At 32.1% G+C, this 66482-nt stretch overlaps 4 protein-coding genes and 1 long non-coding RNA gene across 8 annotated transcripts; 3 read left to right on the plus strand and 2 right to left on the minus strand.

The window, feature by feature from the left end:
- Positions 1-2021: 2021 nt before the first annotated feature.
- LOC139481834 (E3 ubiquitin-protein ligase TRIM71-like) lies at positions 2022-8292 on the minus strand. Its single transcript, XM_071265347.1, has 2 exons — positions 8257-8292; positions 2022-3840 (listed from the first exon to the last, which is right to left on the minus strand). The coding sequence occupies exon 2, from the start codon at positions 3825-3827 to the stop codon at positions 2136-2138; it is 1692 nt and encodes a 563-aa protein (XP_071121448.1). The 5' UTR covers positions 3828-3840; positions 8257-8292; the 3' UTR covers positions 2022-2135.
- A 623-nt stretch (positions 8293-8915) lies between these two features.
- LOC139481836 (mediator of RNA polymerase II transcription subunit 18-like) lies at positions 8916-15271 on the plus strand. 2 transcript variants are annotated; one of them, XM_071265352.1, is made up of 7 exons: positions 8916-9018; positions 10372-10571; positions 11560-11626; positions 12819-12941; positions 13788-13866; positions 14301-14437; positions 14926-15271. In XM_071265352.1, exons 2-7 carry the CDS (start codon positions 10394-10396, stop codon positions 14978-14980), a joined length of 639 nt encoding a protein of 212 aa, XP_071121453.1. In that variant the 5' UTR covers positions 8916-9018; positions 10372-10393; the 3' UTR covers positions 14981-15271. The 2 variants fall into 2 exon arrangements, with proteins under 2 accessions (XP_071121453.1, XP_071121454.1); XM_071265353.1 differs by lacking the exon at positions 8916-9018 and adding an exon at positions 9732-9935 and having other exon boundaries at positions 10216-10571.
- Positions 15272-16575: 1304 nt separating this feature from the next.
- LOC139481837 (uncharacterized) lies at positions 16576-18084 on the plus strand. The gene is made up of 2 exons (XR_011654706.1): positions 16576-17369; positions 17433-18084. It is a non-coding gene; the product is annotated as an uncharacterized lncRNA (long non-coding RNA).
- Positions 18085-19886: 1802 nt separating this feature from the next.
- Positions 19887-47426, minus strand: LOC139481835 (CD82 antigen-like). 3 transcript variants are annotated; one of them, XM_071265348.1, is made up of 9 exons: positions 47353-47426; positions 35948-36029; positions 34697-34906; positions 33640-33714; positions 31490-31585; positions 27854-27922; positions 26981-27100; positions 25297-25383; positions 19887-22790 (listed from the first exon to the last, which is right to left on the minus strand). In XM_071265348.1, the coding sequence occupies exons 2-9, from the start codon at positions 36005-36007 to the stop codon at positions 22734-22736; spliced, it is 774 nt and encodes a 257-aa protein (XP_071121449.1). In that variant the 5' UTR covers positions 36008-36029; positions 47353-47426; the 3' UTR covers positions 19887-22733. The 3 variants fall into 3 exon arrangements, with proteins under 3 accessions (XP_071121449.1, XP_071121452.1, XP_071121450.1); XM_071265351.1 differs by lacking the exon at positions 47353-47426 and adding an exon at positions 44279-44323; XM_071265349.1 differs by lacking the exon at positions 47353-47426 and adding an exon at positions 37727-37792.
- Positions 47427-54322: 6896 nt separating this feature from the next.
- LOC139481838 (tripartite motif-containing protein 2-like) lies at positions 54323-58387 on the plus strand. The gene is made up of 2 exons (XM_071265354.1): positions 54323-54395; positions 56444-58387. Exon 2 carries the CDS (start codon positions 56462-56464, stop codon positions 58172-58174), a length of 1713 nt encoding a protein of 570 aa, XP_071121455.1. The 5' UTR covers positions 54323-54395; positions 56444-56461; the 3' UTR covers positions 58175-58387.
- Positions 58388-66482: the final 8095 nt, after the last annotated feature.

Raw genomic sequence — 66482 nt, forward strand, 5'->3', positions numbered from 1 at the left:
TGAACATTGCATAGGGATTTGAAAGGCCTGTCGCATACACTAGACAAAAATGGTCATTAAAGGACATTATTTTTCTCCATTAAAGGCATTCAGTTACGTATACTAATTGGAAGTTTCTATGATAAATATATTCAATTATTCATAATAATAAATTTCAACATATAAGTGTAAGCATAACTGAATGACGGTTTAGTTAGCTCTGTTTAGAGTTTAATGTTATTTCTTATACGCATGTCAACCTCGAAAGACCTTCTGCGCATGCAGATTATAAGCCACATTATCTATGAACAAAAAACACTTTTCTTAAAATATTATTTTTTAGGTCTATGAGCTGATAGACTATGCATTGTCAGCCAATCAAGAAGACGCGTAACATCTAAAATTAAGTTATATTTAGTTGATTATATAAAAACAGTGTCTTGAAATTTAATGGATTCATGGCAAAATTGTGTTTTGGTGATGGTGATGTGTTTGTAGATCTTACTTAATTGAACATTCTTGCTGCTTACAATTATCTCTATCTATAATGAAATTGGCCCAGAAGTTATTTTGTAAAAAATTATGAAAATTGTTAAAAATTGACTATAAAGGACAATAACTCCTTAAGGGATCAATTGACCACTTTGGTCAAGTTGACTTATTTGTAGCTCTTAATTTGCTGTACATTATTGCTATTAACAGTTTATCTCTATCTATAATTATATTCAAGATAATAACCAAAAGCTGCAAAATTTTTTTAAAATTACCAATTCAGTGACAGCAGCCCAACAACAAGTTGCTCGATTGGTCTGAAAATTTCAGGGCAGAACAATTTTATCCACAGTAGATTTTCTCTAAATGCTTTGGTTTCAGAGATATGAGCCAAAAACTGCATTTTACCTTATGTACTACTTTTAGCCATGTCGGCCATCTTGGTTCACGGGCGAGGACATCAGACACATTCTTTAAACTAGATACCCTGATGATGATTGTGGACAAGTTTGGTTAAATTTGTCTTAGTAACTTCAGAGGAGAAGATTTTTGTAAAAGATTACAAAACTTAAGAAAAAATCGTTAAAAATTGACTTTAAAGGGCAATTACTCCTTAAGGGGTCAACTGACCATTTTAGTTATGTTGACTTATTTGTAGATCTTACTTTGCTGAACATTATTGCTGTTTACAGTTTATCTCTATCTTTAATAATATTCAGGATAATACACAAAAACAGAAAAATTTCCTTTAAATTACCAATTTGGGGGCAGCAATCCAACAACGGGATCTCATATTCATCTGAAAATTTCAGGACAGATAGATCTTCACCTGATAAACAATTTCTTTCCATTTCAGGTTTGCTCTAAATGCTTTGGTTTCAGAGATATAAGCCAAAATCTATATTTGACCCCTATGTTCTATTTTTAGCCATGGCGGCCATCTTGGTTGGTTGGCCGGGTCACCGACTCCTTTTTACACTGCATACTCCAATGATGATTGTGGCCAAGTTTGGTTTAATTTGGCCCAGTAGTTTCAGAGGAGAAGATTTTTGTAAAAGTGAACGACGACGGACGATGACGACGACGGACGCAAAGTTATGAGAAAAGCTCACTTGGCACTTTGGGCCAGGTGAGCTAAAAATCAAGAATTTGGATTTGATACTATAGGTCAGAAAAAAAGTAAAATCATAAAAATACTGAACTCCGAGGAAAAAGTCAATCGTAAAGTCCCTAATCAAATGGCAATATCAAATGACAAAACACATCAAACGAATGGACAAGAACTGTCATATTCCTGACTTGGTACAGGCATTTTCAAATGTAGAAGAGCATTTAATAAGAAACAAAATCAGCAGAAAATATTGATAGGTTATGGAGCTCGTTGATTTAAAAAGCAAATGGCAGGAAATGGATGACTCGGACGGCTACCTTATATTTGCATTGGCATAATTTGGGTCTCAAATCGAAAGAAAACAGTCAAGAATTTGCTTAAATTTTGGTGAATTACCTTTTATGAGCTATTGAAATCTAACATAAAAAGAAAATGGGTTTTATGGGGCAAAACATTTTACTCTGTATCATAGGTAAAAAACTAAGGAGTCCGTACATTTGACACACATTTCTAAATCCACTTAAAAAGACAGAAATTTTCTAATATAAGTTGTTCAAATAAAATCAAACAAGTGAGCCTGGTCATTCCAGTTTGCTACTAGTAACTGCTTCTTTAATCCGCAATAATGAATAGAAACGGGATTATAAAGACCATCCCTTTCTGTCAACACTTCTCTGTGTTGTTGTCCGTCAGGGGAAATAACTACAAGATTGTTCGTCCAAAACCCAACCACATACACATAACCATCATTATCTACAGCGACCCCTAGAGGATTATCCAGAACGCTTTCATTTTGGAAGGTCCATTGTATTCCACCTTGAAAATTATAACATGTAACAGTGTGTGCTAGTCTGTTTGTATGATAGATGTTGTCTTTGAACGTTGCTAGGTAACCTTCAGTGGCCATCTCTTCTTGGACTATGTCGCTCGAAGACTCGTCATTCAGAGTTATCATTCGTATGCCTTTGTTGTAAGCGGAATAAATCAACTGATTGTCCTTCAATACTAAGCCATAATTCTGAGAATCCAGTGAAATTGTTTTCTTGATTAGTTTCCTCTCCAGGTCTATAATGGAAAGACATTGCTTATCTGATTCCCCGGATGTAACAACCAATGTATTGGTATCGCCGATGTTTATTATATGAAATACTCCACACGGTATCTCCATCTCAAAATCTTTTGATCCCTCCATGTTGAAGACTTTCACTGTCCTTTCATCGCGGAAAGTAAATGCCAATCTACCATCCAGCAGCATGCAACATCCGTAAACGCGTTGTCCTTGTGTGTTTATTGTCTTGTTTATACGCAGCTGTATATCTTCAATGGATCTTGCTTGAACGATTGGTACCATTATCTGGGCTTGTTTAGCATTCTTTCTACTCAGGACAAGATCGCAAGGTTTAGCTTCAATATATACTTCTCCAAAACTAGTTACATTTGACATGATATTCTGAATAGCACCGTTTATTTTATACTCTAGAGAACTCTGGTTCAAATCCTCACCTTGGAAAAGTGAGTGCAGGAACTTTTCTTTGCTAGAGACGTCCTCTTTTATATGCTTCATTGAAAGAAACATCTGAAGGTGCGTTCCGTGTTGTTTGATGTTTCCAATGTTTCGCTGACAATCGGCAACTTCCTTTTCCTTCTTTTCCAATGTTGATATTAACCGACGAATTTTCGAGTTTTCTTTATCTTCGTCCACATTCAGTTGTTTTATTAAATCTTTTTGTAATTTGTCAAGACGGTTGTTGATCTTTTTTCTTGTCTTCTCGATTTCTTCTTCAATTTCCTTTCTCCTCTCTTTCAAAGCTGAAATATTATCCTGTTGGTTCTCACGAATTTTTTTGATGTTTTCTGCTATTTCAACTAATGTTTCCTCTATCTCGGACAAGTCATTCGATGTTTTTGAATTAAGAATGACGTCATCTAAATTAACGATGTCATGGCATTCTTTATGGCTTTCTACAATACACTTGCTGCAACAAGGACATTCATGCATCTGGCAATAGATTTGAAACTTTTGATTGTGTTTGCTACAGATTTGACTAATCTTTAGTACATCAGCTGGTAATTGCTTGTATTCAATGATTGGTATCACTTTATGGTTTCTTGTTCCTTTGGACAAACTGTGATGTTCCTGGCATTCTGTACATAGTCCCTCGTCACATTCTGTGCACCAGATTGTAGATGGTTTGTTGATGTGGCGTGCGTCACAAACACCACAGTTTTGAGAGGATGTCGCCATTTCACACAAAAAACTGCAAATAAATATCAATAAAGAATAACAATTAACAGTAGTTGTTTAAAACAATATAACTAGAGGATCTTAAGCCTGTGTCGCTCACCTTGGTCTATGTGCATATTAAACAAAGGACACAGATGGATTCATGACATTGTGTTTTGGTGATGGTGATGTGTTTGTAGATCTTACTTTACTGAACATTCTTGCTTCTTACAATTATCTCAATTTATAATGAACTTGGCCCATTAGTTAAAGAGGAAAATATTTTATTAAAATTTACAAAAATTTACAAAATGATTAAAAATGGACTATAAAGGGCAATAACTCCTTAAGGGGTCAACTGACCTTGTTGGTCATCTTGACTTATTTGTGGATCTTACTTTGCCAAACATTATTGCTATTTATAGTTTATCTCTATCTATAATAATATTCAAGATAATAACCAAAAACAGCAAAATTTCCTAAAAATTACTAATTCAGGGGCAGCAACCAAACAACCGATTGTCTGATTCATCTGAAAATTTCAGGGCAGATAGATCTTGACTTGCAAAACAATTTAACCCCCATGTCTGAATTGCTCTTAATGCTTTGGTTTCAGAGCTATAAGCCAAAATCTACATGTTACCCCTATGTTCTATTTTGAGCCCTGGCTGCCATCTTGGTTGGTTGGCAGGGTAACCGCACACATTTTTTTAAAACAAGATACCTCAATGATGATTATGGCCAAGTATGGTTAAATTTGGACCAGTAGTTTTAGAGGAGAAGATTTTTGTAAAAGATTACAAAAAATTACGAAAAATTGGTAAAAAATGACTATAAAGGGCAACAACTCCTTAAGGGGTCAACTGACCATTTTAGTCATATTAACTTATTTGTAGATCTTATTTTGTTGAACATTATTGCTGTTTACAGTTTATCTCTATCTATAATAATAGCCAAGATAATAGCCAAAAAACATTATAATTTCCTTAAAATTGCCAATTCAGGGGCAGCAACCGGTTGTCCGATTCGTCTGAAAATTTGAGGGCTGATAGATCTTGACCTGATAAACAATTTTACCCCCTTGTCAGATTTGCTCTAAATGCTTTGGTTTCAGAGTTATAAGTCAAAATCTACATTTTACCCCTATGTTCTATTTTTAGCCATGGTGGCCATCTTGGTTGGTTGGCCGGATCACGTCACACATTTTTAAAACTAGATACCCCAATAATAATTGTGACCAAGTTTGGTTTAATTTAGCCCAGTAGTTTCAGAGGAGAAGACTTTTGTAAAAGTTAACAACGCCGGACGACGACGACGACGACGGACGACGACGACGACGACGACGACGGATGACGACGACGACGGACGACGGACGCAAAGTGATGAGAAAAGCTCACTTGGCCCTTCGGGCCAGGTGAGCTAAAAAGGGCACAGTCCGCTTGAAAGTCCTTAAATGTAGCAATACGGGGTCATCCGTATTCTAACGGACTTGCTGACTATATTTTCTTATTGTCTCTTTTTAGATCAAATATCGAATTGCTCGAATATAAAATTACACTAATTTTAAATAAACATTTGACAAATTTGGTCTATTCACAAGTATTAATTAAGCTTAATGACATTGACTTTTTAAGTTCTATTTTACTTATTTTTTAGAAAGATTGTAACAACACAAAACAGTCATGATTGAAAAGTTATGAAATAAATTACAGAAATTTACATCATGACACCTAAGTTCATTTTCTATTCTCTTAACCCCGTCCGGACAATCAGAGGTACAAGAAGGTTAAAACCGAGTAAGCCGAAAGCTATAATTGTATACAAATACAAAATTTATTGTTCAGAAATAGATTTTATTAAAACAAATCTTACTTCAATTTCTATATAAAATGAAAACAAGTTATAAATTTCATGAGACCGAGGTACTTTCCTTCACACTTAAAGCCGAATATTTGAAATCTAAGATCTAATGATATTCTTAACAGTTGAAGGGCTATATGACCAAAAAGGACCTATAAAATATAGCCTGGCATGATACTACTTGTAATATTGTTAAACTATCTGGGCCTCTCATAAAGGTTAATAAACGATTACATAACTAGTATGGCTATACATATGCTTTCATTGTAGCACATTGCATGTGATGACAGAGCCCTGCTTCAGTGTGCAGTGTTGTCGTGTTCTTCTTATAGAAATACCAACATATGAATATATAGCAAAAAAAGGTTTTATTCATAGTCTACGGGTGCATCACTCGCACCACCATTTTTAATGTTCATTAGACCTTATATTTGGGTCAAAACTCTAATTTGGAGTTCAACTTCATCAAAAACTACCTTGACCAAAAACTTTAACCAACAAGAATGTGTCGACCCCCAGTACACGGATGCCCCATCCGCACTATCATTTTCTATGTTCAGTGGACCATATAAATGAGAGAAAATCTCTACGTTGGCATTAAAATTAGAAAGACCATATCATAGGGAACATGTGTACTAAGTTTCAAGTTGATTGGACTTCAACTTCATCAAAAACTACCTCGACCAAAAACTTTAACCTGAAAACTTTAACCTGAATCGGGGCAGACAGTCCAACGAACAGACGGACGGACGCACAGAACAGAAAACATAATGCCCATAAATGGGGCATAAAAACTTTTACCTGAAGCGGGACAGACGATCGAAGGAACGCACGGACGGATGCACAACATAATACATCTAAGTGAGGCATACAAAGCATTTGTTTGGGCATGTATCTGTATTTTCCTTATTTTATATCTTCATGAAATGATACTCATGCGCTAATGCATGCAGTAGTTGAACTTCAACTGATGCGTATGTGAATTAAACGGGGAAAAAGGATATATGATATATCCAAATATTTGCACTACCGATATCGATGAAACATGTATGTCCGTGTATATATCCAGATTGATTGATTGATTGTTGGTTGCTTAACGTCCAGTGGCAAATGTTCCATGCATGTTCAAGACGAGAACAACATCATATATATCCAGTGAAAAAGTGTTTACTGTCTGTCCTAAGAGACCAATAGATGACCACATTTTAAGGGTTGCTGATAAAAAAAAAAAAGGACAAATACCTTGCAGCAGAACGAAAGTAGAAATATTATATGTTATTCAGGTCTCAGACAGGGTATATACTGTGACATTCCCGGCTTAGAGTTTATATCCCCTGAGCCGAAGGCGAAGGGGATATAAGCCCTAAGCCGGGAATGTCACAGTATATACCCTTTCTGAGACCTGAATTACACATATATTACGGATTACCCCTGACTTAATGTTATTTTCCAGTGCAGGTATTTGTTGACAACACATATATATTGAAAAACCCAACCTTATATGTTCGGCATACGTGAAGGATTTTTTAATTTTCTGTGAACATAATTTTATCGTGTATGTAATAATTTATAATAACACTTTTAACATCAAATTAAAGTATTAAAAGTGTTAATTGCGTGATTTTGTATCAAAAATGTATTATTGACTGAAGCACGTCATTATTTTCCCTCTGTGAACCTCTGACAGTCTGATAGCTTATGACTACGTCACATAGTAACCGGTGTTATGATGACGTTTTTGAGGTTCCAATTGGGGATAGAAACGTAGTATATACCCCGGCAGTTTCCTGAATATATACTGACATCTCTGAGTTGTTATCCAATCAGAAACCTCGACACATTTGTAATCCGTAATATTATATGTTATTCAGGTCTCAGACAGGGTATATACTGTGACATTCCCGGCTTAGAGTTTATATCCCCTGAGCCGAAGGCGAAGGGGATATAAGCCCTAAGCCGGGAATGTCACAGTATATACCCTTTCTGAGACCTGAATTACACATATATTACGGATTACCCCTGACTTAATGTTATTTTCCAGTGCAGGTATTTGTTGACAACACATATATATTGAAAAACCCAACCTTATATGTTCGGCATACGTGAAGGATTTTTTAATTTTCTGTGAACATAATTTTATCGTGTATGTAATAATTTATAATAACACTTTTAACATCAAATTAAAGTATTAAAAGTGTTAATTGCGTGATTTTGTATCAAAAATGTATTATTGACTGAAGCACGTCATTATTTTCCCTCTGTGAACCTCTGACAGTCTGATAGCTTATGACTACGTCACATAGTAACCGGTGTTATGATGACGTTTTTGAAGTTCCAATTGGGGATAGAAACGTAGTATATACCCCGGCAGTTTCCTGAATATATACTGACATCTCTGAGTTGTTATCCAATCAGAAACCTCGACACATTTGTAATCCGTAATATATATATATACTTTGACAAATTTCACTTTAGTCTAATGTATGTTATAGCAATATTATATATATATATAGGGAAATAAACAAAACGGCAGAATTAAAGATGAAAAAAGAATTAATATAGCAAATATCGAATGAAATCTAAAAATTACCTTTTTAATTTGACATATTCGTTCTCGTGTGGTTTATCAGCTAGAAAGATTAGTATTCATGTGATCGTTTATAAACGGATAAAAAGCGGGAATTTTAAAATTCTGTGTATGCATTTACGAGTACGATAGTTAATTGATAGTGACGTTTTAGATATAAACATAATTATTCTTCGACTTTCTAAATTCCAGTCGCTATAGTTCTTTGCTATATATATTTCAGTATATAATATTAATTTATTTCCTTTATGCAAAAGGTTAACAATACTGGCGTCAATATTTGTATGATTTCGTGAGACTAGAAATCCTTGCGAAGATCTTTTAAGATTTCTAAGCACGGGGGAGGGGGGGGGGGGGGGGGTAGAAACCCAAACCCCCCTAAATCCGCTAGTGGGACAACAAAAATAATGAATAAAAAATAATGGGGTGCTATAATATGAGGTGATAACAAGGCTCCAAAATTAAACAATTCGGTAAAACATATATATATATCTTATTCTTATTCTTATATATATACACTGATTAAAGAAAATAATAATGTCCAGAATTTACTCCCAATTTCAGAGTAGCTATTCGAGTATTAAAATAACCGGCGTACTCCTCACCCCTATCAATAACCTTTGATTCCGTAACCGTTTGTCGTTGAAACCGAACTCGATTTCGTTTTTATATGGTTAGTACAGTTTCCGGTTTCAGTTTTGTTTTTATTTTCAGAAACTGAACAATGTATTTTGGTACAATTGCTTGTAATCGAACATTTTAAGGGTAACTTTAATACTTCAATATCACAAGAGGTTTAATCCTGATATAAATGATAGAGCACAATGTCACTCAAAGCAATAACAGTAGGGAAATAAGAATAAAAGGGCAAAATTATATATGACATCTATAATGATCTACATGTATAATAGCCTATATAAAAACCATTGTTGTAAATATGACATGTATGGATAAGAGTAAGAAGACATTGAATAAAAGAAAATAAATAAGAAAAAATGAAAAGACATTTACAACAAGAAAAAAGAGATAAGAAAATGCATACCTGCCAACTTTTCAAAATGACCATGGGGGTTTTGCATGCAAGATCATGAACATTGATGAAGATGGCTCCTATATCGCAATATATGTAGTCCTACAAAACCTTCAAGGGGGCCTTCAAATTCATTTTAATGTTGGTTTTTGGCTTCTGCATACTTTTACACGCCAATAGCCATTGTAAAATTCATTGTTTTGTTTAAAATTTTGGACAAAATTGCTATTTCAAAATTTACATTTTGGAGCTTCCATGGGGGAAATCCCCCACCAATAGTGACAGTTGGCAGGTATGAAAATGGAGGAACCATGCACCAAGTGAAGTACCTGTGCTCTAAAATTGAATGATAAATCATATGAGGCAGGCTTTATCTTGAACATGTTGAAAGGGGACAAATATTCTGACATTTTTCTAATTGGTCTCATCAAATTTTTGTGAAAGCTTACTAGTCTGAGAAAGGCGTCCCAGAAAAAAAATGAAGAAGCCTTGCCAGACGTCTTATTATTTGGACTAGGGAATTGGACTATAGTGGGTAACGGGTCAGACTGATATACACAAGACAGGAATATCATACATGTACTCTTTGTGCAGCTGTTTCTATTTACATGTAATATGAGGCAGGCATTACCTGTAAATGGGGACGAAGTCTGTATGAATTATTTTTTTTGAACCTTAAATATATTTGTTAAAAAAAAGAAACGGAAATACCGTAACGTTTCCGATTTTGGTTCTGTTGTTAGGTATTTTAGTTGTGACGTTATTTAAGTTATGACGTCATATGCAATGTAAACAAAGAAACGCTATCATCAGGTAATGTTTTTTTCATATCAAGGAATTATCAAAAATGAAATTGGTATTGCGTTCCTTCCTATTTTATACTAGACTGATAAATATATATTTTACTCAAAGTTTCATACAAATGAGACCAGAAAAAGGAAGTACATTGTATATTTCTGCACAGATGCGGGAATTCAAAACATAACATAAAAAAATTGAACGATTTTGAGTTCATTAGTACATATACTCTTTGTGCAGCTGTTTCTATTTCTGAATGTTAAAAGTTAAATTAGTTTTTTTTTCTCCAGAAATGAATAATTGTTGATAAATATGATGGATCCACAATTAGCACAAGCATTAAAGGCAGCACCAACCAATGAATACCTTCTACAAGGAAGCATTTTAGACAGTTCGTTAGAAGTCTTATTGTGTAGACTGAAAGGTCTTTGTGATCATGCTGATTCTCCTGAAGAAAAATTTGTAGATCATGAAATGGTGTATGCCATCAGTAAGTATTCAGTAAAATGACGGTAAATGTTGAATAATTACATTACATGTATGTTTCAATATATGTTACTTTAACTGGCTAACAGCAATCTGGAGTCATTCTGAAATTAACCTGAATTTTAAAATGAAAATCAAAAATGTAACATTTATGAAGACAGGAGCTTTCACAATAACATGCACATATAAATAAAAGAAAGTCTTGTTTTCATGATTCTAGAATTTTCTAGCAAAAGAATTTAATTATTAATATTGAATGCTTCTTTAAATAAGTTTATAGGGTTGTTGAAGTGTTGACTGTGCACATTTTTAGAATGAAGTGCTTCTGTGGCTCAAAGAAAATGTACCCCGGCCAACACTTTTACATCCATATAAATTTACAAAAAAAACATGTCATTCTTAATTGAATATTAGTTAAACTAAGTATAGTTTTACTAATAACAGTACTTAATGAGGAAGTAATAGTTATCTATTTGATACACTTGAGCAATATGCATGTTTATAATAACATAAAAAGAAGAAATTATGCTTGATTTATTTTTTTTAAACATTTTAATATAATATAAAAAAGAAGATGTGGTTTTATTGACAATGAGACATCTCTCCACAAGAGACTAAATGACAAAGAAATTAACCATTTAGGTTGTTGTACTGCCCTTAACACTGAGCAAAGCCCATACCCAATAGTCAGCTATTGAAGGCCTCAAAATTACAAACGTAAAAAAAATTCAAACAAGAAAACTAACAGCATGAACAGCCTAATTAATGAACAAAGAAAAGAATGAAAAACAGATAAAGTAAATTTTTAGATAAGCCCATCTGTGTGTTTTGTAAACCTAATACTATACTCTGAAATTGGTAAAAATTAATGCTGTGACTTGAATGGAGAGTTGTCTCATTGGCACTTATACCCCATCTTCTTATATCTTTTAACTGTAATCATCAAGTCTTGTTTTGCTTTAATCTTTTCTTTTTATTATATTTCAAATCAGAGAATGCCAGCATTCCTCAGCCATTACAATATAGTGTCAGACATTCCCTGGTTCAACCAGAAAACTGGTAAGTCCCTGTCCAGTACTCATTGTGTTGTTGGCGGTATGTTTTTTCTACATGAGGTATAGGGGGAGGTTGAGATTTCAAAAAACAAGTTTAACCCAGCTGCAATTTTGTGCTTGTCCTGAGTCAGGAGCCTTTGTTAGTCTTATATGAATTTTAATTTTAGTTTCTTGTGTATAGTTTGGAGTTTAGTATGACTTCCATTATCACTGAACTTGTATACATATTTGTTTAGGGGCAAGCTGAAGGACGCCTCTGGATGCGGGAGTTTCACTCTATATTGAAGACCCTTTGGTGGCCTTTGGCTGTTGTCTTCTTTATGATCGGTTTGTTGTCGCTTTGATGCATTCCCCATTTTTATTCTCAATTTTATTGAGAAATTGAATTGATGTAATTTAGAAAGGTACTGAAAAATATTGCAAATATTATGAATTCATTTGTAGGAGCAGTTGCTATAGATCTGCTCAAAAATAGTTTACAATTTGAAAAGAATTCATAAGTCACATATGCATGTACACGTAATTTCAACTATTTTCACCAATAAACATGATAAAAGTCACAAAAGGAAAAAAAAGTAATGAAAATTTTCTTATACCTAACAAATGTATGTACATCATGTACATGCGCAAAGGTTTTGCAGGACCGTTTACATTCAGTTATTGAATCTGGTTCCTTTATAACTTGGAAGAAAAAGAAGAAGACATGTATACTGAAATTTTTATTCTTTTTTGATCATTTTATGAAAATAAATGAATAGTTGCAGTTATTTCAAGTTTTGACCAAATTGAAATGTAATAAAAACTTACATTTTGTAAAATCATGACAGTATTTTTTAGATTTTTTTACCTTTATAGTTTGTTTTTTGTTGATTCAGCATATTCAGAACTGGAATTAAATTTTAGTTATTGTTTTGTTGAAATTTGCTCATATGAAATAATGAAATAATTTTGAATATAGGAATATATCAGAATATATCCTTCTTGCTTCTATACCTAATCCTTAAAGATATTTGGCTATTTTTTTGTTTGCCTTTTTTTTTATATAAACTCCCAAGTTTGTATTAGGGTTGGGATTTAAAAAAAATCCAAACTCAAGCACTAATAAAGTAATATAAATTGTTGAAATGTGTATTTGATGCAGTAAAATTGGCACTGCAAATGTTCACTTAGTAAAATTTATTATCTTATATTTTCAGGCAGCTACGATACCTTGGTCATTCTGAGATGGGAGATAAAAGTCGACACACACTAATAAGGAACTGTGTTGATGTAGCTACCTCAGATAATGTTTTACAGTTTCTTCATGAAGTTGGTTTCAGGTTTGTAATAATTCTGTTTGAATTGTTTTACATTTGTCTTTTCAGGGCCTTTAATAGCTGACTATGCAGTATAGGCTTTGACCATTATTGAAGGCTATATGGTGACCTTTACATTTTAAATGTGAATTGCCGCGTCATTTGGTCTCTTTTGAAGAGTTGTCTCATTGGCAGTCATACCACATTTTCTTTTTTATACTAACTAGTATAGCTAATCATTGGGTCCTAGCTTTTGAAAAGATTTATTATAGTAAATTAATAAAGGTTACTTTTTACAGAGTTTATTATTGATATGTGTGATCAGTCAAATCACTCACAAGATCAACCCAGTCCAATTTATTTTGATATGAATAAGAAGATGTGGTATGAGTGCCAATCAGACAACTCTCAATCCTAGTCACAATGTATAGAATGTATAGAAGTTAGAAACGATGAGTCTGAGTGAAAGGCTGTGTCAAAAAATTTTTTGCACTGGTAAAAGTAACCTTTTAATTCCAATATAATGCTCTCGAAGTTGTTTTCAGACAAGAAAATCAACACAACTATTTTGCCTGTATAGAAACTTATTTCTGGCATTGCGAAATAAGCTTATACATGTAACTACCCATATTTGGTTGCCACAATCCTCCTCAATGAATTAAGACTTAAATTGGAAATACAGTAAAATGTACTGGACTTTTAAAAGTGGTGTTATAGGTTTGTAGAATCACTTCTTTTTTTAAATTCTATTGTGCTATTTGAAAATACTGTATATACTATGGTATGATTTATCAGTCCAATCACATTTCACAGAAACTTCAGGTTGCTTTCATATTTTATTTTTTCAGTCTATGCCTGTTTATTTTATAGATTGGACCATGAATTTGTTGTAAAAGGTTTTTACTTCCATAAAGGCAGAATGAAAGTTACAGTCTCCAAAATATTTAAGGTAAATATAGTGTTTTGAAAACAAGACTTTTTGATACATTGTAAAGCCATGATCACAGATCAATGTACATTTTGTTTAATGACTTATTATATTTACAAAGACTTAAGGGGACACAGAACATTTAAGGGAGTTAACTCTTTATTAATAAGCTGAGTGTTTTAATCACATACATGTACTATAAGTAAAGAGACATTAAGCTTCTCAATGAACAAAGTTAATGTTTGTCAAACCTCTATATACATCCCAATTATTCCTGTAAATTGAGTGGTTCAAATTGCTTGAAATTTTTATCACAAGGTTAATGTAAATATGTTATCAAAATTAAATGTAGATAAAACAAACCAAAGCTATTTTAGTCCCAGGATCCCCTTAAGTTTATTATGGATTACAGAACATTTTATTTAATCAAAGATATGTTTTTTTTTGCTTTCTAGATGATGCAACAAGGGCACACAACAGACAATTTGGAATCTATAGTGCCATCGTACTTGGTAGAACTCAGTGTTTTGGCTACAGCTGGACAAGATGCTATTGCTGAAGACATGAAAAACTTTGCAGAACAACTCAAGCCGTATCCTTTAAAAGTTTTATAATGAAAATTGTTTGCAAATGACCTAGGCAAGGCTTTGTCCTTTCCACATGTTTCAATGATAAGTTTGCTTAGACCAGTTAGCATACATGTAAGCACATATATGTTTTGTTACAGAGGATTCATTTACTGTTTACCTTCGTAGGTTGAGGAAAAATTGTCATTTCAGTAAAAAAAAATCTTTCACAGTATTCAAAATTTTATTTTGCTAAAGTCTGAATATAGAAAATTTATTATACTTACTTGAGGCTTTACCGTTGAAATCAACAAAATATTTGTACACCATGACAAATTATATTTCCACAATATTTTGTCTTGCTGCATGTCTAAAAGAGCAATTACTCCAAACAATTAAACAAAAATAAATTATCAATTTACAAATCATGGCTTAATGAAGCAAAGAACAGTTTATCTCCCTTTTTGTACAAAAATCACAATTTATAAATTTTATTATTCTTAATGTTTATCAGTCTTGTGCAACTTGAGAAGATAGATCACAGAAGATTACAAGCCACTGGGACATAACCATCAGATTTACAACAAACTTAAACACAACATAACTGCTTGGGCGGATATTAAAAGACATGAAATTTAAGTTTCTTGCAATTGGCTGGATATAATCGACTAATAGCGTAAACACTGATCTAGAATCTCAAACCGACAGGTTCATTAGTCAATTTGAAGGTCAAAATTTGTCTGGTTAGATGTATATGATCATGAACCAGCAAATAAGTATTTGTCAAAGACAGTTTCAGAATGAATACTGTATTGTTGTACTATTGGTAAATATTAAAATGTATAAAAGTACATATCTTGCTTGAAGATTTTTTGTCAATTTATACAAAGTAACATGTATATTCTGATTCAGTTTGATGGTACCAATACATAATTTATGTTATCAACTCCTCGAAATTTTCAACCAAGATTTCTGAAACTTCAGGGGAGGAATAAACATGTGTTGAAGTGATCACGCTTTTGTGGAATTGTTTGAGGATTTTTTTCTGAATTTTCAAGATTTCAGAACTTATAAAAGTTGGATGTTTGGAAGATTGCCAATGAGACAAATCTCCACCAGAGACCAATTGGCTTAGAAATAAGCAACTATTGGTCACCTTTGACAATGAGAAACCCTTACAACATAACAATCCATAAAAGACCCAGAAATGACAAACTGTTAAACAAATCAGAAAGGAATAAGGAAAAGAATGATATATATGCATATTGTTTTGCGTTTACTTTTCTGCATTGGCTAGAGGTATAGGAGGAGGGTTGAGATCTCACAAACATGTTTAACCCCGCCGCATTTTTGCGCCTGTCCCAAGTCAGGAGCCTCTGGCCTTTGTTAGTCTTGTATTATTTTAATTTTTAGTTTCTTGTGTACAATTTTGAGTTTAGTATTGCGTTCATTATCACTGAACTAGTATATATTTGTTTAGGGGCCAGCTGAAGGACGCCTCCGGGTGCGGGAATTTCTCATTGCATTGAAGACCTGTTGGTAACCTTCTGCTGTTGTCTGCTCTATGGTCGGGTTGTTGTCTCTTTGGCACATTCCTCATTTCCATTCTCAATTTTATGTACATTAAAAGAAAAATAAATGTGATTAACACCAACAAAGACATTCAATGAATTACAGGGTCTTGACTTTGAACATGTACATACAGAATGTGAAGAGGTTAAATATGTAAGCAGGCACCCAATCCTCCCCTAACCTGAGACAGTGGTGAACCAGTACAACATAAGAACAAAGTGTACAAAACAGTTCAACATTTTTCAACCATGATCCCACAGACTTCACAGACGATTGTACATATTGTTGAAGTTATGCACCTGCCATTATGGAAATGTACAGATTTTTTCAGAACTTTGACCCAAAGACTAAGGTGAGCGACACAGGCTCTTTAGAGCCTCTAGTTTTGTTCCCCTTCCTACAGAGTCGAAAGGGACTTAATTTTGGACTCTCTATCAGTTAAATCAGTTTTCCACTTTTTGTTTTGTTTAAAGATACTTAGTTTACACAATTACACAGTTATCAATCAAGTAAGAAGTTAGCCTTTTGTTCCTGTCCACTGAATTTTTAACCTGTTGAGGACCATTTATTGCCAGGCAATAATCACAGATGAACTAATTCTATCAACTTTATTCATGTAAAAATTACAATATAATTCTTATTTACTTTCTTTCTCACTATAAAATACACAGAATAAACTTTTAAAGCATTAAAACACTGAACTTTGGAGGACAATATATAACAGCACTAAAAAGGTACACATAAAATTCATGACTAAGGCCACACCAAATTAATTTCCTGTTTTTCATACTCTTTAGATGTCCAAAGCACTCTTTTTTTTTTAGAACAGCAATAAATTTTGTCAGACATGTCAGATTTGAATTTTTATTCTCAGAAATAATTGCTCATGGAAAAATACTTTCGAAATTGAGTTATGGTATAATAGATAGAGTTATGGTTTAATAGATATTGGGGAAAGTTTATTACCTCCCCTTTTCTTTCAAGATAAAATCTGAAAAACAAGAAATTAATTTCCCATGGCCTTAAAAAAATGTAACTATCAATTACAACATGACTTTATGTACAAGGCATTAGTCTAGTTTAAGATTGAAAATGTCTGCTTACACATGTATATAATTTAGTTTATCAAAACACCAGTTTTACCACAAAAAATATATAGATAGGTTAATTAGTATTGCATTATTCACTTTTGGTTATGTTTTATAACTGTACAAGTAAAAAGATGAATTGATGTAAATATACAGTAATACAGTTACCAAAACAATAAATGAAACCAAATTTGTTCCAGTTTTGAGCAAGTATTATGCAAAGAATTGAGATTCGCATAAAAATATCAAATTTTTCTGTCAGATGATCAATTGAACAAAACTTTGTTTACATAATATAGTGTTCCGGGAAGTTTTACACTCCTACCTAGGAGTCTACTCCCGTATTCGGAAGAAGAAGAAGAAGTACCCTTTGTAACATGTATGAATAGATAGACCAATGGATGCCACTGAAATCATATAAAGTTACAAATTACCAAACGCATATGTCCCAAGGGATTTGACCTCAGCCTGTTTCAATTTAATTTACCATCAAAACTTTTGAATTTGAAAAAACCAATTTGAAAGAACTTTTATTAAATTAAAATTCAATCAAAACCTATATTTGAGGTCATTGAGGTCATTGTCATTTGAAGCTTCCATGTAAAAAATAAACAGCTGTTCATTTACTGTAAGAATATGTCATACTTGTAAGTGATATTGTTTGCCTTAAATTAATGGAGAATAAAGGCTTTTTTCCCCTGGAGAAGAATCCCAATTTGAAAAAAATGGCTTAAAATAATTCCCAAAAAGACAACTTTTTTCCCAAACAGTGCAGTCTCAGTAGTAATTGTGCATGAATACAAACTGAAAAACACTCATTTATACATTTTTCATGCCTAAATATACTATAAGTGCCAATTTGAGGGTCTATTTGTGTTTCATCACTGACAAAAAAAGGTCTTATTTCAAAGCAGGGTTTGACTCTTGAAAGTGGGTCTGTAAATTCAAGTTTCAGTCAAATTCATGGTTCAATCTAAATTTCCCAAATTGATGAAAATTACACATATTTTCCCCAATAAAAAAGGGAAGAGGTAGTTTTGAAAAAAGCCAACATTATTATCACTGCTTGTAAGTATGTAAATAGAAAACCTTCTTCAAATATATTTAATTTAAACATATCTTCTGTACTTCAGTTAGGCATCTAACAATATTCTAAAGGGACATCCATTGGTATCATATCTTAGTCGATACAAATTATGGTTCAACAAGTATCTTTGATAATAAACAATGAGTTGTTAATGGCATGATGCTCCTGTTAAAGGCAACATCTTTTCTGTTTCTTTACTAAAGTAAAATCTGCACCTATTCCACATGTGTATAAATTGAACACAAAATGAATCTTGTAAGATCTCCCATAAATACAATAATTTAGCATGTTAAAAATTTAAATTAAAATTAAAAGCCTATTTACATGCACTGTTTATATCTAAAATCTGTACAATCTTGAGAAGCAATGGAAAAAATGCAATGAACGTCAAAATTGTTACATTTAATAAATAAATTCTCTTTCAATAAATATTTCAGATCTTTTTCTCTTTCCATAAACATTTCAGAAATCTTTTAAAGAATTTCAAGATGCAATAATTCCTCGAATGGCACAAGTTTAAACAATAATGAAGCTACCATTTTTTCAACCATTAAGAAGAATGTAAAAGTAAAACCTGTTTATTTTAAGGCACAACTCAGAGAATATTTTGAGATCTAAGGGCAAAACTAATTAATTTATTAAGACTATATTGTATACTTTATGTTGGGAATAATTCAACAATACAGACTATTACAATACTTCAGAACAAAAAAAACATGTCTATTCTTCAAAATTTTTTAATTTATTTTTTTTGTATAATTTTTTATGTTGGACATTTTTCTTGTTTTTTGAAAGTAAAATAAATTGGCTACTGTGTAAACTGCTGATTTTAATGTATACGTTCATCATGAATATGTTACTCTTTCAATATAAGAAAATTTAATACTATAATTTTAAGAATTTTTGCATTAAAAACAATTGTTTTTATTCAGATATTGCTGTTCCTAAAACTTCATTCAAGAACCAAAACATGTACAATGTATTATGCTTAGCCAGTATCACCATGATTGAGGATGTTGATTTTTTCAACAATATAATTAAAATACATAGCAATGGTTTAAACTGACAATGACTAAATTTGAAATATTAACATTTATATTGACTTAATGGGGTACAATGCTGACCAGTTACTACGACAGTGTGATAATAGTTGCATTATATATGTTAAGACTTTTGACTCAGAGATTAACCACAGATGAACAGAGTTACTGGACTTGATTTTGACTAAAAACATCAAAAATTGCAAAATTTAATCTTCTAATCTGTACATGTGCAATACAGTAGTGGATGTGCTCATTTTGTACTTATAAAGTACACAACACTTAAAACAATTCTGTATAACAAAATAGCAGTTCCATAATTCTTCTCAATAGCTGCTCAAAATTGAAATTTAAATGCTTTGTTTTCACGATTTCTAAAAACACCAAATATACATATATTTTTGTATTTATAACTTTCTCTAACACATATTGACAAGAAAACATACCTGAAATTCTATAAATATATTTCATAAATATGAGGTATCAAGTTTTTACGAGGCTTTAATTTACTTTGGTATATAGCCTTTAAGAAACTAATCACATCTTGACTAGAAAAAGGCAAGCTATATTTAATTATTGGTTAATCTTTGTACAATCTTACTCAGGACAAAAATAATCATTCACTATTTTTCTGACTGAACATTTATTTATTTCCACAACTGGAATTTGTATTTTTATTTCCTTTCCCTTTTTCTGTAAAAATCTAGTTTCATATACTTTCTGATACTTTTCAAAGGTCAGTCAGAAAATAGCAGTAAACAAATATATTTTAAAATCCTCACTACCTAACAACTGGCCACACAGATGAGTTATAAAATACATGTTAAATTTAATATTAACAGTTAGCTAAATATATTTAAGCATAATTCTATTCTAAATTTAGAAATTACAGTTTCCTTTCAAATAAAATATTTACATCATTTTTCTCTTATTGCAATGTTAAACATTAGTGACCAATAACCAATTAGAATAAAATATCGTTTCCTTGAACCGTTTTTCTAAATATCGACAAATGTTTTCTGCCAAAACTGATTGAAAGAAGTCTATTAATGAAATTTTGTAACTGTTTCTAAATTTATTATTAACTATATTTTGTGACAGACACCTGGATATTTTTATTTTAATTGACCTTTGAGAGTATGAATTTTAAATCACCTTTGATAAAATCTAAAATTTCTCCAGAGAAAAATAAACAAATTCAACATTCCTGCCCTGTAACTTCAACTAACAACATGTTTCTTAAAAACTTCAAAATATTTCAAGTTACCCTGTGAGAAGAACAATAAACAGTTATAAAATCTATAGTAAGACAAAACACCTTTACAAATACAATGCATAATATACATATGATAAAATATACCATCATCTATAAAGCTATTAATGAGGTAGACCTATTAAGGGACATAACTCTAAACTCTAAAAAAATCACTGCTGTGTTTTATCAACCAATTTTCATTCATAGTTTCTAAGCTTCTTTAATATATTTCTGAAATTCTTCTGCACATGAATGCTTACAAAGCACGATTGAAACTGTTAACTACTGGCATTACTGACTCAAGAGTTACGTCCCTTAACTAAGGAATATCTCCTTAAACATTCATTAACACAGATCTTGTTTACTTATTTTACAACCATTCAATTAAAGACTGCTGCAATATAACAATGTTTATAGAAGGAACAAACAAATAAAATAATATTCATAATTTGGTTTAAAATGGGAGACAGAAATAACATTAAAATTCATACTGCAACTTATTGAAAGGTCATTCATAAATAAAATTTTAATAATTGGAAATGAATTTCTGTAGAAAACCAAATTATCAAAGAATGATCAGAAGAAATTGGAGCGTATTTGATAACAAAATAATGAGATTCCTATTAAAACCCCTCATATGACAGAAAATATCTAATAAAACATCTAATGTGAAGCTCTAATTGGTTTCAGGTAATATTTCATTAATCATTTTCATAAAAAGTTATAACCAATAACTTACTCTTATAAGTCAATATCAAATTTGCAATACACAGAATATTTTGATATCTGGAAGAAAAAAGCTGAATCTATCAATGTGGCAGAGAATAAAAATGTCTTAAAGCATAATGAAAACAAATATTAACAAAACATGAAAACATCTATGAATCATAATGTTTGTGATTTCTCCTCTACTCAACAGAAGGTAGAATCATTTATATCACAAATAACTGTAAAGTGTGAATTTTTCACTAAGTTTCATTTTTCCAATTAAATAAAAACACAAAAAATAAATTCCCAGCGTGTAAAATTTTATCTTTAAAGACTGATTGAGCAACAATAAACCTGGTGAACACGTTTGGGTATTGTCATTTCAGAAATTATAATGTTCCTTTATTTACTGCTTTTGTTAGATGTTAAACACAAATCTGAGTTTAATTACTGTCATTAATGGAAATGCGGTATACAAAAAATGCCATCAAAATTTAAAATGTGAGTTTTTGTTTATGTGACATCCAGTTGGTCACAATTTTATCAAAACTAAAAACATTGCAAACTTTTTAAGAATTTCATTATTAAAACAAACTTTGACAAAAAAAACACACTTTACAGAACACTAGAATCAAGACATTACAAAACTAACACTTGAGTATTATATGAGTTTGGTGGTTCTTCAAATGAAATTATGGTATTTTGTGATTAAAAATCTGTTTTCTTACAACAACAAAATATTTACCAAACCGTTAAAATATCTTTTTTACAGATTATTTTATTTTCCTTAAGGCTCTTAAAACATCTTTTTTGTTTTTAAATTACAAGAACAAAGTTCAAGTGTGCTTTGAAGACTTTCAACAAATCAAAATTACATTTGAAATAGTATTGAAAAAAAATAAAATAAAAAATTTGACAGCAAACATAGTATTAGGTTTGTAAATAACAAAAAATATCATGCCCAATGCATATGCCTCTTTGTCCCTCTTCAATACAACATTTGAATGTAACAAAAACATGAGAATTTGAACTTTAAATAAGAGATTCATTTCATGCAATCTACAAAAAAAATTGTCAAAAGTATTCAACTGCATTACTAAGTTTATAATAATTTAAAAAGACACATAAAATCATATAACAATGTCATGGAATTTTTAGGTGAAATTTGTTTACTGTAACCAATAAAAATATTGAATACATAAAAATAAAACATCTTGTTCAACTGTAAATATAAAAATAATATATAAAGGTTAATTTTAAGACAATACTTTTAGAACTAAGGTTTTCAATGATTTCAGCACCCTGCAAATGACGTTCGATCCCAATGGTCAAATTGTTCATGGCATTGGTCATCAGAGGCTCTGCTCTGGACACATGATTCAAAATCACCTTAGTTCTTAAACTATACCTTGTTTCTTGATTTACTATAAAAAATAAAATATTCTTATCTCAACTTAAAGAGAAAAAAAAATATGACTACAGAAAAAATAAGTTGACTTTGGAAATCATATACAAAAAAATAAAACTCTATTATGTCTGTAAGTTTTAAGGTGGGGAATCTGTCTTTAGATCTTAGTCGTCTTTTCCAATGTTTCTACAGAAGCAGCAGGCCCAAACAATACTGAATATCTGTAAAATAAACAATGAGTACAGTGAGTTTCAATTAATTGCATATTAAGCTCTTTTGCTTAATATTCAGAATTAATTGAACTAAAAAAATTTAACTTGCAATTATCCTTTGAACTATATGCAAATATAAACCTTCAATGTCATCTAATGCTAATAAATGGCTACCTCATCAACTGTTTCCCCCTTTACAGAATTGCCGTAAACGTTATCGATTTCATTTAGGACATACATGTATTAGCACTAAAAGACGTCAACTTCATAACTAGAGGCTCTAAAGAGCCTGTGTCGCTCACCTTGGTCTATGTGAATATTAAACAAGAATGTGTCCTCAGTACACGAATGCCCCACTCGCACTATCATTTTCTATGTTCAGTGGACCGTGAAATTGGGGTAAAATCTCTAATTTGGCATTAAAATTAGAAAGATCATATCATAGGGAACATGTGTACCAAGTTTGAAGTCGATTGGACTTCAACTTCATCAAAAACTACCTCGACCAAAAACTTTAACCTGAAGCGGGACAGACAGACGAACGAACGAACGGACGGAAAAACAAACGGACGCACAGACCAGAAAACGTAATGCCCCTCTACTATCGTAGGTGGGGCATAAAAAAGGACACAGATGGATTCATGACAAAATTTTGTTTTGTTAATGGTGATGTGTATGTACATCTTACTTTACTGAACATTCTTGCGGCTAACAATTATTTCTATTTATATTGAACTTGGCCCAGAAGTTTCAGTGGAAAATGTTTTATGAAAATTGTTAAAAATTGACTATAAAGGGCAATAACTCCTAAAGGGGTCAACTGACCATTTCGGTCATGTTGACTTACTATGCCGAACATTATTGCAGTTTACAGTTTATCTCTATCTTTAATAATATTCAAGATAACCAAAAACAGCAAAATTTCCTTAAAATTACCAATTCAAGGGCAGCAACCCAACAAGGGGTTGTCCGATTCATCTGAAAATTTCAGGGCAGATAGATCTTGACCTGATAAACAATTGTACCCCATGTCAGATTTGCTCTAAATGCTTTGTTTTTTGAGTTATAAGCCAAAAACTGCATTTTACCCCTATGGTCTATTTTTAGCCATGGCGGCCATCTTGGTTGGTTGGCCGGGTCAAGCCACACATTTTTTAAACTAGATACCCCAATGATGATTGTGGCCAAGTTTGGTTAAATTTGGCCCAGTAGTTTCAGAGGAGAAGATTTTTGTAAAAGTTAACGACGACGGACGCAAAGTGATGGGAAAAGCTCACTTGGCCCTTCGGGCCAGGTGAGCTAAAAATGAAGGAAGAGTGTTTCTTATACTTAAGGGCCTTGGTTGGCCAAGTGGTCCAAGTATTTCTACTACTGTAATCACTAGCCAATCAACACAGGTTATGAGTTTAAACCCAACTCCTGCAGGTGCATGAACATGTACTGGACTCCAATCTTAATTGACTAGTATTTTAAGTTCCCTATTGAAGGTCTGTGGTTTTTCTCAGGCACTCTGGCTTCCTCCACCAATGAATACTGGCCGCCACGAAACAGCCCAAATGATGCTTAAGGGAGTTTGCTTCTCAGTTTCAAAATAATTAACTTTTCAAAACACTAGTTTATATTGACAGGGGATTAATAAAGGAATCCAAAGAGCAAACAAAATATATATAGGTCAATGTGCTTGTTTTTGAGATACTAGCCATTGAAATTTTGGTAGGAAAATATTCTCTCTTGACTTTTCATAGCTTTATCATTGACAAGTTTATGTTCTCAAAAACTATTAAAAAAATCTTATTTTATAGGAATTTTACAGATGGCTTATCATTATACATGTAAAAGAATTATAAAAAAGAAAAAGAATGGGTCCCCAGTACACGGATGCCCTATATGGACTATCATTTTCTATGTTCAGTGGACCGTGAAAATGGGAGAAAATTAATTTAGCAAAGACATTAGAAAGATCATATCGTAGGGAACATGTGTACCAAGTTTAAAGATGAATGGACTTCAACTTCTTCAAAAACTACCTCAACCAAAAACTTTAATCTGAAGCATGACAAACGGAATAATAGATGAACAGAATAACGGACGAACGGATGCACTAACAAACGAACATACCGGACCAGAAAACAGAATGCCTATAAATGAGGCATAAAAATGGGGGGTCAATGGGCAAATTTGTTTAAGGCATTCAAATGAATAAAACCAGAGGATTCTGAAAATCTGACAAAAATCCCACAACATCACAAGTAAACATCCTTAACAGTAGCAAAATACACAAACAATCAATCAATCAATACTATACAGGACAGATGACGGGACACCCTAGTTATTTCTATGTCCAATCAATACTATACAGGACAGATGACGGGACACCCTAGTTATTTCTATGTCCAATCAATACTATACAGGACAGATGACGGGACACCCTAGATATTTCTATGTCCATCCTCTCTACAGTTTTCTACATGGGAAAGATATAATGATTTGTTAATTGTAAAGAATACATTCTTACCTCAAGTACAGCGATACCAATACCAACACCAATGATAATTGTACTGTGTTTCAGGGCCCAATCCTTCAAACTGTCCTTACATCCTTTCTGTAATATATAAAAGAACATCTCATTCAGTCTTGGTCAACTTATGAATCAAGAAAAATCCGATTCAGTTGTCTCCAAACCCTCTTGATTAGCTCATCTCGTTCTAATAGCAAATGTGTTACTGTAAATTCAGAAACTATTGCGAGATTTTATTTTGGTAATAATGTGACTGGATGGATATCGCCATAATAAGAACTCGCATTCTGATAAATGAAACATAGATCTGTATAGTTTTTTTTCAAAATATCGATAATGAAACTTGTATTTGTCCATTTTTAAACAAGAGTGCACACGCTGAAATGTCTCGCCTTCTTTACTAATTATTGATATTATGTTATTAGTCCTAAGTATAAAGCTTTATTAAAAACTCACATAAACTTAGCATTAACCAAGATAACTAAACAAAGATCAATGAACCATGAAAATGAGGTCAAGGTCAGATGAACCATGCCAGGCAGAGGTCAAATAAAACCTGCGGGACTGACATATAGATCATAAAATATTTCCATACACCAAATATAGTTGACCTATGGCATATAGTATTAGATAAAAAGACCAAAACTCAAAAACTTAACTTTGACCAATCAACCATGAAAATGAGGTCAAGGTCAGATGACATCTGCCGGCTAGACATGTACATCTTACAATCATTCCATACAACAAATATAGTAGATCTATTGCATAAAGTATGAGAAAAACAGACCAAAACACAAAAACTTAACTATAACCACTGAACCATGAAAATGAGGTCAAGGTCAGATGACACCTGCCAGTTGGACATGTACACCTTACAGTCCTTCCATACACTGAATATACTAGACCTATTGCTTATAGTATCTGGGATATGGACTTGACCACCAAAACTTAACCTTGTTCACTGATCCATGAAATGAGGTCGAGGTCAAGTGAAAACTGTCTGACGGGCATGAGGACCTTGCAAGGTACGCACATACCAAATATAATTATCCTATTACTAATAAGAGAGAATTACACATTACAAAAAATCTGAACTTTTTTTTCAAGTGGTCACGGAACCATGAAAATGAGGTCAAGGACATTTGACATGTGACTGACGGAAACTTCGTAACATGAGGCATCTATATACAAAGTATGAAGCATCCAGGTCTTCCACCCTCTAAAATATAAAGCTTTTAAAAAGTTAGCTAACGCCGCCGCCATAGCCGCCGCCGGATCACTATCCCTATGTCGAGCTTTCTGCAACAAAAGTTGCAGGCTCGACAAAAATCACAATAATAAATGCACACAATAATTTTTGAACTTACAGTTGATATTGATATCCATTACCTGTTCACAGTTTTGAAGATTTAGAAAAAAAATTATTAAATAAATGAGCAAAAAAGTGCAAATCAATCAAGAAAATTGTGAGTAATCTAGGATACTCAATACTGTTGTCTTTACCAATCAATAGAATAAATTAAAGTGATGTGTGGGAAAATTCTAGCATTCTCTAGTGTATCTTTGGAAAGTGCTAAGGCCTATTTTAGATACAACACCAAGCAGAACAAGACTGTGATGATTTACTTTTCTCCAACCTCTATTCCACATAAATTTAGGGGCAAAATATTTGTTTTCATACCGTATAAATTTCAGTATCATCACGATTGTAGCATTTAGCTGAATCGCTAGGTGTAGCCTTTGATGGGTCATCTAAAGCAGCTTCCCTGTTTGACAATTTACAACAAGTATTAGGAACAGTCTGAAACAAGAAATATTGATAGTTATGAATATTAAATGTTTTACAAAATAAAATATATTTTAGTCAACTGACTGTTCAGGCTAAGGTGTTGCAGATGTAACTATCATTTTATGGGTATCTGTCGAACCACATTGAATCAGATCAATTTTTTATCATTTTTTTTATACCAATTTTTAGAGACGTTTCTAGGCCATTGGCCTTCTTCAGTTCTTTATTTTTCCTCTCAACTGCATGGCTGACATAACATTTGTATTTCCTTTTCAATCATTGAAAAAATTCTATTGGAATTTTGAAAATAAGGATTTTTTTATAGCCAACAAATATTTTTTAAATTTGTGTGGACTATGCATCTACATTTTTAGTTCATTTAAATGTTTAGTTTAGTGTGACATCCATTATCACTGAACTAGTACCCATTTTTGTGAAGGGGCAAGTTGAAGCCTGCATCTTGGTACTGGATTTTCCTGCTGAGTTCAAGACCCGTTGGCACCCTTGGACTAATTTTGCTCTTTGTTTAAGTTGTTGTCTCTTTGACACATTCCCCATTTCCATTCTTAATTTAATAAATACATGTATATTTTTCAAAACTTTTTAGAAGAAAAGAATAAGTTTAAAGTTTTGAAATTTGACCTTTTTTTATACCTCTATATCTTAATACTATTATTTGAGGAATTTTTTATTTATCTAGACTGCAAGATGATGCTAGCAACTGCCTTGTCTTCTGTTGTTTTCACAAAATGTTTATTTACATACCTGGGTGCCTGGGAAAGTGTAAGTAATATTTTCATAATCCATAGAATTGACTGCACCACAACACTCAAACTAAAAATAGATCAAATGAGCATATATTATACTATTTATATGTTTTGGAGTTTACTGTGACGTGAACTTGTACACATTTTTATTGAGGGGTCAACTTCGGCTGTTTTCTTCTCTTTGACAAATTCCCCATTTCCATTCTTAATTTTATTTTATATATCAACAATTGATCACATTATTCATTAGGTTTTTTTAGTAAAATTAAACTAATAACTAATAACTAATAACTAATAACTAATAACTATCCTGATTCAAATTATAAAAAGGTAGAGAGTAACTTTATACCAGCAACATATTAATTTAACCACTTGACCTATATAAGCAGATTTATGTGATTCAATGAATAAGACTACTTAAAGAGTACCCATTGTTAGCATATAGCTTTTCAACTGTTTTGGTATTTATAAATCCTTAGCTTTCATATAATATTCCCATTTGATGATGGTAAATCCAGAAATGCACTAGGGGTATATAAAATTTATATAACGTTGGTTTTTTTAAAATATTTTTTAAGGTCTAATGCTAAGATCAAACTAAAAAATCTCATAAGGTAAATCAGGAAAGTTTTCTATTCTTTTTATTTTGTATGTATCGAAAATGCAGTCATATTGACTTGGTGACAAAATTTTAAAAACAAAATGACCACTTCTGTATCATATAATGAGACAACTTTTCTCCACAGGGACTTAAAGCATCATGGTAATGTCATGCTATATTTCTTAAATGTAATGCTACCTGAATTTATTTTTTTAAATAGATTATATGTTATGGAAGTAATGCAACAGTTCTTAGAAACAAGATGGTATTTCAAATTTCCTTGAGCACCAGGATGCTAAAAGAACAATTCTTGATTGAAATTGAAAGTAAAACAGTGAGCTTAGGCCAATTAAAATTAATTGATAGATTTTCATCCCCGCCCGCCCCTCTGAAAACATCCCGCCCCCAGTTTTTTTATTTTTACAAATTTACGATTTTCGGATTTTGTTCATATCAGTTTCCGGTAAGCGTCAACATTTCGTTTCAATTTTTATCTTCTTGTTTCAAATTTCGGTTTTCATATTTCTTCAAGTAATTTAAAATGATTCTGCAGCTCTATGATGACAAAATCATCTACCGAGAATAGAGATTGATTATGAGAAGGGCATGAAATAATAGGCTTTCAAGTTATACTCTGCGTCCAAGTCTGCAAATGACATAAATTGTTGTGATTAGAAAACGGTTGATTTTTTCATTAACAAGAGTGCACACGCTGAAATGTCTCGCCTTCAATACTAATCATTGATATTATGTTGATAGTCATAAGTATAAAGCTAAGTTTTATTACAACTGTCTCATAAACTTAACATTAACCAAGATAACTAAACAAAGACCAATGAACCTTGAAAATGAGGTCAAGGTCAGATGAACCATGCCAGGCAGACATGTACAGCTAACAATGCTTCTATACAACATATATAGTTGACCCATTACTTATAATAGTTTAAGAAAAATAGACCAAAACACAAAAAACTTAACACTGTGCAATGAACCGTGAAAATGAGGTCACCGTCAAATAAAACCTGCGCGACTGACATAAAGATCATAAAATATTTCCATACACCAAATATAGTTGACCTATGGCATACAGTATTAGATAAAAAGAACAAAACTCAAAAACTTAACTTTGAACACTGAACCATGAAAATGAGGTCAAGGTCAGATGATATCTGCCCGCTAGACATGAACACCTTACCATCATTCCATACAACAAATATAGTAGACCTATTGCATATAGTATGAGAAAAACAGACCAAAACACAAAAATTTAACTATAACCACTGAACCATGAAAATGAGGTCAAGGTCAGATGACACCTGCCAGTTGGACATGTACACCTTACAGTCCTTCCATACACCGAATATACTAGCCCTATTGCTTATAGTATCTGAGATATGGACTTGACCACCAAAACTTAACCTTGATCACTGATCCATGAAATGAGGTCGAGGTCAAGTGAAAACTGTCTGACAGACATGAGGACCTTGCAAGGTACGCACATACCAAATATAGTTATCCTATTACTTAAAATAAGAGAGAATTCAACATTACAAAAAATTTGAACTTTTTTTTCAAGTGGTCACTGAACCATGAAAATGAGGTCAAGGACATTGGACATGTGACTGACGGAAACTTCATAACATGAAGCATCTATATACAAAGTATGAAGCATCCAGGTCTTCCAATTTCTGAAATATAAAGCTTTTAAGAAGTGAGCTAACACCGCCCACGTCGTAGCCGCCGCCGGATCACTATCCCTATGTCAAGCTTTCTGCAACAAAAGTTGCAGGCTCGACAATAAAATTATTTTGTATCAGGAATTTTGGACTGTGTACCCATAGAGCAAAAATCAAGGAACACATAATATTGGTATAAAAACAACTGATTAAACAAAGTGGCACAAGCATGAACTTGTTAGATTTATGACAATATATTGAGTTCAAAAAGTCGGCAAACATTCACTTAGAAAATTTTACCCTTGACGATTGTTTTTTTGTTGTTGTTGTTGACAAACAGCAAACACCCTCAGTCCCAATACCCTCAATAGAGTCATTAAACAACTTCTTTTTTTAAGTTCATGCTTTACATTATAATTATATTCGCATTTTGAAGAAGAATCAGAAAAGCACCATACTTTTAAGTTTTCGTTTTATTCTGTACTCATACTTGTGTTGCGTACAAATGCATATTTGCTTCATTTTATGGAGACAAAAATAAATATTGCTTAGAAAGGCAAATAAAGTCTGTGAAGGTAGTCCAACTGAAGATAGCATTTCTCTGTTTTTGCTGTTTACTAAAAATAGGTTTTTAAAGCAGCAATTACATGTAGAACAGTGGTTGCCAATTTAATGGTATTTTTATTTAAGATTTGAACAATTCTGTACAATTCCTTATACAGGCCGTACATTGACCTATAATGATTTACTTTTATAAATTGTTATTTGGACGGAGAGTTGTCTCTTTGGCACTCATACCACATCTTCCTATATATATATGATTTAAGCTTATTATTATACTCCCGCTTTTAAAAAGGGGTTTTACCTCTGTCTTTCCTCTGTCTTTCCATCCGTCAGTCCGTCTGTTTTTTTCAGGAACTATTTGACAAGGATTTTTGAAATTTGATTTCAGGGTTATATAAGTCAGCTATACCCTGTGATGGGGTTTCAGATTCGTCACTCAACAACTTCCTATTTACCAAAATATTGAGACAGGGGTATTACTCAGTGAAAAGTAGCTCACAGTTTTACTTGTTACACTTGCATATATGAGGAACACGTCACCAGAGGGTTTCATAAGAAATAAAAATTAAAAAATTAATTTTATAGATTAATCTGAAAATGCATCACTCAGTATAACTGACTTATATAAACCCTTAAACCAATTTTCAGAAATCCTTGTGAGTAGTTCCTGAGAAAAATGAGAAGAAAATATTCATGGGACAGACGGACTGTTGGATGGATAGGCAGGGGTATAAAATTTTAATTTTGGAGAACAATGATGTAACCCATAGAGATCTCAGCCTGAAGTCCTTACCTCCAACTGAGCCAAGTCCCATCCTGTCCTGACAGTCTCTTCATTGTATCTCTTCTTGATATTTTCTTGTAACAGTTTAACAATATTGTCCTCCACCTGAAAAAAAAAAATATTTGTATTACATATATATTTCAAAACTTGTTTTGCATTTATATTGCATAAATTGAATACCTATAGATCCTCTCATACTGTTTGTACCTCTGTAGGATTTTCTGACAGTAGTAAAGTATACATTTACTTTAATTCTCATCATTAATTTTTGTCATTTTGAAGGTTAATTGTAGCATAACTGACACATATAAGGAATAGGAGTTGGAGAATGAAAAATTGTCTGAAATTTAAATGAACGTCTTTCTCAGAACTTTCTTTTTGTTTTCTTCAATTATAACCATTGACATACATAATCCAAAAAAATACTTGTGCCATTATCCACAGAAACAGAAAGCACAACAAAATTATAATAAAAAGAAAGTTATTAAACCTATGAGAATTCTACTTCTTATACTGTATCAAGTGACAAAACTTTGACCTAAAATGACCTCAGGAAATTACGTACAGTATATGAGAAAAAATCTGTTATGTAAGATTTAAGTGAAATGGCAACAACAAACTGATCTTTTTAACCTTGCACTTTGCTCAATCATAATTTTACAATACTTGGAACTATCTGCACTACTAATAATTTAAAAAATTTACGCTGACATTTAAAATTCATTGCTTAAATGAAATTGAAAACAAAATATCTAAACACAACAGGCATCAATCAATAGAAAACACTCATAATAAGAAAATTTCACAGCTCAACAACTTTTCCAATATACCGATAAATTATTCACCCTGCACTATTTAAAATGACAGAAAGCCAATCAATGTAACATGTTTTTTCTTTCCATTCTATGAAAACTGCAACATCAAATAGATAATCCAATCAGAATATTAACTCCACTGCATGTGGGAGGCTCTAAATGGGGATAATGGAAAAGTTAATAAATTGGTGTTAAAAATAATGAATTGAGAAAAATGGTCTATTCAAAAACCCAAAATACAGACATTAGGGTGCTGGAATTTAAAGAATAACAAATAATGAACAAAAGTTTAAATAAAAAAGTTCAGAAACCTGGCAAAAAATGAGAAACTAAAGGAACGAGGAAACTCCCATCCAGATTCCAGACCCTCATCATCCAATATCATGTAACCTTTAAATAAAATTTTTTTTTTGTTTTGTTGACAATAGATTAATCAGAACTGTTTACTACGCTTGTGACAGAAATATATATTTCATATCTGTTTAAAGTTTACTGATTATTGATTATTCACTGGCTTTTATAATTATCAAGTTGAAAATAATCCAGCTACTTAAAATAGATGAATATCGTGTCAACACTGATTAATTGAGTCCATGTTTTGATTTTGTTTACATTACTTGGCTTAGTTTGTTTATATTGTGCAATTCAGTTTCTGCTTCAGAGGACGGGTTTTGTAAGGTTAAATACTGCTGCCGATTAGAGGCCAATAGAAGGATGCCAGGAGGCACATTTTATTAAGACTATTACTACTGTGGATTCATTGGGGTTTTGTTGGTTACCAATTTTCGTGGATTTCGTGGATACAGGGGAACCACAAATTTAAATGTTCATCAAATTAAAAATTGTCTATTGAAATGTATGCAGACTTTGCCAAAACAACTTCACATGTTCTCACAATCTATTTATGTATATTTTTACAACTTGGATTGATGTAAAGCAATTGCAATTCTACTAATTTCTAGTAATACTAGCTAACATAATGTGATCATTATTGTGTAAGGGCTATTCCAGAAAAAAATGTATGGGGGGGTTGGAAGGCACATTATATTAATAATACATGGGTGATGGGTATCAGAGCAACTTTTCACACTATAATGCACTATAATTCACAATTACAATTGTCTGGGTGGCGGGTGCTGACAAAAACTGCCTTCCAACCCCCCCCCCCCCCCCCCCCCATACATTTTTTTCTGGAATAGCCCTAATATAATTACAATAAAATACTAATGGTACAAATGTATATATATATACAAAGTCTTCTGAATAAGATTTTTTTCTATCGTAGTTTGGATTGATGTTGGAATTCGTGGATGTTAGGTGTCAATTTTATACAACTATACCTACCTCCATTCTATACAGGATCAGAAGAACTGCTGCACCAATCTCAGCGAAAATAACCAGTAATACAAAGAAGATGTACTGAAAAAAAACCACACAAAGATCATAATCTACTAAGTTCTGTAAAGAAAATAAAGTTGAAAATGTGACAAAATCAATTAAGTGACAATAATTCTCCTTTATCATTACAGCCTAGGTGGGATTGTAGCAATCTCGTCTGCATGTGAGAGATTGTGTTTTTTTATCCTCAGCCAGGTCATTTAAAACTTGAAAACTTGTAATTGATGATTCTTAAAACCGGCCACAATTCTGAGTAAGAGTAAAGGCAGTGAGTAATAAACTTGCAGTAAGAGTACGGTAATGCACTTTCATTTTACAAAAATAAACATCAGAAAAAGGAGTAGGTTCAGAAAGACCCCTTTTTGGCCCCAAAATATAGCAGTTTTACAAAAATGTTAAAATGTAAACTTTTAGTTATTCATTGAAATAAGAATGCTTCTGCTACATAAATATGGGCTGTTTTTGACAATACAATGCACATATATCCGGTCCTAGCACCATCAAGTCATGCTAAACTACTAAAATCTTCACAATTCTAGCATTTTAGTTAAATTCTAGACGGTTTTCGTGTAAAACAAAAGTGGCCGCATTCGTGTTCATCCTTAATATTGAAATGTAAGTTGTATTTGATGATAATACATAACATATATAAAGGTTGAGGATGAACATAGATGCGGCCACTTCCATTTTTTCCAAAAACCATCTGAAAAGTGACATTTTTTCGGCATATTTGGTAGATTTTTCATATTTGAGCTTGAATCGGATCGTTTTAAATGTTTAAATCAGTTAAAATCTTTCCCATAAACTAATTAATTCAAATAAAATAGACACTTAAGTGTTTAAAAAGTGGTCAAAATCTTTCGTCAGATGAACCTGAAATTTGAGGCCAAAATCGGTCCTTACCGGACCTACTCCTTTCTGAATTATATTACACTGTACAAAGAGTTACGAACAGAATATATACACCAAATACATCAAAAGAATATCATTCTAAAAAACTTACAAATCCAAGGAGACATTTACTGGCTCTGATAGCTCCACACATACCAGCAAACCCAACAATGAAAACAAAGGCTCCAAAAGCAATGAACAGGTAGGCAGCAAATTTGAAATAGTCATCTCCACTATCAATCTGGACTATCTCTATCCTGCTACTGATGTCTTTGTCAACAAGGAACCAGATTCCAACTCCTAATATGGCACCTCCACATATCTAAAAATAGAAATAAGAATGGTTATTATTTTTTCTACATTGGCTAAGGGTATAGGGGAAAGGGTGAGTACTCAAAAACATGTATTACCCAACCACATTTTTGTGCATGTCCCAAGTCTGACAGGAGCCTTTGTTAGTCTTGCATGATTTTAAATTTTAGTTCATTTATAAATTTCGGAGTGACATCCATAATCACTGAAGTTTTAGTAGTACACATTTTTGTTTAGGGACCAGCTGAAGCACGCCTCCGGGTGCAGCATTTTTTTCGCTATGTTGAAGAGTGAAGACCCATTAATGGCCTTTGGCTGTTTTCTGCTCTTTTGTTGGGTTGTTGTCTGTTCGACACATTCTCCATAAAATTTCCATTCTAAATTTAATATTCATAATATAAGTGTGGATTTTTAAAGTGGCTTTGAGGTCTACATGGTATATGTTATTGGTTGATATTCAGCTCTGGTGGAAAATTGTCTCATTGAAATGAAATGGGGATCATTCCTTATTGCATGAATACACTTTCTGTATTCAAATGACTTGGAATATCGTAAAAAGAAAAATGATTGAAAGTACAATAAAATTAATATATCGGATGACTCAGTTTAAGAGTTTTAACTTTACTATCTTGGTTTATGCCATTTAATTTGGTGCTCAGAAATGCTCAGTTGGCATGGTTGGTAAATATATTTGTCTTCAATTCAAAATTTCCTGACACTGACATTATAAATAGATTTAATTTTTAATTTCAAATTCCTCTAAGGAAAAAGAACATGATGGAGTGAATGGTTAGAACTTCGTGATAGAACTTCGTGTTATGATAAAACATTTAGTATATAAATTGTTGGAGAATGCAAGTCAATGCATTGAAGTAAAAGCTTTATACAAATATTAAAATAGCCAATTAAAACTTTCTGCTCTTTTCCAATATTTTTGGTACTGCTTATAAATTATTTACAGATCCAACAGCAAATGATGCTTTTGCATACAAAATATAGGGGAACAAACACTGAATGTTTATAATATGTATGTATAGTATAATATAATTACCCAGAAAATAAAGTTGAAGAAAATCAACAAAGCTCTTGCAATTGATGCACAACAATCCATCTTAATCCTCTAAAATTCAAATCTGTAATAAAGTGAAAAAATTTCTTATCAGCACAAAACATGTATGAGTCAAGTATACAAATAGACACAAAAATATACAAACTTACAGAACTTCCTTATTCTTTGAACCAATGTAGTTATTTTTTTATCTAGCTTCCTTTTTTACATTCTATTTATACACATCTTTACCATGTCTACTTAATACATAAAAAATCAAGAGAAAACAAGAATGTGTCCCCAGTACAAGGATGCCCCATCCGCACTATCAATTTCTATTTTCAGTGGACCGTGAAATAGGATAAAATCTCTAATTTGGCATTAAAATAAGAAAGATCATATCATAGGGAACATGTTTACTAAGTTTCAAGTTGATTGGACTTCAATTTCATTAAAAACTACCTCAACCAAAAACTTAAACCTGAAGCGGGACGAACGGACAGACAGACAAAGGACGCACAGACCAGAAAACATAATGCCCATAAATGGGGCATAAAAAACCATACTAAGATGTATAAAATACAAGGTGTTTAAAATCACTATTGAAAATTGCAAAATTCACTTTTCAATTAGATCAAGAGTTTAATATGTTACAGTAACAATTAATTAAAACTTAAAAACTTTAATAATAACATTAAAGTTTCTTGACCTTTGTGAAACTATGTCCAGGACTCCAGAAATGAAGTTTCAATTGTATTTCAAAATGTGGAATAATTATCTCAATGAATAGAAGTGTATGAATTATAAATGTCTATGGTATGGTGTAGTTCACTGAAAAGTAATTGATAGTGAGAAGGCAATTATTTGATTTTAATAAAACATCCCAAAATTGTTTTCTTTTAGTAACTTTTTTTATCATATTCATCAACAATTGATTTATTTATATACAGCTGTAAAATTTTGAGATCACACATGTGTATGATGGTAATTGATAATGGTCAGTTATTAATGACTATCTGCAGATCTATACTTAAGTAAATACATATTTTTAAAAACTAAGCCTTGCATCTGATAGCAGGACAAGAATTTATAGCAGCCGAAAAGTGTAACAATTTGCATCAAGGGGCCTTCCCCAATACAACAGATTACAATAACATGAATAACACTGCATTTAAATTAGCACTACAGACATTTTCTGCTGAAATCTAGGGGTCAAGCTAGCCCAGATCTATATTTAGGAGCCTGGAATAATATGCCATTTACATTTTTCCCCCGCAAATTATGGAAATTAATCTAAAATTTGTACCACAAGTTGCTTTTAAAATATTTTCATTGTAAATGTGCATGTGGAACTCTGTTTTTATATAGTTCAGCAACAGCAAAAAATTCCATGAAATTAATAAGGCAATAATCATTTCTTTCCCTGCTAAGAGTTTAATGTACAATTCGCCTAAACAAATTTAATCACATGGACAAATTAAGAGGTAGCAAAATAGTATTAGAACAGTAGAACAAAATGAAATGTTTAATGATTTGACATAAATGGATTAAACATGTTCATGAAACTCAGTCGTAAATAAAATAAAAAAAAGATTAAATGTTCAGTCAGGTAATAAACAAAAACATGTAAATCAAGTAGAAAATATAGTAGTTATTAGAAAAAAACATAAAAATTAATTAGAAAATTAAGTCCTTATTGGATAAAAAAATAAAAGTAAGCAGGTAGTTGACTCATCAATAAATTCATTTACAGTTTACAAAATAAACAAACATGTCACTTACAAAATTTCAAGAAGAATTTGGTTTTAATGTAAAATCACTACATGTACAATCATTTACGGAAGTTATACAATGATATCGATACCAAATGCAAATAGGTGTGGGTGTATTCACAACGCATAAAAATAAACTATTTCTTTTGTGTATTGAACAATCAACATTCTTTGGCTATTTAAAGGTCCACTGTATTTATATATTTATGTCCACCGACTTCATGACGCAATATATAGGTGTGACTGAGTTCTAATTACACTACATTTAAAGAATGGACATTTGACACACCCAATTCTCAGTTTATGTCAGACATATAAAACATTTAAGAATGTCACACATTTTATAGGTCTATACACTGTAGGCACCTATTATATTGTATATATAGGTATAGTTGTCTTTCTTGAAGAACTTTATAAGATCTAAATTTACATGTTTAATGAAGGGATTTGCGTGTTTCTAAAAATATGAATTCCCATTAAATAACAGATAATTTATTTTTGAATATCTATATTTAGAACCAATACAATGTTTGTTTATCATATTATACATAGATATTCATTATATCAATTTCATGAATCATGGCTCACAAACACAATAATTGACATCACTCATCATTAAACATCAATAATGTATAATAATGATGATCTTCAAATGATAACATTATTAATAATTAATTTCTAATTGTCATGATTATATCATGTTTATAGAATGCAATCATTTTTTTTTTTAGCTTATCAGTCATTTTACAGAGGCAGATTAAGAGGGCCCCACATTTGTAGAAAAATATTTGGTTGAGTATACAACAAATGTACAAGGAATCACTGAATGATAACTGGAGCAGTCAATGCTCCGCCTTATGAAAATTTCTGGTTCCACCACTGTTTTAGTAACTGAATTCACGAACAAACCAAACCTATATACTTGAATAGTTGTAGCCGTAGGTGAAACAGTTTTAAACATTCCAATAGGAATATTGAACCAATAATCATTACTCTACCATTTTTTCCAATATAAACAATTATTCTAGTTTTAAGCTTTATAAAGTAAAATATATTCCTTATTGAATTTTTCACCAGTTAATGAAATGTGGGAGAAAAAAAGAGCTACCATAAAATGAACATCAGTTTCAGACAATTACAATATTATGTGTCTGTTTCCAATATTGAAAGGGATTCATGACCAATAAAACAAAAAGGTCATGGTAAAATCAAATCTGACAGTTAAATGTCTATTTTATATGTGCTATAACACATTGTAACATTTCTATATTTAGCTTCATATTGGTCATTATAAATCCGATGAATGCATAATTGAACAGCATAGATAACTATAGAGAGACTATTCAAATCATGAAATGGCGCACTGTACAGTAATTGAGGTGCATATTATATAAAAGGAATCTATATTTACAACTTACAAAGGATTCATGAAAAGTAATCATGCTGAACATGATGAATATGTATGATTGCTGAAGGAAAAAGTGTGAAAAATTAGTTTTAATACACTATACATTGCTATACATCATTCGTTTTATTCTATTATACAACAATTAATTTTCCTACACAAATAGCCCAACCCAGAGGAGGGGACTGGATAGTAAATTACGGATATCCTTGCAATGACTACCAAAGATAAAGCCAATGTACCAATGTCTACCTACATGTATAAGGCTTATTAAAATTATAACTTCTTAATTTCCTTTATTTGGTTTGTTTTGTTTACAAAGGTCTGAAAAACAAAAATCACCAGAATTTGTCAATATTGATGAACTAGCATCGGTATAATCTCAGTCAATTAAAGGCAATTCCCTTCTCTCTCCCACAGATCTTGATAAATGGCAGACCATGATGGAAAACCATACTTAAGTCAGACCTAGTCATGAAAGTCTCTCGTCTCTGGATACATGTACATTTGTATTAGGGTTACAGCAGAAATGGGTTTTTGGCTGTTGTTAAATCAACAAAAATAGATCAGATGCTATTATTTTAATCATGATCTGGCATTCAGTTAAAATTGTCTAAATCAATTAATTTCTTTTGCAGAAAGACAAACTTTAAACATTGTATTTTTTTTAACAAACTTTAAAACATTGTTAAAAGTCGTAAATGAGTGAAAACCAACTATTTTAAAGTTTATCTATTACAGATTGGTGTGTACAAAGCTCTTTTCAATGTACATAATCGTGATAATTATGATAATGTATGGAATTTATATACATTTGTTACTGTATATATTGTTACAACTTAATAATTTTCATGATACATTGTACATTTAATTTTATGAAAACAAGAATATGTGACAATTACTGAATTAGACACCTTCACCCGAAAACATTGAAATGTGAAATCTTGGTTAAACAAGAATACATGTGTCCCTAGTACAAGGATGCCCCATCGGATCCACACTATTATTTTCTATATTCAATAGACTGTGGAAATGCAGGGAAATCTCTAATTTGGCATTAAAATTAGAAAGATCATATCATGACATAAGGAATATGTGTACTAGGTTTGATTGGACTTCAACTTCATAAAAAACAACGCAACCAAAAACTTTAACCTGATGCAGGATGGACAAACAAAAGCACGGACAAACGAATGCACAGACATGACAGACCAGAAAACGTAATGCCCATAAATGGGCCATAAAAAACTCTACTTTGATATATATACATGATTATGATATGCATGTACAATGTACAAGTGCTTTAAAAGTTCACATCATATTTATAGTCAAGCTTCAAGTTTATTTTAGGTGACCACAATTTCATGTTAAACTATCTGAGACCATAACTTTAAAAAGATACAGTTCAAAGGATTGATAACAGACTACAAAGACATGAAAGATGCCCTTTTCTATTACAAGCGAGGCATAATGAAAAACCTTTTATTTTCCATAATAAATACAATATATAAAAGAATCATGCTTTATTTAGTATCAAAGTACCCAGCTCAGCTGCAGCTGCTGCAGAACTTGTCATCAATCTTATGGCAATTGTGATAATTTTTTTGATAATTTCTGTATCGTATATATATTTATGTTTCACAAATTATAAAAAAAACTGTGCTCGCTAGGACCATAAAAGCTCAGTTCAGTTTCTACAGCATGTACAGGGTACCTAGATGATGATTGCAGTTGCTCTTTGGAAAATAAAAATAACAGAGTTGTATTTTATATATATATATATATTTTCAATTATTTATTACCAACTGTGTATTTAGTACTATTTACATTGTAAGTTCAATTCCAAAGACATACATGACATATATTCCATCTTGTTCTATTTCAAAATAAAAGACTTAATATACCTCTACCATCTACAGGTCCATACAACATAATGCGGTGATATAAAGATTATACATTCAAAATCAAATTGAAAGCAAAAAGGCAACTTCATTTAATATGAATTAAGAATACAACTCCATAATATAATTAATAGATGAACACTGCTTACCTTTAACAAATTTGTAGGTAGTAAGTCAAAATATGTTTATTTGAGAGATAATATTATTATGACTCATCTGAGGCGTATAGAATTTGTTCTTGTCAATATTAATAGTAATTCTTTTTTTTTGGGTCCAATACTCATGTTACAAATCCCACCTATCTACAAGATATACATAAACAAAAATTGAAGATACATGTACATGTAGGTGTAAATACTGAACAGCTACATTGTAAAAGGTTAAAAATAGGGTTTTATACAGGTATTAGTTATTAAAAATTCGTAAGGGTTCCACGGAACCCAGAGTCTCGCCTACTTTTGCTGTTAATCGCAGACTCAACAAAAATGAGGAAAAACATCAATAAAAATTTCCCTCTCGATACTGTCTTTTGATTGAAAGAAGCTTCCAAGTTTGGTAAAAAATCCAGGATAGTTTATGAATCTAATAAATGTTTTATAAACTTTAACTGCAGACTGTATGACAATATAATGTAATGTTAACTGGAAGAAAAAATTAAGTCCATTTATAAGTAAAATACGGAAAAAGTGATTTTTTTTTTGCAAAATTTACTTCTGAATAATATCTTATGATCAGAAACAAGCTTTTGTCCAAGTTTGGTACAAATCAAGGTTAGTTTATGAAAGTTATTAAAATTTTAAAAACTTTAACCACAGAGTGAATGTAATGTTTCCTCGCAGAAAAACTAAGTCCATTTATAAGTAAAATACGGAAAAAATGGAATTTTATTTTTACAAAATTTACTTCTGGATACTTTCTTATGATCATAAAAAAGCTTCTGTCCAAGTTTGGTAGAAATTCAGTATAGTTTAAGAAAGTTATTAAAATTTCAAAAACTTTAACCACAGAGTGAATATTTGTGGACGCCGCTGCCGCCGCCGCAGACGGAATGTAGGATCGCTTAGTCTCGCTTTTTCGACTAAATTCAAAGGCTCGACAAAAACCAACCTATTTTTATTTCCAGGGATTTTTTTTTCATCAACATATACTTGTGGATATGTGTACCTTCAATTGAAGCATGTGGTATGGGCTATTCTCAATGTTAAAGGATCTTTATTTGTTAATTTCTGTGTTATTTGGTTTAGTGGTCTCATTGACAAATTCATACCATATTACAATGTCACAATCAAGATCTTTCATTGGTCAACCAGATGAAGATAAGTGACTTTGAACTATGATATGTACAACTGACATATGACTGAGAGGAGACAAGATCAAACCAATTGTCTGTACTCCATCCATTCCATACCTCCTTACATACACACACCCTCTAAAGAATCACATCTGGAGAAACCAATATGAATAATATCAAAATTTATGTCATTATAATATATCTGGAACTGATCTAAATTTTATTTAGTGATTCTGAATGAACACAAAATCAAAAGGCTACAATTGTATCACAGCTGGAAATAAAATTATCTGGAAATCTTTCTTTTTTTCTAGCTTAAATAAATAAATTGATTGATTGATTATTAGTTGTTTATATTTAATCTCCAGTGGTAAAATACATAATGTACACTACTTCTGATATCAACTTCCAAAGTAGCTGATACAAGATAAACTCCAAATGTTCTAAAACCAGAACCCATTTATTTACGATTAGCTTCAAGAACATGCGATTAGCTTCAAGTACAAACATTAGCATGTATAGTACCTCAGTATCATTTAAATCTGCAGAAACTGTTGACTATTTTCAATGTTTTCACAGCCTGTTTCTCTATGGAATCTATTATCCTTATCTCTCTAAACAATTAACAAACTTTTCTGACAGTGTTTCCAGATCAAGGACTTGTTTACCATTGTTTACGGAATGAATCATCCCAGTTAAATTATCTATAACACAGGGGAATCATGTTGTCAGATCATCATTTTATTGTAATGGATTATATCTTTTATCATGTTTATGCAATGTACTATTATTACTATAAACATGATAAATGTACAAATGTACTATCTTAAAAATTGAATGTCAAACATTGATATCATATAGACAATAGATAAAAAGGGAGAGATAAGAAGGAAGGATCCACTTAAAAGGGATGTTTCCATCAATGTTCCAATTCAGCATTGATCTTAAAAAAAGAAGAAGGGGGTCCACCACTGGGGTATTTCAATTCTAACTATACATAATACAACTCAACCATCTTACATGTCTTATATCATGTATACATATCATGATGTAAATTTCAATTTCTTACAAAGTCCAGTATTTCTCATAGAAGTTACATTTCATGGATACTTTGACATACATGTAGAAAATAAATTGTACATGTTTGAAATGTGTGTTTATACATGTATCTGTGCACATAAATTTAAAGGCATCATTCTTAGCGTTCAGAGGCTATCATTGTAGTATCTCAGTTTATACTCAAAATGCACATTCTTCTACAGGCATGACAGGTTTAATATGCATTGGAAAATATAACCCACATCTCCTTATGAACTTCAGTAAATGTACAATGTAATATAATATTCTTTTGAAACAAGTTATAATCAAAGGAGTAAGTTCGGTAATGGCCATATTTGGCCCCAATTATAAAGTTCATAGTTACAAGACAATAAATGTTTTAAGTTGCCTTAAAGACATGTTAGAAAGTTAAACTGAACTGTTTTTGTCAAAGTTTAATTCTAACACCTTGATTTTTACATCCAAAAAAGGTCAAGATAAGGGATATTGGTGAAATTTGACAAAATCAGCTAGATTTCAACCAAATAAAGGACCAGGAAACATAGAGCGCAGGCGTCTACAAGCTTAAGATTCAAATAAGACATGTGAAATGTCTTCACAGACATTATTTTAAAAGATCTTTGTTGTCGACGTATGCGCTCTATGTTTCCTGTCAAATAATCTATGGAAATTTATCCATTTTCATTGACTTTTTCGTGAAAAGTCAATATGAGTACAACTTGTGACGTCATAATGAAACGCAGAAACGTAAAATTTTCAACAAAATGGTTTATATCCTAGCTAGTCAATGTATTAGCTATAATTTATCGTGATATTGGTCGATAAATCCGAATTTGAAATTTACGCTAAAAAAGGGGGCCATTTTAGGACCTTATCGAACATACTCCTTTGTATTGAAATTCTTACCGTTACTATCTTAAAATTCCCAGAACTGACAAAACCGAAAGAATTTTACTCTTTAGTTACATGTATATAAAAAAGAACGCAATAAAAACCAACTACATGTACATGTAGAATTTAAGCTTTGACAGATATAGTGTTAATTTAATCAAAATCCTTGTCATGCATGTACATGTACAGATATATAATTATTTTGAATGACATATTATGCATGTTATTCAATTTAAAATCTCTCGAGCATTCTTGTTTTTAAATATAAATTTATACCTACAAGTACTTCATTTCAATTATAGTTTCCACAGTTATATTTCCCACTGGGCTGGCACAAAAAAAAACAAACTTGAAATTATTTTTTTTTAAATTCTGCCCTTCAACGACTTGAGCAAACTTACTTTTTCAACTAAGTTTACTGTGGACACTTATTATACACATATATATATATACTACCTGTGTTTATAATGGAAAGTTACTTAGTATACCGGTCTACATTATAACAACATTTAGCTGTCATATGAGAAATATATTATCACAGTGTGAAACTGGCAACACCTGGATTTTAAATTCATCTGACAAATCTTTTAAAATGTCATCTACAAATACATGTAAATAAGTTTGAAAAAATTTACCTTAATTATTTTACAATATAAATACAACTATACATGTATATTGTATATCATATTTATTGATCATGTTCATATTATAGTTTGAACTAATTTTTTTATATTTATTTATGATTAAAATAAAAGTGCAGATTAAAGTCAAGTTTTTTCTGTAAAACAAAATGTGCATTGATACATAATTAATGAAGCAATTTTTTATGTATACTAGAACACACCCGTGATATCGTAAGTCCATGACTGAATTGAAGTATATAACTATGTGTATGCCTTATTTTATTATTGGTATTGTCATCTGATAAAGTCATGGTGATTATAAGATGTGACCTTGAACCTATGAATTATTGGTGATATTAATGATTTGGAAAACAAAAGGGCCTGGAATGGAGTATTATTTACTCAACAGTATACCATGATACAGCAAAATTCTAAATACACCGTTTGGTGGTGCGCCTATACATGTAGCTATTAGATGCAGAACATACAGATAAGGTTATAGGTAACAGGTGAATATACTATTGGTATGGGTGTTGGATTCGATCTGGAACTTCTTAATTATTGACAATATTAATAGCATGGAAAACAAATGGGCCTGGAGTGGTGCAATTTTTAATCAACACCATTGTACTATATTAGTTATATATAAAGTTGAATTCTTTGATTCATCGCGGCTGACAAATTGGATGTTATATTAGTATTATAGAATAACACAAAGATGTAGAATGAGTGTGTGGATAGGCTGTCAGATAAGTGTCATAGAAGCTTTGAATTTAATATTCATCATGTTCATTCAACAGAAACGCCAAAAAATAGAAATGAATATATCATTAGAGAAAATCAAGGGATTTAACTATGGGACATCAAAATAGAAATTGACAAAAGACGTTTCAAATCAGTTTTTCTTGACCAACTTCAATTTTATATCTTTGGTTCTCTTTACTATAAAACATGTCCTTAGTCATGATGTTCAGTGTTTGTTGATGTGGTTCATTAGTGTTTCTCGTTTTTTTTTATACATGTATAGATTTATTAGAACGTTTGTTTTCCTACTTGAATGGTTTTACACTAGTCATTATTTTTGGCCCTTTAAAGTTTGCTGTTCATCAGTGTCTTCAAAGGCTTGAAGACCTAACTTTGACATATAATGGGTTACTTTTATAGATCGTTACTTGGATAGAGAATTGTCTCTTTGGCACTCATGATGCCCCATCTTCTTAGATATATATCTATTATATAATGTTTACAAACAGCAAAGTTGCATTTCTTTTAAAATCCTGGGCAATCATATACATGATATTTATATAACAAAAGTATTTAATTATAAGTGTTCAATGAAACTAGTTAGTAAAGCAACTCAGTATTCATTGATTATATTCCGTAATAATAATTAATTAATTATTTCAATACATTCAGATCATTCTTAAATCTAACAAAGTATTGAAGTGGGTGGAATCAATTTGGGTCAACATGGTCAAGAGCCAAACCAGTATATCTTGCAGACGATGGTAGAGCAGTAATGATCAGTATTAATATAAATCAGGTACAAACATATGCATGACAAAATGATGTACATACAAAATGATAAAAAAATAATCTAATTTTTAATTTTATATCTTCACCATTGTCATGATTGTACATGTTGTACACTGTATAACTTCATATCCATTCTATTCATGATCAAAGATATTTTATTGAACAAATGTATTACCGTTCATAACTCAAAAATGTGGGTCTAACTTTTTTCTTTTGAAATTAGACATTTGTCCCAATTAAAATCCCTTTTTATTCCTGTCCAGTCATAGTAATAAGGGTTTGGCATTTACATGACCGAATTGTTGATTCTTCAAATTTCTATCATAGGAATTCATGAGTTACTAAGGGACGACTTCAAAAGATCGATGTAGGATAAAAAAAACTATGTGAATGGAAAAGTGATTGTTGTATGCGTCAAAAGTTCAAGCGGCCAGGTCAGCCCGGATTAGTGATAAGGTGTATTGTCCTATTGGTTAACTGTTCTTAACAGATTTTGAAGTTAAAATATGTTTGAATTAAAAAATCGTCCCCTTTCACAGGTACTGTCTGCCTCCTATTTTTAACTAAACATGCGGAAAATTATACATGTACAAGTCAAATGTAGGGGGCATATATATACTGTATGTAGTCTTTTGACAATTATGCCTAAGCAGCTCAGTCAGAGGACTTGAAGATTTGTAAAAAGGTGACAATGCACACCAAAGGAAGTAGAATTTTACTTTTTTTACTTTGTTGCTATTTATTGATAACATGATTTTGTGCGCATTCCAAATATCAACATTGTTTTCTTTAAGTTTAAGGATCTTTCATCATGTTCATGAATGCAAAATAATCATTCGTTCTGTAAACGCATGCATTAATGTTTTAACTGTAAAATGATAAAACAATTTGCAAGCTAGGGTGTCAAAAACAGTGTAATTTAGCACTTACTTGCTTAAATGTTTTTCCAGTACTGAACCTGTTTTGGGTGTAACGGAAGTGTCATAAAAAGCGACACTGTGTTTATTTTCCTTTACGAACGACAACTTACCTTAAAGAGTGCAGTGCAATCTCAAGCGAAAAAATTAGGCAGTGGCTATTTGACCGGCACCGGCTAAATAGCAAATTTGCTATTTGACCGGCACCGGCAAAATAGCAAATTTGCTATTTAGCCGGCACTGAATAAAACTGTTCATTGATGTGATTAGTCATGTTAGTCATGTAATTAGAGAATAAATAATTAAGCTTATATAATTATAAATGATTTATCACAATATCAAGCATTAAAAATACACTGAGTACAGTCAATTTTTTTTATTGAAGATGTTCATAAATAAATAATTTATAACTTTATAATATTGATTAAAAGCATGAAAACACATTTGTATATATACATTTTTAAATATATTTTTTTCTAAAATATTTATAAAAAAGTTGATGCCAAATTCTGTGTAAAATCTATGGTTTAAATATCCTGCCATGCTATAAAAAATAATGTTATGTGAAACTTCGTACATCTTAAAAAAGACAATATTAAAAGTTGTTGCTATGAATTTCAAAAGGACACATGTACATGATTTAACATCTGCAATTGTTACAAAACCAATTATTTGCCTTTGAAAGTTGTTTTAATCTAGCACAAGATAAATTTTGCCACTCCAAACAGGAACTACATATTACACTGGCTTCCTTTAGATCTGCATCATATGTGCATAGGGTTTCTTTTATTTCTCTTTATGAATGCTCTTAATAGCTTCCCATGCATCTTTTTGACAATATTTTTTGATTAAATAAATGTTTACAATTGAGTCCAAACAAGAGGCAGTTGAAAGTTCAGGTCTTGCTTCAACTTGTTCCTCAGTTATTAAAATGTTGTTATAAGCAGCATTTTTTTCTTCTAAATCGCTTCCAACAAACCAGTCTAATAAAAGAAATCCGATTTCTTTGGAACTTTTCGTATGAAATGGTCCACAATTGCTTTTTCAGGTACTCTTTTTTGGAAGACTGATGACAGTTTGTTGTAGTTGTCCATATAATTTCTCTATCACCACTCTCTTTCTTCGCCAATTTTATTTCAGACCGTAGTGAAAACTGTTTCATGATATATGCCCAAGCATATGGTGTCATCAACTCTTGATATTTATATTCAGGTGAATCATTCGAGAATGTTGAAACAGTCCTCTTTTGAAATAAACCACTTGTTTTGAGGTCTCGTTCTGTTCGCAAAGAATTTAAGGCAATCAGAAAATGTTCAGCAAAATCTGGTAATGTGGAGTAATGATGTATGACAGATTTATAAATATTTTAGAAAAACATACATTTAGTAATGTTTATACAAATGTATTTTCATGCTTTTAATTAATATTATAAAGTTATAAATTATTTATTTATGAACATCTTCAATATTTTTTTTTTTATTGTACTCCGTGTATTTTTAATGCTTGATATTTTGTGATAAAATGATTTTAAATTATCATAAAGCTTATTTATTCTTTACTTATCACATCAATAAACAGTTTTATTCAGTGCCGGCTAAATAGCAAATTTGCTATTTTGCCGGTGCCGGTCAAATAGCAAATTTGCTATTTAGCCGGTGCCGGTCAAATAGCCACTGCCAAAAAATTATATAACCCAAGTTAGTTGATCTTAGTTCGGGAACATACTGTTCCCAGGTTAGTTGTACACTGTTTGTATATAAAGCAATCATGAAACAGTCAACACTAAATATGATTAATCTAATTCTTTAAAGTCTTAGTTTAAAGTATTTCAATTCAGGGGCGTAGCTAGAAAGAAACAATGTGCAAGCAACTACCGCCGAGCTGAGCGAGGCGAAAAAAATTTGGGACCCTTTTATGCAGAAAAATGTGTTCTTTTCCGGTTTTCGGTCATAGGACGGTTAAAAGAGGAGCTATATCAGTATATGTAGATAGGACTTATAAAAAATTAATGAATGTAAAACAAAACTATTAATAAATCTTCTGAATAGAGTAATACATAAACAACACATATTTGTGATACAGAATTTACTCAAAATTGTCCAAAACACAGATTATGCTAAAATTTTGCATACATTCTTGGCTCGATGATCATGAACTACAACTGACTGAAATCGAAAAAAATAATACATTTTTCTTTTTCATTATCTGAAATATTTCAGATTGATTTCTTTCAATATGGGAGCATATTTGTATATAGAACTGAAGCACATAAAATCAGAGACATATAATACATTATTATATGTCTCTGATAAAATCGACGAAAAAACATATAAAATTTTTCTTAAAATCGGCAAATGTCTATTTCTACTTCATAGATTTTTCTTTAAAAAAATCTACATATATATATATCATCTGTTGACATACATTTCTGTTTTGATAATATAAAATAATCATATGGTCACCGACTTCGATTTTTGTCTAATAATCAATGTGTTACCCACGGGGGGTCAACTTCCTATTATTGGGTATACGGGGATGTGCCAAAAATATGGGTCATAATTTTGCGAGATTTTATATAAAATTACCCTCCTTTTTAACGACATCCTATATTAATATGCATTTACGTTTGATAACTGTTTATTAATTTGGGAAATGATCTACATATCATATATAAATATGCTATTGAGAATGTCAATTTATATTTTATATATATGAAAAATTAAGGGTAACTGGTATTTTTATGAATTATGAGTGAAGATGAGTTAGTGCTTATATACGCATGGGTCATATTTTAAATATTGTATATCATTCTTTCTTAAATATTTATATAAGTATAGGTAATTCTTTCTTCAATATTTATATAACTATAGGTACTGAATTTCAGTGAATGTTATATTAAAATGGGTACGTTTTCTGAGGCAAAAATGGCACACCCCTACCAAAAAAATATCGAAGTTACCCCCCCCCCCCCCCCCCCCCCCCCCCCGTGGTGTTACCTTGCCTTGTTGGTAGTGAATAACGTCAAAAGTCAACGTTTACGGCCTGCAATGCGGCGACGTTACGATTATGTCGACGTTATACTGGGTTTTTTTTTCCAAAAAAAAACACAGCTTTGAATGGTGTATACCGTAAAAACGTCTACAAAAGACTAGTCAGGGACGTTCGAATAACAAAAAGTTTTAAAAAAAAGTTGATGAGCATTGATAACCAAAATTCCTAAAAGTTTTGCCAAATACAGCTAAGGTGTTCAAACCCCTTAACTATAGAGATGGATTACTAGTAGAAAAAATGTTAACAATGAAAGTGAAACAAAGGTAAATCATTTGATTGTCTGATTCAATCCACAAAAAAAATCCTTTTCATACAGTTAAAATTGAAAAAAAATAAATTATTCTTTTAACCGTACTAAACTTGAAATCAAACAGACATAGAAAAACCCAATTGCACGAGGTCCACATATCTGTTTATATTTATATTTATGTTTATATCGTGTTTTGTGACCGTCAGCTGTTTTCGGGGTCATCTCGGTAGTTATTAAGATGTCGTCTAGACTAAAATACACATGAAACGAAGCTACATATTTACGATCCATGCCATATAAATTGTTTATTTAAGACTTTTTTTATAAGTTGAATAAATGTTTTACAGGGTTATAAATCTAATATGAGAATTTGAGTCAAAGCGGTGAACATGAATTTGTCAGCTAGTGCCCCTTTACAAATACAGTTCAGGCAATGGTGACACAAATAATCTTCACTTAGAAAAAAAAGACTGACGTTCGAGAAATGGGTTAAATTCAAAACAATGTCAACTTTGGCTCTGGTACTTACTATATCAACAAAAATATCAAACAAGACCGCTGGCACATAGCAGATATATGTATCAAAAGTTGTTAAATAGATGTTGCATGAGATAATCCTTCATGATTAATTTGGCCCCATTTATATCAAGTTATTGGTCTTGTTTGCTTTATCTTCAGTATTTCAGGGTGGCTGGGAGTGTATTAAAGAAAGCGGAATAGGGATTGTAGTAATATATTTTCAAGGTAAACAATTTACAGACTACTTAATTCGTATCCTTATTGAAGAACTTACAAATAGCAAGTATTTTAAGTTGTAAGTCAGACTTCTATGAAATCTAGTTTAATGTAATAAGCCCAGTTAACAGCACAGATATATAAATGAATTAAATTTTTTTTATGATATCAAATGTATTCTGGTTTCCTATACAACCACGCATGGTCATGCAAGGTACTCAATGGACGAAAATCTAACCATGCATACAGTTCACTTCAACCAGCAGAAGAAAGAAAAAAACGATTTTTGTTTTGCTTTGCATTCAACAGCATTCATAGATGTTGTTGGAATTGGTAATGTGTAAAGGGAATCAATACAATACTAAGTGTCTGACTACAAAACACAAAACAAATGCCTTCTCCCCATAGTACGACGCATTTTGGTATCGTCAGTCGTTATTTTTGGAAGAATTAAGTAAGATTTAGGTTTTAAAAGGAAAATCATTTTCGAAAGTGACTATGTTCCGGACCATATGAGTATTTGGACCATACGCGTATATTGTCATGACCATATATGCGTATACTCATATGGTCCAACCATACGCGTATGGTCCGACCGTTCACGTATGGTCGGATCATATGAGTATATACTCGTTCGGTTATAAACGGACCTGGTCATATGAGTATTTTGGCCATAAAGGTATTTTTTTTCAAATATGTATTAAAAACGTTTCAACAAAACAATACATGTTATCTAAAAGAAAACAATGATGATTACATGAAAATGTATAAATTTCATAATTCAAAGGATTCATAAACATCAAATATTGATGCCACAATTAGTTTTCATTGGTAGTTATTTTATTGCATTAATGCTTATGGTGATATTTACTTACACGCAGAACCATATCTTTTCTGCATTAAAATTGCACGTCTTGGTTGTGTTCAAGCTTTTTCTAGCCTTCTAAGCAGCTGCGCGGAGCGATATCGGTGAATACTTGGGACATTACATACCAGTTCATTAAGAAATTTTGGAAAATGTCTTCTCAAGTCGTTGTGACTAGTGAGTAAAATAAAATGCGCGAAACTGTTTATTTTTATTCATTTAAACGTTTTATCATTTAAATATATAATAAAATGACCTTTGCTATCGTCTTTTCAATGACTTGCCAACTAGAAGGGTCATACCTTATGAAGAGTTAAGTATTAACTGTAAACTTACTAACTCCGACCATACGCGTACGGTCCGACCATACGCGTATGGACCGTCGGACCATATGAGTATCTATAATACTAAAATTACGAGGTCCAATTTGTCAGCCGTCATCACGTAAAAACGACGAATCAAAGAATTCAACTTTATATACAACTAATATAGTACAAAGGTGTAGATTAGAAATTACACCCCTCCAGGCCCTTTTGTTTTCCACGTAATTAATATTGCCAATAATTAAGAAGTTCCGGGTCGAGTCCGATACCGATACCAATAGTATAATCACCTGTTACATATTACCTTATCTGTACGTTCCGCATCTGACAGGCGCACCACCTAACGGTGTATTCAGGATAAATCTGCTATATACACGGTGCATAATCATAGGGTTGACACTACTAAATTGTCAAATTGTTACCTATTGTAGTATTTTAAACAGTAAGAATTTCTAAGATAACAATACGAATACTAAAAATCTGGACTAAAAATAAGGCGTATAGGTACAGTTTTCAGTTTGTTAGCGGGCATGACGTAAAACAGCGAATCAAAGAATTCAACTTTATTTATAACTAATATAGGACAATGCTGTTGATTAAAAAATACTCCATTCCAGGACCTTTTGTTTTCCAAATAATTAATATGTATACCAATAATTGATAAGTTCCAGTTCGACGAGTTCAAACAGAAAGATTTGAAAGCAGAGAAAACTGTGTATCTTATAATCGGCATGATTTTATCAGATGACAATACTAATACTAAAATAAGGCTTGCGCATAGTTATATTCTTTAATTCAGTCACGGACCCGCGATATCACGGGTGTGTTCTAGTATATATATATACCCATACGGTCATGACCATGCATACGCGTATGGTACACATACTCATATGGCCCGGAACAGCTATATTCCTTCAATTTCTGGATACCTTAATTTTTATTTACGAAACTGAAAGAACACGTAATATAATTATTATAAGACATGACATTTTGGATATGATAATCATGATTACATGAAGAATAAACACACTGTTTATTTAAGAAATTTTAGAGTTACCCCTCGTTGTCCTTACTTCAGAAATAATCATGTGGCATGTTTGTTTTTTTCTGTTACATCATTTTGATAGCTCATATTGCAGTTGAAAGAAGAATGTTAACGATAATATTCAAGTTCGTTCTCTGTATGTTGGAAGTTACTCTTCACTTACATGTCTTTGCGGGTTGTGACATGAATTATATATATACCAATACCAGAGACCAATACCAGAGACATATATACATGTGTTATTTGGTCGGGTTGTTGTCTCTTTGACACATTCCCCATTTCCATTCTCAATTTTATGTGTATATATGTCTCTGCCAATACGCAGTACTTAACGCGCGGACTGATTTGCGACGTTAGTGTGAAGTCGTATACGAGAAAGACCTGTAATTTCGTCCTCATTTTTTGTTTGGATGACTTTAAAATTAAGATTCACTTAATCATGTTAATGTTTGCGATACATATAACGGTTATCTATTCTAAGATATTTCTAAAATAAGATTTTTATGTTCATCTGACCTCACTGGGACATATGATATTGATCATCATTATCACCAAATTAACTTAAGTGAAAATAGTTTCACGCAATGCAAACGTTCCAAAGAAATAATGCATGAATTCGTAGTAAGTTTCAGCATTATGTGTGTAATTAACTGTTGGATAAAACACATTTGAAATATACCGCCATATCATGTTTATCGTTTTTCATATAAAGTCACGTGATCAGCCGTGTATTTACTTTCCTGGTCGGTCGTTTACCAAAAAGGCATGACATATTCGGATACATAAGGTAAATAACTGAATCTAACACGATTTGTATAAATGTTTTAATATTATTAATCAATGTTCTTCTACAAATAAGATAAGAATGGTAAGTATAATCCTATACTCCTTTCCTACCACAAAAAACGAAAGTGACAAAGAGAGAACAACTCCAGCTTATTTTACTTGCGTACATCTCTCATATGCACATTTGTGTATCCCGGTTATCAGTGTCGTAATCATTTATCTTTGTTTTTGTGTCTCTCTTATAGACTATTGAACAATATTTCATTTTAAAGCTCCTTCGTGGCATGTTTGATTATGCTTAATATTTAGTCATCTGATAGGTTCAAAATTATTTCCCTAATCCCACTAGGCGTCTCTTGAAAATGGCAGTTGTTTCTATGTGTGCTATTCACGATTAAACCTACACTCTTCTATCTTCACTCTTTTCACTCCATTCAAACCACCAATCAAAATGTACAAGTCATATGCATTGATTTCTTAATCTGTCTCGGCCATGATTTGTATGCAAGCCTAACAAACATAAATACAACACATTTGTCTTGTTTGTTTGTTCCTCGTCTACCTGCAATTTAAGGTATTATGAAAAAGAAAAAGCAGCTGTAAACATATACAATTTGGGGGGGGGGGGGGGGGTGTAGGGCCAAGGCAGCATAATTTTGCAACACCAATTTGCGGTAAGTTTGTTTGACCTTATGAAATGTTTAAACAATCAGCCAAAGCCGATTAAACTTAAAATAATAAAATGAGAATTGCAACATGTTTAATCTTTAACCTCGTGGAAGGGGAATGTCGCGTAGGGACTATTATACCACAACAACCGTCTAATTGGTCTATTGGGGGCTTTTTCTAGGCAAAAGTTCTGCCTTATCAAACATATAGTTCTTTTAGAGTGGCAGTACAAATGGTAGCTCTTCATCCCTCATTGTATTTTTTTTTTGCTCTGTGTGTTGATGAAGATCAAACAGCAATGACTCAATAAATAAAGATTTTGAGCCAAAACTATGTATTAATTTGTGAAAGAAAAATATCTTGAACCAAACTTTACAGTTTATCCATTCCCATTTGATATTGTTATAATTACTATTAACATGGTATCTCGTTCGAGTTTGTTTATTATATTTCCATTTCTTAGAAGAAGAAAAAACAATTAAGTTTATATATCACCATTTTCACTTACTGTACTGTACGTACTGTTAGGTGTACATATAAGTTAATTCATTACAATCAGACTGAGAGAAAAAAATCACTGCCTTGTGAAATTGTAAAACTGCCGAGTTTGAGAGATTGAAAAGGGGTTTTCTCTATTAGACTTTTCAAATAGAGAGGCGAAGATATATAAAAAGTGAAAAGTCAACACTATGGCAAAAGACCTAAAAAAAACAAACAACAATACACCAAAAAAGCAACATATGGAAACCATTTTAATGAAGTTTTCGAAACATTCCAAAAGTAGGAATTTCACACATCAATTGATTTAGATAAACCAAATACACCTTTTGGCTATTGGAGTGAAAAGAGGAACACAAGGAGATGTGGTATGAGTGCCAATGATTCAAATATCCACCCAAGTCACAATTTGTAAAAGAATAACCATTATATGTCAAAATACGGTCTTCAACACGGAGCCTTGACTCGCACCAAACAGCAAGCTATAAAGGGCTTCAAATATTACCAGACTGAGTGTAAATCTATTAAAACGAGGAAACCAATGGTCCAATCTCTATTAAAAAACGAGAATTGAGAAAGCCTATTAGCTTATGTACTACAGTTAATTTAATGCAATTTAGAGGAACTTTAATTAAATGTGACAATTTTCACATCTTTCTCGAATCGTTTATTAAAGTATAATAGTGAATTAAGAAAATTCATCTAATGGCATCAACCTTTAAAACTAGCTATCACTGCAAAATAAACTGTAAAAAAGTCCATTAATACTGAATTAAATATGGAATACGAATAAGAATAACGTGAGGAATTCAAGCCGATGATTTTTTTCTGACACAATAAAATATCGACTTTATGCTCTTATTATACTATTTTATTTTTAAGGTTGTCGTTTTCTATTGTATGATGGCGACTTCATCTTTAAGTTGCAGTGTTTGTGATTTACGTCATGTATCCAAACCTTCTGCGGTCTGGTGTACTGAATGTGATGAAGGACTTTGCGACAGTTGCCAGGAACACCACAGTTTATCTAAAGCATCACGAAATCATACAGTCATACCAATTACCGACTATCATAAATTACCAAGTGATGTAGTAAAGATTAGTCAGTTCTGCGACAAGCACAATGAGAAGTTAAGCATCTACTGCAAGATGCATGAATGTCCTTGTTGTAGAAACTGTATTGTAGAAAGTCACAACAAATGCCATGAAATATTGAAAATAGAAGACGTCATTAATAACGTCAAATCGTCAAATGCATTTTTTGAGATCGAACAGACATTAAAGGAAGTCGGGGAAAACATTGAAAAAATCCGGGAAGACCGACAAAACAATCTGAAAACTTTACCGGAGACTCGTAAACAAATTGAGAAGGAAATCCTAGAAACTAGAACATCAATCAATAATCATATCGACAAAATACAAGCAGATATAATAAAGGAACTATATGCAACGGCAGACCAGGAGAGTAAACAAATCCATCAACTGTTAAATTCTTTAGAGGAAAAACAACAAGGGATTGCCATATTGCAAGGGAGCATTTCTGATATCAAACAGCATGCGTCAGACCTTCAGACTTTTTTGTCAATGAAACGTATTGAAAAAGAGGTCTTTGACAAAAATGAATTCATCAGGTCAATATCTAGTAGCGACCATTTGAAACAGATTGTTCTGTCATTAAATATCAACACTGCAATTAAAAATCTCATTACCGACATCCCCAATTTCGGAAAGATCATAGTTGAAAGTATACCGTCCAATATTGAGCTTACTACAAGAAAGCAAAAGCAAGCTCAGTTAATGGTTGCAAAAGTACCATCAAGATCGTTTGAAAATATCAGTCTAAACTTTCAGCAGACGATTAACACCAAAGAAAGCAAACCAAATAGAGGTACATATCTGCTACCCGATGGAAGGATGGTATTTTCTAGCAGTAGTTATAGAAACTCTTCTGTAACCGTTCTGAACGCAAACGGATCAGTGAATTTTAACGTCAAATTGCCATCATCATCATCATCGTTTGATGTAGCATATATTACGGAAATCAATTCTTTGGCTGTTTCAACCGGAGGTTCTGGTGCGCCTTGCATTTATATTATCGACATGCAAACCCAAAACGTCAAGAAAACTATTTCTTTAAATGGGAATATATATGGGATAACATATAATGGAACCGATTTAATTTATTCTGGGCGGCTTGAAGGAATTCGAACGATAAATCCTCATAACGAGACCATAAGCGATATAGTCGCAGGTCAAATGGAGGCCGAATGCTACGTTACAACATTTAGTGACAAGCTGTATCATACCAACCCGGGTAAAAACACTGTTACATGTTTTAATCTTCAAGGTAAACTACAATGGACATTTCAAAATGAAAGTGTTTTGAAGACACCAGGAGGCATCACCGTAGATAGCAGTGGTGACATATACGTAGTAGGACGTAAATCAAACAATGTTATACTAATCTCTTCTGATGGAAAACAACACCGACAACTGTTATCTGGAAGTGACGGTCTCTCCGAACCAAGGGCGATTCATTTTAGTCAGGAAAGAAATTTGTTGATTGTTGCAAAAAGTAGCGGAGGAGAAGCATTCTTATATTCAGTAAACTGAACAATTTTGCAGATATCATTTAGTGACTACGAAAAAAGTTAACATTTGAAATGTTTTAACTAAATATGTTTTCCTAATGTCTAGCATGAAGTATCATTTTAATAATATGTGGTATGAGTTCCTTACATTGAATGTATTGCAAAAGTACCATGGCTTCAAACATTAACAGCAGTATTTTTTAAGATTTTGTAATTAAAATTTTACTTTTGTTAAGATGTTCGCTTGTCATGTTTTGGATTTTTTGTCAGATTTACGGAATCCTCTGGTTTTATCTATTTGAATGCCTTAAAAGATGTTCCCCTTTGTCCCCCATTTTTCTTTTTGAATCTTTTACATATATAATGATTCGCCCTCTGTGAACGTCTTATCAAATTTTAATCATTAATCATATTTTAATAGTTTTTGAGAATAAACGTGTCAATGATAAAGCTATGAAAAGTAAAGAGAGAACATTTTCCCGCCAAAATTTCAATGGCTAATATATCCAAAACAAGCACGATGACCTATTTTTTTGTTTTGCTTTTATGATTCCTTTACTAATCCCCTATCAATATGTACTAGTGTTTTGAAAAGCTAATTTTGAAACTGAGAAGCGAACTCCCTTTAGCTCCACGGTCTCATGCAGATATGATAATTAGACTTGATCACATTATTTGGAAACACTTAGACACATATTTGCCTGTGCAACAAGAGGCAAAATACATAGTCATAACTATTGTTTCTACAAAATAATGTTTACATAAACATGATATAATCATACTAATTACAATAGTCTTACTAGTTTCTTAATAAACAATGATTAGTTTTTAAAACTCTTTGACATTGCAAAATGAAAGCATTCTTTTCATTTTCTCAACATTTGGATGAATGCGGTAATATTCTGAAATTATTTTTTTCTCTCTGAAATTTCTAACAATATGAGATTGACACTCAAATAAGTAGTAACATTCATTTCCAATATACAGGGAGCAGAGATGACAGAGATGTCATCTCTAAGAATTAGATCCCATCGTCCTGTTTCAATTGGTATTTTTAAGTTGCAGCATCGCAGCTAAGTAATATTTTTATCTGTAGACGAGAGTTATAATAAATATTTTTCTAAGCCAAAATCGATTTTGAAAAAAACGTAATATTCCCTCTCGATGAGTTTTTGATTTGAGAGTGCCATAGATTTTGCCATTTGATAACAGACTTTCCTGTTTTGAATTTTCCTCTATGTTCAGTATTTTTTATGTTTTTACTTTTTAGTATAATGATAACACATATGAACGCGTTAACAATTCACTCTCTATGATTTTCAAACCTACATATATAATGATTCAAACCAGCGATTAATGGATCAGAGTTATTCCCCTTGGAAAACTGAAAAACTTTAGAGCAGATCTTGTTCTTCGCCTGTCTGTTGCAGTGGTCTACTTTATATTACCCAAAAATGTGAATGTAACAACGTTACACACCCGTTTTATATACAGTGAGAGTAACTGATCGCTTTTGACAATGTTCCATTGCTACTCATAAGCTCCTGATTTGATAATTAGTTTCAAATGGAAAAAAAATACTTATCTTTAGTAGGGTTGTGGTTGTCGACTAAGAAAGTTTGGACCTGTATAAATATATCCTGTAGTATGCAAAAAATAACAACAATGTCAACAATAGTATTCATCCTCTGTATGATATGAATTAAGAGCACTCTTCGTTAATTGTTAAACAGGATATGGCATATATTCTATATCAAGATAAGGTAACGCACGGAGTGTATCACCTGTACCAAGTCAGGAATATGGCAGGTGTTTTTCATTATGTCAGTCTTTATGGGACTTTATTCTATTTAAATAATCATTGGAGGAAAGTATGCTGCTATATTTTATTTGGCATGTTTATCAAAAAATCAAATATTTCAGGCTCTTTTAAAATCTATAAACAATCAATTTAACAGCTGGTTTTAAGTGTATGAGAGGAGCCCGATTTTATCTTTGCTCAATAACTGTTTGGACGTTGTTTTTTTTAAATATGGTTCAATTTAATAATTTTCATACAGATAAAAGTATTATATTCTAATCGTCATTTTATTTGACCTTTTATATAAAGTAATTGCTACCGGACATAAAAAAAACACAAAAAAGCAAACATTATTTTAAAATAAAAAACTCGTCGTTAGTTCATGACTGTTATAACTTTTTTTCGTAAGTTGTTTTGTAATAGAGTAGGCCGTTAGGTTTATCAATTGCATTATTTCATGTATTTTAAGATTTTTATATCTGGGACTTTTATAATCCTCCATGCTCTTCAACTTTGTACTTATTTGGCTTTATATTTTAAATATTTTGTAATGAGAGTCAACGATGAGTCTAGATCTTATTTAGACGAAACGTTAAAGCTCGTCTGGCGTACTTAATCATAATATTGGTACCTTTGATAACTATTTACCGCTGGGCCCTAGCCACGGCTTACGGGCGTTTCGTCCCCAAGGGTGTTGACATGAATATCAATTATGTGGTCATTTTTATAAATTTCCTGTTTAAAAAATTAGAATTTTTCGAAAAACTAAGGATTTCTTATCCCAGGAGTGGATTACCTTAGCCGTATTTGGCACAACTTTTGGGAATTTGGGATCCTCAATGCTCTTCAACTTTGTACTTGTTTGACTTATTTTTGATATGAGCGTCACTGATGAGTCTTATGTAGACGAAACGCGCGCCTGGCCTACTTGATTATACACCTAGTACCTTTGATAACTAGTTATAACCGACTATACGGTATGGATTTTTCTCAATGTTGAAAACTGAATGATAGCCTATAATTGCTTACATCTATTTCATTTGAAGTTTGTTGGATAGTTATCTCATTGATTTCATACCATATCACCTTATTTATATTTGAAACGAATGAACGCTAAAAAATCATTATAGATAAATTCATGTACAATAGATTTTAAACGTGCACGGTACATGATTCTGATGCATTTACGCTGTACTATTATAATGGTTGTCATACATTGTTATCTTCGCAAGTCATGTGATCAGTTGTTTATTTACCTTTCTGTACGCCCCTTTAGATAATCTCTGAAATACTCGTAATAACCAGGTAACATTAATGAGTTGAACATAATTTAGTTAATGATCTGTAATTAATTAATACGTCTTGTATTTCTTAAAATTTTTACTAATTTTCTACCATTACAAACAAATGACAAAACGTGAGTACTTTGTTAATTTTACTTTGTCTTTTTATTTCAAATTGTCAAAATTATTTTTATCGGTAAGTTGCAATTGTTGTTTCTGTTGAATGAAGTCGAATGCATAAATCTATGTTAAATGAACGCGAGTGGACCTGAACAACATGATCACTTTATTGTAACGGCATTGCTTATATTTTCGAGTGTATTGTTCGGTCTGCAATCTGGGAAATTATTAAATGCTTTGGATCAATTTGAAGCTGTAAATGTACAAATTGCCAACTAGGTCCCTTTTACAAAATTGGGCGACATGCGAAATTGCACGATATGACTGCTTCATGTTTATTTTCCTCGTAAACATCGATTTATAATTTTTGTTTTGTTTTGATTTAGGGTGGAAGACTTAGAGAGTGTTAAAGAAAGGGCGATAGGGAATGGAGAGATGCACTAATACTTGATACAACATTACAGTATTAGTGATTTGAGGGAAACAACTTTCATTACTTTTAATCCTACTTATGTTCATTACAAATAAAAGAAATTTCATGATGTAAACCAGTCTTCCATAAATTCTATTGTTAATAAGCTAACATCACAGATATAGAAATGGACGACAGTCATTTGAAATATCAAATGTATTTTACGCTGACTGCAACCTTGAATACAGAAAACTTCATACAAAACAAACTAATCTCACATTATGTTTGCTTCCATTGATAGCTTACAGGTGTAAAGACTGAGACATTATACAGTACAAGAAATTAAAACCGTAAGGGTCGGATTACAAAACACAAAACAAAACCTTTCTACACATGGCATGTCTTATTGTTACAAAACATGCAATTTTGAATATAAAAATAGCGGTAACCATGATATTATGATGAATAAATACATCGTTCATTTTGGAAATTTTAGAGTTACCCCTCGTTGTCCTGACTTTAAGAATATCGACACGTTCGTTGTTCTGATGAATCATTTTGATTGTTCATATTATAATTAACTAAAGTATTAGGAGTATTTTAACAGTCGATAATATTAAAGTTCGTTCTCTGTATGATGGAAGTTACTCGTCACTTATATATGCGGGTTGTAACAAATACAATTTAAAAACACGCCGTTACGCGCGGAACTTAGCATTATCATTGCTTGTTTTGTTTATTTAAAAATGAGGTTCACTTTAAAATATGCAGATAACGGTAATCTATTCTAAATATATTGTAAGAATACAAATCTTTTTTTTCATCTGACCTCAAAGGGACATTATGCCGTCACAATTACCTTCAATTTTACTAGAGAAAATATTTAAATAAATTTTAAAAGTTCCATAGGAACCGTGCATTAAACCGTTTTAAAGTATAATCATTAGTGCGTATTTTAGCACTGGACCATATGTAATTCATCAATGAGATAGCCTCCGAATACTATCGATGTTCATTTGACCCAAAATAAACATACGACCCCATTATTTTGCCTTTAAAATTGCATGTATTTTTTCGCACAATTGACCATGCTGAACACATGCCATTCCAAACCCAGCCCTGTATCATGTAAAGGTTATCACGTTAAGAAATATATACGGGTTTTTGGTTTGCATTGTGATATATCATTTTTTTATTATATTTTTAATCTTATTTCATCATAACTTCACCGAAGCGGTTGCTAGTCTTAAGAAATTCAACGGTTCCTGTTTGCTCCAGTTTCGGATTCAAAAGGATCATACCTTAATGTTTTGTCTAAATCTTATCTCAGTAATTCCCCTTAAAAGACATTTTTGATAATATGTCACATTCACTAAGAAAAAATTAATAAAAGTTATTATTCCATATTGATAAAACTTTAGTTAGTTTTTCTATATGAATGGGATTTTGAATAAAAAAGCATATTCACTTCCCAAAAAATTATATTCACCGCGCAAAACGTCGTGTTCTTTTACGTGTATAATTTTGTTTTTGGAAAATAATTTCCATTTCATACATTTTTCGCTGAATATGGTAGAAAACAATTACTGTCTTTTGTTTTGGTAACTTTTGAAAAACTGATATTCACGATATCTATACATAACTGATAAGAGAAACCAACATGCAATGCTTATTCTTCTATTATAGGATTAAACCATTTTTTTTTAGAGGTTATTGATGTGTTAACCGGGGCGATTAACACACAAACTGAATAAAAGGCCGAAGGACTTTTATGTAAAGTTTATGAGTAAGAGCCCCGGTTTACACACCCATCATCTTTAGAAAAAATGTGTTTAATCCTTATAGTTCTTAATGCGGGGTTCACACATTGCCGATTATTGCTCCCGTTTGAGATCAGACAGCAATACGACACGAAAAGTGAAAAAGTCGGATTAGTATCCTCAATTATCTGGAATGTCCTATCATTGTCTGAACGCATTCGTTTTAGTTCGTAATAGATTCCTACGAGTCGGGAAGGGTCCGAATAGTTCGGCAAAGCATCCCGACAGTTAGGTGCGTCCCGTAACATTCGGGGCAATTCAGCCGATTTTGTCTAGTCGGATTACAATCGTGGCTATGTCGTGACAGATTCTGCTGTATCGGATCGAATTCCGAACAATGTCTTGTGTATTCTGGACGGTGTCCTGTGGAACGGGAATGATCCGGAGTAATTTTTCATAGCTGTTTTTCTGCCGATTGAGTCCAGATTGCATCCAGATCTTATCGATTGCGAACCGTTTTTTGCCGAAACCGTTCCGAAACAGTCCCGTTATCAATACGAAATTCGTCAATGATACCCACGTCAGAGTCCCGACATTTACAGAATACAATACGACTGAGACCAGACAAAGCCGTTTGCAATGCGATAGAGGACATAGAGCGGACAGTGATAGGATTACGTTCCGACAGTACCTGATCATCCCGAATTTGCCCACAGTTTTCGAACGGATAACTTTCGTCAGTGTCGGTTCACTGTCTGGTCACTGTCTGATCTCAGTCTGATTGCATTCGGTAGGGTCGGGACGCAGTCGTGACAGACTCGGTCGAATTTTACCTGGCGAAAAATACAAATCGGATTAGAAGCGGATTCAGAACGGGATTATCGGGACCAATTCGCTTAGAAACGGTTGAATAACGACGCTTCCTGGACACTATCTTATTGTTGTCGTGATCAAATAATTTTTTTTACAAATTTTAATTAAAGTTTGAATTTCCATCCACGATTCACAGGATCTTGATCAGACTTTTAATAAATTTTAATCGGGAATGGTCCTGTCAAGAACGGTAGTAAAAATCGTGAATGTGTGACCCCAGCTTAAGCCAAATATTCGCGATTTTTTATTCATTTTTTGGTGTGTAATGCTACTACAATTATCATCACATCCACAACTGACAGGTCGTAACTAAGGAGTTGACCTCCGTATTGACTTTCTAAAATCCATAAATGTTCTATAAATGTAACGGAAATTAAAATGTAATAGCACCTACCTCGAAAACTTCATTTACATGAAATATTATCCGAATTTGAAGCGAACACGTAACAAAATAATCTTTTCCTTTAACATTTTTATTCGTATGAGGTCGTGTTTTTCCATGACGTAAATTCGCCAAACCATTCATGAAACTTTGCGGAATTTTAATCAAATTTTATGTTTATACATTTTCGGAGCTTTAGTGCATTTATTATATTTCTTTTTTGTAATAAATGCATTAAAATAGACACAACCTGACTTCATGCAAGAACTTCTTAGGAAGAAAGATGAGAAGTTAGCAATATCCTTTAACTCTACTTTCCGCTATATAGATGACGTTCTTTCACTAAACAATTCAAAATTTGGTGACTATGTGGATCGCATCTATCCCATCGAATTGGAGATAAAGGATACTACAGATACAGTTAAGTCGGCTTCATATCTTGACTTATATCTAGAAATTGACAATGAGGGTCGGTTGAAGACAAAACTTTACGACAAAAGAGATGATTTCAGCTTTCCAATTGTGAACTTTCCATTTCTAAGTAGCAACATTCCAGCAGCACCTGCATACGGGGTATATATCTCCCAATTGATACAATATTCCCGTGCTTGCATTTCCTATCATGATTTTCTTGATAGAGGGTTACTGCTCACAAGGAAGCTATTAAACCAAGAGTTCCAAATGGTAAAGTTGAAATCATCCCTTCGTAAATTTTACGGACGCCATCACGAGTTGGTTGACCGTTATGGAATTACCGTTTCACAAATGATATCGGATATGTTCCTTACGTCGTAACTACAATCCCCTTCCCTTTCATGAATTTGACCTACCGAATTAGACTTTTTACCGGATTTGTAATCACATAAGCAACACGACGGGTGACGCATGTGGAGAAGGATCTGCTTACCCTTCCGGAGCACCTGAGATCACCCCTAGTTTTTGGTGGAGTTCGTGTTGTTTATTCTTTAGTTTTCTATGTTGTTTCATGTGTACTATTGTTTTTCTGTTTGTCTTTTTCATTTTTAGCCATGGCGTTGTCAGTTTGTTTTAGATTTACGAGTTTGACTGTCCCTTTGGTATCTTTGGTCCCTCTTTTATGCATTTGATTCTTTAATTTGCTAAAAATCCAAGTATCCCTGCAAGTTTATCGAAGTGTAAACCAAGAGAAAAATTCTTATTGACCAATCCAATTCAAGAATTTACATATATGCAAATCATATAAGAATTATTAAAATATAAAGCAGTATAAACATATAACCAACATTCATGTATCTCATGGATTGACTGGAGTATAAACAATATGACTAACCCTGGACTATGCATGTTTATCTAAAATGAAGCGTTTGTTTTACTATAAATGTTCACTTGATTGGTACGTTCAATCTGAAACTCATGCTAGAAGAAGTGTACTGCTAGAAGCATATTAACTTTTCAACAATTCTCTAAGGAGTGCTGAAGTTTGTCATGTTTGTTTGACTGTATGGAATGTACATCCAAGTCAGATCAGAATGAAAATTTAAATCCACAACCTCAGAGTAGGGGAGGTGTAAAGCATGATTTTTTTGCATCACCCATCTGATAAATAAACTCATCACAGATACCAGGATTGAAATTTTGTATTTTCTCCTGACTCGCGTTTCGTCTACAAAAGACTCACCAGTGACGCTCGAATAAAAATGTTTAAAAAGGCCAATAAAGT

The sequence above is a fragment of the Mytilus edulis genome, chromosome 7, assembly GCF_963676685.1.
Source record: "Mytilus edulis chromosome 7, xbMytEdul2.2, whole genome shotgun sequence".
NCBI classification, from domain to species: domain Eukaryota; kingdom Metazoa; phylum Mollusca; class Bivalvia; order Mytilida; family Mytilidae; genus Mytilus; species Mytilus edulis.

Coding starts and splice junctions, on each gene's coding strand:
- LOC139481836 (XM_071265352.1), top strand. CDS start 10,394: ATGATGGATCCACAATTAGCACAAGCATTAAAGGCAGCACCAACCAAT. Junction 11,627..12,818: donor CTGGTTCAACCAGAAAACTG/GTAAGTCCCTGT, acceptor TTATATTTTCAG/GCAGCTACGATACCTTGGTC. Junction 14,438..14,925: donor TTTGCAGAACAACTCAAGCC/GTATCCTTTAAA, acceptor AATGTTTATCAG/TCTTGTGCAACTTGAGAAGA.
- LOC139481838 (XM_071265354.1), top strand. CDS start 56,462: ATGATGGCGACTTCATCTTTAAGTTGCAGTGTTTGTGATTTACGTCAT.
- LOC139481834 (XM_071265347.1), bottom strand. CDS start 3,827: ATGGCGACATCCTCTCAAAACTGTGGTGTTTGTGACGCACGCCACATC.
- LOC139481835 (XM_071265348.1), bottom strand. CDS start 36,007: ATGGATTGTTGTGCATCAATTGCAAGAGCTTTGTTGATTTTCTTCAAC. Junction 33,715..34,696: donor GTAAATGTCTCCTTGGATTT/GTAAGTTTTTTA, acceptor GTTTTTTTTCAG/TACATCTTCTTTGTATTACT. Junction 27,101..27,853: donor ACACTTTCCCAGGCACCCAG/GTATGTAAATAA, acceptor TTCTTGTTTCAG/ACTGTTCCTAATACTTGTTG.